General features: G+C 34.4%; 4 protein-coding genes and 8 non-coding genes across 13 annotated transcripts; 2 read left to right on the top strand and 10 right to left on the bottom strand.

The window, feature by feature from the left end:
• The first annotated feature begins 25,264 nt into the window (after positions 1-25,264).
• Positions 25,265-28,777, top strand: LOC115976173. The gene is made up of 7 exons (XM_031097315.1): positions 25,265-25,944; positions 26,210-26,295; positions 27,142-27,220; positions 27,344-27,403; positions 27,536-27,657; positions 27,889-27,960; positions 28,406-28,777. Exons 1-7 carry the CDS (start codon positions 25,504-25,506, stop codon positions 28,506-28,508), a joined length of 963 nt encoding a protein of 320 aa, XP_030953175.1. The 5' UTR covers positions 25,265-25,503; the 3' UTR covers positions 28,509-28,777.
• A 12,399-nt stretch (positions 28,778-41,176) lies between these two features.
• Positions 41,177-45,003, bottom strand: LOC115976172 (histone acetyltransferase type B catalytic subunit). Its single transcript, XM_031097314.1, has 10 exons — positions 44,827-45,003; positions 44,606-44,647; positions 43,812-43,921; positions 43,578-43,646; positions 43,386-43,424; positions 43,226-43,302; positions 43,017-43,116; positions 42,519-42,600; positions 42,247-42,407; positions 41,177-42,117 (listed from the first exon to the last, which is right to left on the bottom strand). Exons 1-10 carry the CDS (start codon positions 44,903-44,905, stop codon positions 41,476-41,478), a joined length of 1,401 nt encoding a protein of 466 aa, XP_030953174.1. The 5' UTR covers positions 44,906-45,003; the 3' UTR covers positions 41,177-41,475.
• A 2,963-nt stretch (positions 45,004-47,966) lies between these two features.
• Positions 47,967-52,118, bottom strand: LOC115976171 (60S ribosomal protein L28-2). The gene is made up of 4 exons (XM_031097312.1): positions 52,012-52,118; positions 51,701-51,866; positions 51,444-51,607; positions 47,967-48,367 (listed from the first exon to the last, which is right to left on the bottom strand). Exons 2-4 carry the CDS (start codon positions 51,846-51,848, stop codon positions 48,227-48,229), a joined length of 453 nt encoding a protein of 150 aa, XP_030953172.1. The 5' UTR covers positions 51,849-51,866; positions 52,012-52,118; the 3' UTR covers positions 47,967-48,226.
• LOC115978527 lies at positions 48,939-49,029 on the bottom strand. The gene has a single exon (XR_004088796.1). It is a non-coding gene; the product is annotated as a small nucleolar RNA R24 (small nucleolar RNA).
• On the bottom strand, positions 49,264-49,347 carry LOC115978528. Its single transcript, XR_004088797.1, has one exon. It is a non-coding gene; the product is annotated as a small nucleolar RNA R24 (small nucleolar RNA).
• LOC115978522 lies at positions 49,538-49,630 on the bottom strand. Its single transcript, XR_004088791.1, has one exon. It is a non-coding gene; the product is annotated as a small nucleolar RNA R24 (small nucleolar RNA).
• Positions 49,863-49,954, bottom strand: LOC115978525. Its single transcript, XR_004088794.1, has one exon. It is a non-coding gene; the product is annotated as a small nucleolar RNA R24 (small nucleolar RNA).
• LOC115978524 lies at positions 50,080-50,170 on the bottom strand. The gene has a single exon (XR_004088793.1). It is a non-coding gene; the product is annotated as a small nucleolar RNA R24 (small nucleolar RNA).
• Positions 50,762-50,853, bottom strand: LOC115978523. Its single transcript, XR_004088792.1, has one exon. It is a non-coding gene; the product is annotated as a small nucleolar RNA R24 (small nucleolar RNA).
• On the bottom strand, positions 51,073-51,164 carry LOC115978521. Its single transcript, XR_004088790.1, has one exon. It is a non-coding gene; the product is annotated as a small nucleolar RNA R24 (small nucleolar RNA).
• A 56-nt stretch (positions 52,119-52,174) lies between the features above and the next one.
• On the top strand, positions 52,175-52,246 carry TRNAP-UGG. Its single transcript has one exon. It is a non-coding gene; the product is annotated as a tRNA-Pro (tRNA).
• A 1,889-nt stretch (positions 52,247-54,135) lies between these two features.
• Positions 54,136-56,845, bottom strand: LOC115976170 (F-box/LRR-repeat protein At4g29420). 2 transcript variants are annotated; one of them, XM_031097311.1, is made up of 3 exons: positions 56,344-56,845; positions 54,496-55,386; positions 54,136-54,282 (listed from the first exon to the last, which is right to left on the bottom strand). In XM_031097311.1, exons 1-2 carry the CDS (start codon positions 56,795-56,797, stop codon positions 54,509-54,511), a joined length of 1,332 nt encoding a protein of 443 aa, XP_030953171.1. In that variant the 5' UTR covers positions 56,798-56,845; the 3' UTR covers positions 54,136-54,282; positions 54,496-54,508. The 2 variants fall into 2 exon arrangements, with proteins under 2 accessions (XP_030953171.1, XP_030953170.1); XM_031097310.1 differs by lacking the exon at positions 54,136-54,282 and having other exon boundaries at positions 54,349-55,386.
• Positions 56,846-66,791: the final 9,946 nt, after the last annotated feature.

Genomic DNA, 66,791 nt, shown 5'->3' with positions numbered 1-66,791 from the left:
CCTTCCCACCTGACCCATGCACACCCTATATTTGATTTCTTAAAATTTGGATTAAAATTAAGTAATTAAGAGTTTATCCAAATTAATATATTTCACATTTTGAATACATATTTTCAATTAAATTTTAATTCTTCTAGTTTTTTTGTATTACGATTTAGTAACCTCTTGTAGTTTTGTTCTATTATAACTTAGTATCATAATGTTTTAATTGTTACATTTTAACCATCTAAAGTTCGGGTAAAAATGAATTCATTAAGAGGTCTTTGGATAAAACCCTAATAATTTTATTTTGGTACAAATGAAAATTTATGAATTAATCGTGATAAGGTCAAACCACAAAGGGATAAATTGTAGTCTCTAAGAAAAATATATTGTATACAAATCATGTGAAATTTATAAAATTTATTTAATATTTAAGGAATGACTGCCCTTATACTACAACTCTACAACAATTTATTTTTCTATTATATTTTTTTTCTTACAACAAATGAAGAGAGAGGGGGATTTGAACACATGTTCTTCTTATAATTGGGGGAATCGGATAATGTCACTGAGCTACAAGATTTTTTGTTTATAGTATTGTAAATCATGCAATATTAAATGACATCTCATATCAATAAAATTAAATTATTCAATATTAAAAACATTATGGAAAACATTTTTGGGATTTTTTAAGAATATTAATTTGGTCCTCAACTATTGGTAAAGTTCAGGGTGATTATTGAACTATTAATTATGATAATTTAGTTTGACTTAAAAATCGATTAACAAAATTAGCTAATGTGATAAATGTAGCACATACTAAAAGATTATTATGAAAAGTGTTAAAAAAATTTAATCCAGTCAATTTCAATTGTGGGTTCTAGTTAACTCAACTGGTAAAGTCTCTGATGATTGAATAAGAGATCTGGGGTTCAATCCCCGCCTACACCAAAAACTGATTAGTGTCTTGGTCTGATGGTGAAGAGCTATTATCAGGAACAGACGTCATATGTTGAAACTCTCTAAAAAAAAAGTCAATTTCAATTATTAATTTGATCAAAATTAAACATAAAATGAGATTCAATGATGGCATTTACTTGATTAAAATTTGAAGCTTGAAGGACTAAATCGACACAAGTAAATAATAATGAATCAAATATTGAACTTGATGTGATGATTGGATTATCAAATTAGTAATTTTTCTCCTTTTCTTTAAATTCCTACACACCTAAGCGCATAAATATTATCCTAATTAATGACATTTTTTTTTCGCTTGAATGAAAGTGATTTATTCAAAACAAGAGGATAACAACAAAAGGCCATCATCCACACAAACACACTAGAAAGATGGGGAGAACCAAATAAACCATTTATCATTACTAGCTAGTTAAGTCATGGGCAATAGAAGGAACATGACTCAAAGGAACAAGAAATATTCGAGATTTCCTCAATTAGATTGGATATTTGCCAAGAAGGAGCAATGGCAGGAAGACTTGCATCACAATTAATTTCGATTGAGTTTTTGGGTGGATTGATCTATTGGGGGGGTCCCTCTTGAAGGTAGTTGAGAATTGGTTCTTAGCTCTGTGGTGGCTTTGTGCTCTTGGAACCCTAGGAAAATGCCTCCTTGAATTCCTAGCATAGATGGGATTAGGCATTAGGTATATAAAAGTATGCCTAATGACATACTTTTATACCATATACAAGAGTATAAAAATAAACTAAGACTAATGCCATACTTTTATACTATATACAAAAGTAACCAAAAAAATAAATTATGACCAAAATATCATCAATGATTTTAAAGAGATCAAACTTTTAAAAGTTGTCAATAGACGTGAAAAATATGTCATTAATCCATATATTCCAAATTCCATTTACTTTAGTAATATACAAAAGTAACCAAAAAAAAAAAAAAGTTTTAAGACCAAAATACCGTCAATGATTTTAAAGGGATCAAACTTTTAACTTTTATACCATATACAAGAGTATAAAAAGAAACTAAGACTAATGCCATACTTTTATACTATATACAAAAGTAACCAAAAAAATAAATTATGACCAAAATATCATCAATGATTTTAAAGAGGTCAAACTTTTAAAAGTTCTCAATAGACGTGAAAAATATGTCATTAATCCATATATTCCAGATTCCATTTACTTTAGTAATATACAAAAGTAACAAAAAAAAATGTTTTATGACCAAAATACCGTCAATGATTTTAAAGGGATCAAACTTTTAAAAGTTCCCAATTGACATGAAAGATGAGCCGTTATTACAGGTATTCCAAGTTCCATTTAATGTAGCAATAGTTCATGAAGTTTTTGAGATATTTTATTGATAGGAAATATAATAGTCTAATCAAAAGTTGTGACTTGTGACACCAATTATACATATATAACTAACCAGATCACATCTTCTCCTAAAATAAATAAATAAATAACCAGATCATTAATTTGAATGAAAACCAATATAAATCATCATTAAAAATACTTCAATTTACCTTTCCCTCAATTATTTTTTTGTTAAATGAGACAAATAGATAAAGCTCATAAACAAAAACTATGAACCTACCAATACATTATACCAATGTTCCATTTGAAAACTTAGTGTGAAAATTATTTTATTCCACACGCAGTTTCTTTTCCTTCTTTATTTGTAGACCGTCTTTTGTGCTATGTTGAGATGCTTTAATTAGTTTACGCTTCTTTAGCTTATGCTTCTTATTGTTCCAAAAGAGTTGAAATTTTTGTTATACTTTGCGGCGATCTGTTGGTTCCCTTTCTTTCTTTCTTTTTCCCCTAACAGTTTAGACAAATATGAATTCTTATTCTTCAAAGGTTAAAATTTTCAAAAATAAATAAATAAAAACAAATGGGACAAAGAGCTTTTAGCTTATTAAAAAGCTTTAGATTCGGAGTAATGTTTTAAGATTCTTGAGAATGTTGAAATTTCAGCATCATTTTCATTTCAAACAAGAATTGGAATCCTTTTTAAGAATAGGAAATTAAGAACCCAAAAAGATGCTGGATTGAAGAAAGTCATAAAATCTTAGAGTTTTCTACTTATTCTATGTCAAGTCAAGTGTCCCTTCTATTTAAACTTCTTCAAATCCATTGAAAACAATTTAAAGTTCATTTAAAGCTAAATCTAACTCATTTTAGTTAAAACTCATTTAAATTTAATTTCAATACATTTGGAACTAATTCAAATTTTCTTACCAAAAACTATTATTAATTCTAATATACTAAATTTACATGAAAAAGATTTCCATGTTTAAAAAATAAAAAAATTGGATGTTCATTTTCAATATATTTTCATAATAGCTTAATTTTCATAAATTATTTGAAAACATAAAATAGAATTAATAGGGAAAATTTGAAGAATTTTATCACTATTAGGGTGCGTTTGGATACTGCTTATTTTGCTAAAAAATGAAAACAATAAAAAAAATAATTTCCAGTTACTGTTCACACTAAAAAAACACAATTCATATGCCTTGATGCACTATTCATGTCCCATGAACAGTGCACCAAGCACTGGTCCAGAAAAAAAAGAGGCTGAAACGCAAAACGTCCAAACGTGGACGTGATCTAAATGCTCACTTAGTTTGAATTTTGTAAATTCTAATATTATTATTGTTGTTGCTGCTATTATTATTATTCAAGCAAAAAATGTTAATATTTATTATCAATATAGTATAGCGAATATAATATGAAATTATGAAACACTACAGATGAAAACAATTTTAAAAAAATAAATTGAAGTTATGAAATTATTTGTTAATCGGGTTTTTATAAAAGATGAGACAAAATTAAAATCTACATTTATAATTAATACCTCATGTTTTGTAAATGCTAAAAATTTGTTTTCTTCTTTTTCTTTTTCTTTTTTTCTTTTTTGAGATGGAAGATAGAAATATATATTACTAACCAAATCAAGGTTACAAGGAACCCAAATGTGCTTGGGAAATAATGATTACTTTGGTATTTTTTTGCTACTTAGTTGAGGAAATAATGAACAATTTATATACTTTACAAAATGTTAGTGTGGGGCCAGAGAATTTGTGGCCCAGACCCACTCTACATTAGGGTCCAAGGCCTAAGCCGAGGAGAGCTATTGCCGAGGACGCATAATAAAGGCCCAAAAAAGGCACAAGGATATGGCCGAGGACGATCTTATGCTCAGCACCTCACAAAACGTCCGAAGAAAAGGACAAACTCAGTACAGGGGCAGGACAAGGGAGAAAGCTGCCAACATCGTAATACAGAATCCTGCATCTGACAGGCCCATACTCCAAACCATGCTATTTAACTTTTCCAACCGCCCCCAACCACTCTAGGTATGGATTGACAGGACAGATCTGCACCCCAGAAAGTAAAACTTACACGTAGACACTAAAAGGGGAAAGGAATACTAGTATAAAAGGGAAAGAAAGCAAAGGAGAATGGATCCCCCCGGGGGAAGGAGGGAAAAATCCTGAAAAAGGGAGAATGGGAAGGATACTGTACTCCTCGAACGCAATCCGAGGACTTAAATCCTACAACCCATACCAATAGAATGCTTAGCAGTCAAACCAAGTCCACCCATGTAAAAGCCTCCACAAAAACCACGACCAAACCGCTCGCCTGTGACCAAGGTCATGCCTTTCAAGCCCACACTCTACAAATCATATTGTTAAGGCCCTTTACTTACGAGCCCAATGTCATTCTTGGGTCGTTAAATAATCGTGTCCCTACAGTTAGCATTACAAGGTTTAAAGAATTCACAACCATTCAAAAAAGAACATTAAGAGCATTAAAATCAATTCATCTAAAAATTTCTCTTTATACTTTTATTTATTTATTTTTGCTAATCAATTTTCAAAACGCCCACATTCAATTCTTTATTTCCTTCTTCATTTTATGAAAATATTATCTCTATCTATATATTTATATCTAAAAACTGAAGTATAGTATTTATTGCTGTTGATCTCTTGTTGCACCATCTCATCACCATATCATTGGCCACATAATTATTATTTTTCTTATTTATTTTTTATTCCTATTTTTTTAAAATATAAATATATTATTGACTTTATATATTCATCTTAGGCAATTTTAACGTTACATATAATTTTGCTTTTACATATTCATCTACTTTAATTTAGAATTTATTTTTATTCTTTTCTTAAACAAAAAAAATATAAGTAGATTATTAACTTTACACATTCATCTTGGGTGATTTTAACATTATATATAATTTTGTCTTTACATATTCATCTACTTTAATTTAGATGTTTATAACTAAATTTTATATTTCTCTATTTTTTTAATCTATCATTTACTATCAAATAGATTGGCTACCCACCATGGGGGATGGGGTTTGGCCCTGTAAATCTAAGTATGGGGGCCCTCCTCCTTCATAGGGGCTTTGCAAGCCCATTCAATTTCTACTTCAAGCCCATTGAAAACAAATTATAGTTCATTTAAAGCTAAATCTAACTCATTTTAGTTAAAACTCATTTAAATTTAATTTCAATAGATTTGGAACTAATCCAAATTTTCTTACCAATTTTCAATATATTTTCATAATAGCTTAATCTTCTTAAATTATTTGAAAACATACAATAGTATTAATAGGGAAAATTTGAAGAATTTTATCAATATTAGTTTGAATTTTGTAAATTCTAATATTATTATTGTTGTTACTGCTTTTATTATTATTCGAACAAAAAATGTTAATCTCTATATATTAATAGGTTTCAGAAAATTAGTTATCACTATCTAAATTATCAAAAATACCCCTAATTTAATTAGATATTCTTTATACCTAAGAAATAAAAGTGAGGTTAAAATTAAAATTCAATAAAATTAAAAAACAAAACTATCTAATATATTTCCTCTAACTTCCCATTATAGTCTTAGACAGATACAAATTCCTCACCTGTTTCTAAAAAACAAAAGACGTCCAATCTCACAACTCACATCTTCTCACCCAACGTCTGATGAACTTCAAACAAAAACTCTTCTCAATTCTTCCCAATAGATGACCGTGGTGTACAAGGAAACTTCCCATTAACAAATAACTTTCCCACCCTTCCTACCACAAACTACAATCTCTTCCTAAATGAAATATGAATTGTCTCAGGCGGCTACTCTTTGTGTAACGTAGTGTTTGTGGTTTAATTGAATAGAAGAGCTAGAAAGTTTAGTGCAGCACTAAGGGAAAAAAAAAGGTGATTTTTAATGTATTCATTTTTTTTCCGTTTTAATGATTATTTATTTAATTATTTTGGGGTTTGAACTGTTTTCTCTTCGTATCTGTTTGTACTACCTTTTTTTTTCATTTGAATGAATGCCTTTTCTTTGTCCAAAGTAAAAATCACTATGCGTGTGGTTTAATTTTAATTGAATAGAAAATAGAAACATACAGAAAATAGAAATTAATTGTTCCAAGCAGCTACTTTTTTATATAAAAGCAATATGCATGTGGTTTAATTGAATAGAAGAGAGAAACAAAATGGAAAGTTTTGTACGGCCCTAATGAAAAAATGAACACCAAAATAGCATTGAAATGACATGTTGTGTGTCAATTTGTTCATTTTTTGTAGCTAGCCTCTGACACTATTGATTGTATTAGCAATTTGTGAGTGTGATAAGGCTAGTATTTACTATGAATGTTGTATAGCAAATATAATATGAAATTATGAAACACTATAGTTGAAAACAGTTTTTTTTTTTTTTTAATAAATTGAAGTTATGAAATTGTTTGTTAATCAAATTTTGAAAAAAGAAGAGACAAAATTGAAATCTACATTTATAATTAATACCCCATGTTTTGTAAATGCTAAAAATTTGTCTATACCATTTTTTTTTTTTTTTTTTGAGATGAAAGATAGAAACATATATTACTAACCATATCAAGGTTACAAGGAACCCAAATGTGCTTGGGAAATAATGATTACTTTGGTATTTTTTTTGCTATTTAATTGAGGAAATAATGAACAATTTACATACTTTACAAAATGTTAGCATTACAAGTTCCTCAAAAAAAAAAAAAAAAAAATTTACATACTTTACAAAATGTTAGCATTACAAGGTTTAAAGAATTGACAACCATTCAAAAAAGAATATTAAGAGAGCATTAAAATCAATTTATCTAAAATTTTCTCTTTATACTTTTTTCTATTTTTGCTAATCAAGTTTCAAAACACCCATATTCAATTCTTTATTTTCTTCTTCATTTTATGAAAATATTATTTATAGTTGAAGCGTAGTATTTATTGCTGCTGATATCCCATTGCGCCACTTTATTTTCACGTCATTGGCCACATAATAATTATTTTTCTTATTTTTTTATTCCTATTTTTTTACAAAAAAATATAAATAAATTATTGACTTTACACATTCATCTTGAGCGGTTTTATCATTACATATAATTTTGCTTTTACATATTCATCTACTTTAATTTAGAATTTATTTTTTATTCCTTTTTTAAAAACAAAAAAAAATATATAAATAGATTATTGACTTTACACATTCATCTTGGGTGGTTTTAACATTACATATAATTTTTCCTTTACATATTCATCTACTTTAATTTAAATGTTTATAACTAAATAATGAAATCTGTAGGTGCCCAAAAAATAAAGGCCCGAGCCCACTTAGAACGGTGATATCTCGTCCTTCAAATCAAGCCCAACAATAGAATTTCTTTAGAGAGTGAGCTAACAATTCAAGTGCAATTCTAACCTAAGTTCGAGTCAAAGACCGAAGAGCCTAGGGTAACAGAAAGGAATAACATAAGTAGACAATGAGAAAAAATAACTCTCCTCAGGTAAAGCCGATGATTATTTTCTTGTATATAATGTTTGAGTTTTACACTAGATAAAGCACTGTTCACTTTCTCTTTTTCCTATTTCATAAACAAGAATGTCCTCCTTTTTTTCTAGGAGACTCCCTTCCTTTTATATCCCCCTTATTTGCATCATAGCCCTCCATCTGTATGCCTCCAAGCGTTCCTAAGGATACTTGTCCCATTAAAACTCTGCTTAAGGTGGTCGAAATGGCTGCTAACTATGAAGTTACTGTTCAGGGGTCATTTCCTCATCAATGCAGCTGATAAGGTTGGTGCAGGGCATTCAATGCGAAGGAGGTAAGTGTTCCTTCTAGGAAACTTCCTCCCCTCTTCCCTGACTTCGTTGCTACCCCTTTTCCTTACCCTTGAACATCACAAGATGCCCTTTGTCTTGACTATGCTTCCATCCTCGGATGGGTGGAATCTTCGGAACATGTTTGTCTCCTCGGGTGTGGGTTGAGCAATCTAATCCCTAATCCATTCTTCTTCAGTCCTCAGACCCCTCACAAAATCAATGAAGAATAAAAAACCAAAAAATAATGTCTATACATACCTATACCATATATAATAGTGGAAGTTTTGTAATAAATTTTATAAAGTTTTTTATGCACTACATCTTTAGCATCTTTTCTTATTTTTATTTTTTTGCAATTCTTACTTTGTTCAACTTTTCATCTTTTTAAACCATTGTCTTTTTAGTTCAATCTTTCATCCACTCCAATAATTTTTAAAAAAAAATTTGATTTGATTTTCTTTAGATTTTAATTTTTAATTTTTTTTCCTTTATATATTCTTAAATTCTATAGTTTCACTTTGTTCAACCTTTCATATACTTCACCCTTCCCCTTCCATCTTAATTTTAATATAAATTGATCCATGACAAAAAGGTCAATACTCGCTGTGGGGCCAGAGAATTTGTGACCCCGACCCACTTTACATTAGGGCCCAAGGCCCGAACTAAGGAAAGACATTGCCGAGGACATGCAATGAAAGTCCAAATGGCGTAGAGATAAAGCCGAGGACGATGCTGTCCTCGACATCCCAAGGCGCTCCTAGAAAAAAGGGCGAGTATGGTATAGGAGTGGTGCATGGAAAAGCCAAACACCTCCGCATTAATGTGCAAAGGACCCTTGAATAGTGTGGCGACAAAGGACAAGGGAAAGGCTACCATTACTGCAATTAAGTACTCTGTGCCTGACAGAGCAATGTTTTTCAGCTTTTACAACCACTCCCAACCATTTTGGGTATGGGCTGATAAGACAAGTATCAACCCTAGGAAGTTGAACCTACACGTGGACGTTGGAGAGAGGGTAAATGCTAGTATAAAAAGGAAAGAGAAGCAATTCGAGAGGGGGGGACATATCGTCTCCCAGGCCATTGAATCCTAAAAAAGGGAGAATAATAAGAACATGAAGCTCCTCGGACGAGGTCGAAGGATCGGAGCCGCTCAGGCCATGCTGGGGAAAAAGTCTTATTAGATATGCTAAGTTCACCCTCGTGCGATTACCATGAACTCCATGACTAACCACTGTCTGGTGACCAAAGCCTAACCTTTCAACCCATTCTCTATAAATTTATTGTTTGGGCCTTTAACTTTCAAACCTAATAAATCAATTTGGGGTCGTTACAAATTGAGTCCTTACAATTGGCGTCATCTGTGGGGAGGCTTGTGTGTTGGCACAGGCAGTGGAAGGATTAAGCCCCTGTCTAACAAGGGTCTGCGAAAGCCCCTCCATCATTTCCAGCAGCCCGCTGTTGTTGTCCTAGTATAAAGTTTCACTAGGGGCTACGCTTCAAAGCGCCAGTGGCACGGGCAGTTCTAGGGGCTTCCAACATCAGGTCGACACCCCACACCTTGGTCGAGGGGCTAATCCTCGAAACCAACTAATTTAAAGAAAATCTAAGTTTTAGACAGAACCAAGGTATTGCATGGTTCTCGGACTCAAACCTACGGGGAAACCAACTACTTAAAGAAAATCTAAGTTTTGAATAGAACCAAGGTATTATATGGTCCTCGGAATCAAACCTATGAGAAAACCAACTACTTAAAGAAAATCTAAGTTTTGGGCAGAACCAAGGTTTTGCATGATCCTCAGACTCAAACCTATAGGGAAACCAACTACTTAAAGAAAATTTAAGTTTTGGACAGAACCAAGGCATTGCATGGTCCTCGTACTCAAACCTATGGGGAAACCAACTACTTAAAGAAAATCTAAGTTTTGGACAGAACCAAGGTATTGCATGGTCCTCGGACTCAAACCTATGGGGAAACCAACTACTTAAAGAAATTTTAAGTTTTGGATAGAACCAAGGTATTGCATGGTCCTCGGACTCAGACCTATGGGGAAACCAACTACTTAAAGAAAATTTAAGTTTTGGACAGAACCAAGGCATTGCATGGTCCTCGGACTCAAACCTATGGGGAAACCAACTACTTAAAGAAAATCTAAGTTTTGGACAGAACCAAGGTATTGCATGGTCCTCGGACTCAAACCTATGGGGAAACCAACTACTTAAACAAATTTTAAGTTTTGGATAGAACCAAGGTATTGCATGGTCCTCGGACTCAGACCTATGGTGAGATTAGTCATTAGAAAACGGCTTAAGTTCTAGACAGAATGGAAACCCCGCACTGTCCTCCGATCCCCAACTCTAAGGAAACTAATGCAAACGAGTGTTTAGACCCGGTATAGTCATACCTCGGTCCTCAAACCGGATGCCAAAAAAGGGTTAAGACTATGAATGTTGTCAGGAATGTGGCAAAACGCCCTAGTACTCAGTGACCCTCTCGGATAGTTCACTTTGGGTTACCCATCCTCGGGTGATCACCTCATATGCAATACAGAGTATTCAGCTGTTATCTCGGTTGGTCTTATATGTTTAACATACTTCAAGTCTGCGTTATTGTGCCTGTTAGTCTTAATAAGTTCAAAGTGATAACTTTTTGTTAATAAGGGTTTCAACCTTAAGTATTGTTCAAAAAAAAAAAAAAAGACACTAGCACATCCATTCACAAAATAACTATTGCGGAAAAGAAAGAATACGTAAAATGGGATAATGTCACCTTTTATTAAACAAAGAAATAGCACAGCGTACAATAAGGGGCTTAAGCAAGCCTATACCGAAAGCTAACTATAGAAGCAAAAAGAAAAGCAAAAAGAAAAAGATACGGGGAACGTTAAATCCTTTAAATTATGCTCTAGCAGCGACTAAGCATGTTAGGATGGCCCCAGTGATGGAAGAGAGGAAGAAGCGGAGGCAAAAGGGGGCACCAGTGAAGGAAGAGAGGAAGAAGCAGTTGAGCCTGACCCCCATACCAGCTCTGGCTGCAATCAAGCAGGTATCATATTAGCAGCGCTCGAGAGAGAGCGGATAGTACCGACGATGAGAAACCTCAGTGCTGTCACACCAAAAATCTGATGCGAACCTCCACCTGCTTCGGATTTTGGCTGAAGGAAGAAGAGGCTCCTTTCTTGCCTTGTCAAGAGGAAGAAATGTCTTGAGTCTTTGTCTCCCTTGCCCTGACCGGGCCATCTTGAGCCTCGGGGAAACCCAATGCTTCTGGAGAGGGTGTGGTCCATTTGCCCTCATCCTAGACTTAACCATATCACTCCCTAGGGCTTAGTCACACTGGTAACAAGGACTATGGGCACAACTGGAAGGTTAGGGATTTGGAAGGCTTAAAGAGTCTACGAATAAAGAAAATGACCTCCCACCATGCTTCTTATATGGGGGGCGAGCCTGGTGGCATTTAATCTGTACAAATTTCCAAGAAAAGCTACAAACTAGATAAGTTCCACTCAACTCCCAACGCCATCTTCGACCGTTGGATTTGCGTCGCCTTGTAAAGGGAACTTATTAAAGACGCGCCTCGTGCACCGAAACAACAGGAACGCGAAGTGAGTAAAATTAAAGGAATGTCTCATAACCAGAAGCATGTCTCAGGTAAATGAAGAGACACCGACATTGATGAAGGATAAGGCTGGGCAAGCCATGACATAGACTCGACATCACCGAAACCCTCCTCTCCGACCGAGAGGTCCGACAGCAGGATTTTGAGGGGCTATTGTGGGGCCAGAGAATTTGTGACCCCGGCCCACTTTACATTAGGGCCCAAGGCTCGAGCCGAGGAAAGACATTGCCGAGGACATGCAATGAAAGTCCAAATAGCCTAGAGATAAAGCCGAGGACGATGCTATCCTCGGCATCCCAAGGCGCTCCTAGAAAAAAGGGCGAATATAGTATAGGAGCGGTGCATGGAAAAGCCAAACACCTCCGCATTAATGTGGAAAAGACCCTTGAATAGCGTGGCGACAAAGGACAAGGGAAAAGCTACCATTACTGCAATTAGGTATTCTGCGCCTGATAAAGCAATACTTTTCAGTTTTTACAACCACTCCCAACTACTTTGAGTATGGGCTGATAGGACAAGTATCAACTCTAGGAAGTTGAACCTACACGTGGACGTTGGAGAGAGGGTAAATGCTAGTATAAAAAGGAAAGAAAAGCAATTCGGGAGGGGGGGACATATCTTCTCCCAGGCCATTGAATCCTAAAAGAGGGAGAATAATAAGAACACGAAACTCCTCGGACGAGGTCGAAGGACCGGAGTCGCTCAGGCCGTGCTGGGGAAAATGTCTTATTAGTTGTGCTAAGTTCACCCTCGTGCGATTACTATGAACTCCATGACTAACCACTGTCTGGTGACCAAAGCCTAGCCTTTCAACCCACTCTCTATAAATTTATTGTTTAAGCCTTTAACTTTCGAACCTAATAAATCAATTTGGGGTCGTTACAAATTGAGTCCTTACAACCTTAATAGATTATCAATAACAAATTATTTTCCTAATTGATCCAATTAATCATTGTTAAGTTTTATTAATTTTTTTAGTTACGTTTTTCGTGTTTTAGACAGTAAGGCAAAAAAATTAAGATTTGAGAAAATTTGTTTAAAACTAAAAAAGAATAATTTCTAAATTTTATATTCTTTTTAATGATTCACAAAATGTTATTAGTGACTTTTATTTAAAAATGAATGTTTTCATTAACTTGCCTTTTGAATTTCTAAGAAATATTAAATTGTTTTCATTTTGGGACTACAAAATTTATATTTATGATTTATGATTGTTCGTATAATAAATAAAAATATGTGAAAGTTCAAATAGTGTGTAAAACACCTATGAACGTTTAAACCCCCAAATACAAAAATACCAACAGAAGCTTATAATCAAACAATATATGTGCGGAATATGAAATATAAGCTATACCCAAATTGGTAAAACACTCTAATCCATAATTAATCACACACACATTAGCAATTAAATGATAAAGAGTAAGGAAAGAAGGTTGTAAACACAAAGATAACATAGCGATGTGTTATCAAAGAGGAAACCAAAGTACTCGGCAAAAAACCTCACCGCCGCCCTCTAAGCGGTCAATAATCCACTAGAGAATAAATTTGAGATATATGAATAGCAAAAGACCCTCCAATCCTAATCTACCCAGTGTACCTAAGCCCTCCAAGATTCTTGCTCCAACAGGGTTATGCCGAACCTTGTCTTCTTTAACTTACCGGATCCCGCAATAGCCCCTTGTATCAACTAAAATGAATTGGTCTCTTTTGAACTGCTTCCCAAGCACCGAAATACCTCTTCACTGATATAGGTATGGTGAGATAAGGATTTGGCTAAATATACCTCTCAAGGATATGTCTATGGAGATGGTGAGAATAGAGGAATTTGGATAATTAAAAGATGAAGATTATGGATGAGTCAATCTTGTTTTTCTCTAGAGTTTCTCTCTCAAAATTATCTCTGGAAACTCTCTACATTTCGTGGGTATAAAGGTATTTATAGTAGGGTGTATGAGGAATGTGAAAGGTCAGTTTTCATCAAACAGGGCATTATGGTGATTCGACCTCGCGACTGGAACGAGTCGCGAGTTTAAGTTGTGAGTTAACTACTTGGCCAGACTGGAAGTTTTTTCCTGTAATGCTATAGCTGGCGTGACCCTTCAACTCCCCTTGCATGCTTCACAAGTGTGCCATTCTAGAAACTTGCTAGTCGCGAGATCTAGTCATGAGACTCCCTTGAATTGCACACTTCTTGAGATTTCTTCACACTTTCTCACACACTACCCTTACATAATTTCCACCTAAATACAGGGTATCTAATTGCTAAATTACAAGCAAATTGGGCATGGAATAAAGCCAACACATGATTGAACAAATTTAACCTTACAATCTCCTCCTTTGGTTATTCCATGACAAAACCCTAAAACAGACTCTAGACTTAACATGTGAGTTGGAAACAGTTGCCAAAACTCACTCACATCCTAATTCTAAAAACTGTGAAGCTCTTGAACCATACGAACAAGTATTTACTGAAAACAGCAACACAAGACGATCATTGTAAGCAGAAATCTTGAAATGCATATGAAGCAAGCACAATGCGATCAAGTAGTAAAGATTAAAGCAATAAAACATGGCTTGACCAAACAAAAACAATCACTATAAATAGTGATCACAATGATCATTCACACAAGGAATGAACATTCAGACATGCAAGCTAATAAGCTTAATGCAAAGAATCATTTGCATGTCCAACATTCAACCGATACAAAAACACAAAGTAATTGCATTAAGGATATAAAATCCAACAATGACACATGAGTGATATACTAAAGAAAATACATAACATTAATTGAAAGCACTAAGCTACAAAGTAAAGGTACAAATAAAATATAGTTTAAACAGTTAAACATAATCATGAACTATGAGCCAAGCAAAAACATAGTTAATATATCATAAATCTCTTTTTCTCTTTCACCCCCTATCATTTCACTCCCCCTATCATGAATTATAGGAGCTGTAATGAACTTGGAACATATATACCTATAACTTGAAACACTTGCACAAAACACATTAGACCCTTAAGATAAAGCAAGTAATAAGAAGACAAATATAATGTAACAAGTAAATTGTGATCAAGTAAACATGATGTAAAATATATGAGCAACTTGACCATACACCAAAACAGTCATAAGGAAATTACTGCAATGATCACATAGCAAAGCAAATGATCATCCAAATATGCATTCAATGAAGCACAATAGCATAAGGATGTATGCATGTCCAACACACAAACACGATGCAATGAGAACAACAAAGCATAGATACTAAATATAACTTAAAGCACCAAAAAGCAAACAAGAAAACAAACATAAAGAATCACAAACAAAACAAAGTTTTCTTATTAACACAATATCTTCTCCCCCTTAGTATATGCATCTCCCCTATGAAATATCTTTCCCCCTACAAATGTGTACAAGAAATAGAATTTTTCCCCCTAAGAATGTGCACAAGAGTCATATAGAAATGATAAAACTCTCCGGTATACTACTCTAAAGTATACTCTCCCCCTTTTTGACACGAATAGACAAAGGGGTCAAGGAGAAAAGAGGGCAAGAGATGAAGGTATGAACAAAGAGAATGATGCATGAGGGGTGCAAAATGAATGAGAAATGAAGTTCAAATAAAAGACAAAACAAAATGCTATAAAGCATATGGTAAATATGACATGCTAGGATGAAGAAACAAGATATAAACCAATGCATGACAAGGGTAGCAAAGGTATATGCAAGAGGTGGTTATGGGCAATGCATAACCAAAGTATGGAAAATGCACATGTGGGGCAAGGTGTGTAAAATATACAACGAATGAACCAAACATGTTCCTAATGAGGAAATATGAGAAACCCCAGAATTTGGTACTCATCAGAGTCCAAACAAGTGAGAAAATGCCTAAGAGGCATTTTATCAAACACCTAACGTGCACACTATGAACAACAATGTAAAACAATGTATGAATATCATGAAATCCACCCTTAATACATGTTCTTTTTGCCACAAGGGGCCAACATCCAAAGCAAATCATCAAAAGAAACCAATCCCATACAAAAATTTGACAAAAATTAAGTCTCCCTAACCCCTATGATGAAAATCTCAACCAAGAGCATAAAAACTTTCCAAAACATAATCTAAAGATCAAAATCAAAGAAAAGAGTTTGGAATTACCTTAGAGGTGTTAATGAAATGAAAAACCATTCAAATTGATTAGGTTTTGATGTAAAAGTATTGAAAGAGAAGTTTAAGAAAAGATGGGAGAGGTTTAAAACAGATTTCCCACAAAAAAGTTCTTTAAAAAGCTGTTTCTAGGCGTTTCGCGACTGGTGAGTTACGAGATGAGTCGCGAGTGAGTTGCAAACCATTCTGTGTAAACTCGCGACTGGATCTTGTGACTGGGTGAGTTGCCAAAACGAGTAGCCAAAACTCGCTACTCGCGAGAGTAGCCAGAATGAGTAACTAAAAATTCTGACACCTATTTTTCAACACAGAACTTGTTTAAACAATGAAAAACAAAGTATGCCTAAACATTAACACAAAGGGTGATAAAAATCACTTCCAAAAACATATAAAATGATCAAAAATATTTTTGGATTGATCCATATATAGTTGAGCACACACACATCACATTTAAATAAGTACAATCGAACAAATGAATAAGGCATTCATTAAACATTAGGCATGTGTGTGTGTATCAAATATGGAATAGTCCTTAGTTTAAAGTGAAAATTCAATGATCAATTCAATCAAGTCATACACAACCAGTACTAAGACAAGTGATCCATCTCAATTATGGAAATGAACATATATGACCTCCTACAAGAAAATGATTACATATCTTTGAAGTTTTTCATTTAGTTTCTTTACAATTCATAACATTTGATCATTTTTTATCTTTACATCTCTTTTGAGATCGTTGCTTGAAATTTTAGATATTTCAATTTAATGAACAAGCTTTTAGCTTTTGAGCATATTACATTTTCAATACAAGTCACTTTCCCTTTTTCCTAGTCAAATACTAGTATGTGCATCGACTTTTGCAGTTCATTATCTCTTTTTTGAGATTTAACATTTGTTAAGCTCTTTAAGCAAAAATAAAAGAGTGGGAAGAAATATAGGCACAAGTCTACGCATGTATCAAAACCAACATGATTATTGAGTAATCATTAATGACAAGCTTAAAGATCGATTTAAAACGATCATACATAGATGTGAAGATTTTTCCCACAAAGATATAAGTGCATGGAAAACAAGCTAAGCTTGTAAATGTACAAAACCATTAGTACGAAGGTACAAGGCTAAATATGTATGTGACATGTGTACAAACATATACGATCAAACTTTTTGAATTTTTTACTTTTTATGTGATTTTGGATTTTTACTCACACAAAACAAAGCAATAAAAGTAAGATCAAACGCAAAAACAATGCAAATAAATAAATGCAAGATGCAAAAATGCATGAATATATAGCATCTAATGCATGAAGGGTCCTACAAAAATCGAAAGAATTAGATCAAGGACCAAAAGAGTAAAAGCTCAACCATAGGAACTCTTCCTCATCCAAACACAATGATTGTTTGGAATGAGTGTCTCATGAGAAGTGAGACAAGGGTTGGAAGAATGGGAACTGGAGATGCACATAAACAAGGAGTTAAGAGCATTAAATACTTTCTTTAACAACATACTATTTTCACTTAAATCTGATTTACCCTTTTTAGCATAGCTTCCAAGAAGCTCAAGTTTCTCTTTTCTTTTAATTCTTTTAAGAGCATGAAACTTAGCATTGAGGTCTTAAATGACCAAAAACACCACAATAGTGACAAACAATATGTTTAGGTCTACTAAGCTTTTTGGGAAGGGATCTAACAACATGGTTTCGTTCTCTCTTTAACTTATGACATTGAGGCCTTATATGACCAATCACACCACAATGGTGATAAGTTGGAACAAATTTAGATCCATCAAAAACCTTAGGTTGAGACCTAAACAGAGACTTTGACTTAAAAGCCTCTCTCTCCACCTTTTGATTTCTTTTGTGTGGAGGAATGTACACTGATTTGCCCTTAGAGGTAGAACACACATTATGCACAAAATCGAGTACCACAACATGATTGCAACAAACATTTTCATCCTTTTTAGTAGTAGGTTCAACAATCAACCACTTAGCATGCATCTTAAGAGATTCATTTTCACATTTTAGCTCATTAACAAGTTTGTTAGACAAAACAAGTTTAGCATCTAAGTCCATGTTTAAACATTCAAACTCTTTCAGCTTTTCATGAGAATTTTCAGCAAATTTCTTATATTTATCAACCAATTTGTTGGATTCATTGAGCTTAGCAATCAAATCATTTTTTTCACAAAATAACTTGCTCAAATTCTTATGAAACTTTTTAGCATTTTTCTTCAAGAGTTTGATATTAGGAATATCAACAACACCCAAAAATTCATGTAACATGTTATCACAATTATGAGGATTAACACTCATAGAGGCATTTTCACAAACACGTGGCATGCTACATTCATCATCAACCAAGACATGCATAGAAGCATACAAAGCACTATCCATGGCAAATAAACACACGGGGTCAAGGATCACACTTAGGTATTTAAACCATAACAAGTGTACTCGCTCTGATACCAATTGAAAGTTCAATTAGTGTGTAAAACATCTATGAACGTTTAGACCCCCAAAAACAAAAATACCAACACAAGCTTTTAATCAAACAATATATGTGTGGAATATGAAATATAAGCTATACCCAAATTGGTAAAACACTCTAATCCATAATTAATCACAAGCACAGCAGCAATTAAATGATAAAGAGTAAGGGAAGAAGGATGTAAATACAAAGATAACACAGTGATGTGTTATCGAAGAGGAAACTAAAGTACTCAGCGAAAAATCTCTCCACCGCCCTCCAAACGGTCAATAATCTACTAGAGAATAAAGTTGGGATACATGAATAGCAGAAGACCCTCCAAGCCTAATCTACCCAGTGCACCTAAGCCCTCCAAACTTTTTACGCTAATAGGGTTACACTGAACCTTGTCTTCTCTAACTTACCGGATCCCGCAATAACCCATTGCATCAACCAAAATGAATTGGTCCCTTCTGAACTGCTTTCCAAGCACCAAAATACCTCCTCACTGATATGAGTATGGTGAGATAAGGATTTGGCTAAACGTACCTCTCAAGGATATGTCTATGGAAAGGGTGAGAGTAGAGAAATTTGGAGAATCAAAAGATGAAGATTATGGATGAGTCAATCTTGTTTTTTTCTAGAGTTTCTCTCTCAAAATTATCTTTGCAAACTCTTTATATTTCGTGGGTATAAAGGTATTTATAGTAGGGTGTATAAGGAATGCGAAAGGTCAGTTTTCATCAAACAGGGCATTCTGGCGATTCGACCTCGCGACTGGAATGAGTCACGAGTTTGAGTTGCGAGCTAATTGCCTAGCCAGACTGGAAGTTTTGTCCTGTAGTGCTACAACTAGCATGACCCTTCAGCTCCCCTTGCATGCTTCACAAGTGTGCCATTTTGGCGACTTGCCAATCGCGAGATCCAGTCGTGAGACTCTCTTGAATTGCACACTTCTTGAAATTTCTTCACACTCTCTCACACACTATCCTTACATAATTTCCACCTAAATACAGGGTATCTAATTACTAAATTACAAGCAAATTTGGCAAGAAATAAAGCTAACACATGATTGAATAAATTCAACCTTACAATATGAATTTTCAAATTAATATTTATAATTGTTCCTATTATATTACATTTATAATTATGAAATACATTAATCTAAGGGATACAAATAAATAAATAAAACTCTCTCCCTCTCGTGGAGCTCTCCCTCTCGTACTAGTACGAGTACTCCCTCCCTTGGCTATGAGCGAAGGGTAATTATCTAGTTTTTTACAAGGCAAAATGGAGGATGCTGTGTGTGATAGGCTTGACAAGATGAAGTTAACTACTAAAGAGGAAGAAACTATAGCTATCTCGGATGATGGAAGATTGGAAGCTATTGAAAGTTGCAATTTGAGTTTGATTGGAAATTTCCTCACATGTAAGTCGTTTAACAAAGTAGCAGCGAAGAATACAATTAGGTAAGCATGGGGATTGAATGAGTCGATGCAAATTCTTGAAGTAGGGCCGAATCTCTTCCAATCCAAATTTCAATTAGAGTTTAAATTGGATAGGATTTTGAGAGGAGGCCCTTGGTCCTTTGATAATCAGCTACAATTACTTCAACGGTGGAAGGAGGGTATGACTGTGGGAAATATCCGATTGGAGTCTGCCTCCCTTTGGGTTCAAATATGGGATGCACCATTTGATATGGTTTCCCCTTAAGTAGCAAAGGAAGTGGGGAGTCGACTGGGCGAGGTTGAGGAGGTGGAATGGAAGAAAAGGAAGGATCATATTTGTATGTTTATGAGAGTCCGAGTGGCCTTATCAATTTCAAAACCTATTTGAAGGGGAGGTCTTATTGCTGGATCGAGTGGTGTGAAAACGTGGGTATCTTTTAAGTATGAGAAATTGCCCATTTTTTGTCACTATTGTGGAATTTTAGGTCATGGTCTGAAGCATTGTGCAGCCCATTATGCAATAGAGAAAAAAGGAGAACGTATTAAATACCAGTATGGCGATTTTCTCAAGGTAGTGGAAGGTCGTCCAAGAGCTTCAACTTCTAAAGATGCAAGTCAGATGTCTTTCACTGAGGAGGGCACGGAATGCGAAGCAAATAAGATCTCTGTACAGGCGGAGCAGTGTGGTTTGGTGGGGAAAACGACAACGAACATGGTTGATCTTGGAAACCCTAGCAACGTTGACAACCTTGAGTCCGTGATTTAAGGAACGGTTGCTGAAATCATGCATATTGATAGCATGAGTAATTACTCACATGCAGACGTGAAGGGTTCAAACTCAAAAAGTGGAGAATCTGGTTCGGAAAAAAAAGGATAATGGACAGCCTAGCACCAATTTAAATGAAGATCTTGATAACGTAGGATTTAATTCTAAACCTACTGAGGGCCAAGTGGATGCTATACTGATAGAACACCAAGGTCAGGACCTGGATATGCTTACTTCAAGTTCGGATAAGATTGGGCCTAGCAATTTTAAGCCCAAAGGTACTTGGACCTGTATAAACAAAATGGACTCGGCGAGGTTGGAGAGCCACCCTTGCCTAGAGCAATGAGGCTGTTAAGCTGGAACTGTCAAGGGCTTAGAAACCCTTGGACAGGTTGAAGCCTTTGCAAGATTGTGAGGGAGCAAAATTGTGAGGGAGCAAGTTCCCACAGTATGTTTTCTAATGGAGACTAGACTTGATAAGGAAGATTTTAAGAAATTGTATGGAAATTTACCCTTTCAGAATAAGATCATTGTTAAACAACCAAATTCGGGGGAGGATTGGCTTTTTTATGGAAGAATGATGTGAGATTGGAGATTATCAATTTCACTACTAACCATGTCTTGGCTAAAGTCACGGAAGAAGATGGTTATGCTTGGTACCTAATTGGTTTCTATGGGTGGCCAAATGCAACAGAAAGAAAATTCATGGAGACTCTTAAAACATTTACAAACCTTTGTAGTGGGACCATGGGTGGTGATTGGAGATTTTAATGCATAATTACATGCTTCAGAGAAGAGAAGTGCAAGACAGCCACAATTTTCACAGATTGAAGCCTTTAGGGAGATCTTGAGTTCTTGTCAACTTCAAGACCTTGGATTTAAGGGATGTCCCTACACTTGGAGTAATAAGAGACTTGGGGAAGCTAAAACTAAGATTTGGCTTGATAGAGGTGTTGCTAATAAAGAATGGACTGATAGATTTCAGCTGAGTAGAATTGTGCACTTGTCAACTCATGCATCGGATCTCCTTGCACTTTTATTACATGTTCAATCCTTTTCACAACCAAGGCAGCAACGTGGGAGAAGTTTCAGGTTTGAGGAGTCATGGTTGCTTCAGTCTGAATGTGCAGATGTTATTCAGGAGGCTTGGGGGAAGGCAGGAGAGGATAAGGTCGGTTTGGTTGCAATACAGGAAAAAATAAAGGCTTGTGGAGCGAACCTTATGGCTTGGGGTTCTCCAATAACTAATCCGGATACTATTGCCATCAAGGAAATTTAGAAGCAGCTGGACAGATTGAATGAGGCCTAACTTACTGAAGCTTCTAAAGTTGAATTTTTGAGTTTGAGCAAAAGGATGGATGAACTTCTACAAAAGCAAGAAATATACTCGGCCCAACGGTCTAGAATAAATTGGCTGAAACATGGGGATAGGAATACTAAATTTTTTCATGCCAAAGCATCACAAAAAAGAAGGAAAAATTATATAAGAGGTATGTGGAATTCACAGGGGGCAGTGGGTGGAGAATTTGGAGGAGGTGGTTGAGGTAGCCTCAGACTACTTTGATAACCTTTTTCATGGAGGAGTGGGAGATCAGATGGAGGAGTGCTTGGATGCGGTGGAGAGTATGGTGACTGATGACATGCGAGAATTCCTATCCACTAAATTTACTACTGAAGAAGTGAAGGTGGCCTTATTTCAAATGGGACCAACAAAAGCTCCACGCCCTGATGGTATAAATGCCATTTTCTATCAAAATTTCTAGCATATTGTGGGTGATTCTGTTGTTTTAGTTGTTTTAGATTTTTTAAATAATGGTAACATGTTACCTGATATTAATCATACAAATATTGTGCTTATTCCTAAAGTTAAAAATCTGGAGAGAATGTCTAAGTTTAGACCTATAAGTTTGTGTAATGTTATTTACAAAATTATTTCCAAGGTCTTGGCAAACAGATTGAAACAGGTACTGCCTCAGATTCTATCACCTACACAAAGTGCTTTTGTACCGGGACGATTGATCACTGATTTGTTGGTGGCCTATGAGACACTTCATACCATGCATTCCAGAAAAAAGGGGAAGAAGGGCCCCTTGGCATTGAAACTTGATATCAGCAAGGCTTATGACCGAGTTGAGTGGCATTTCCTTCAAAGTATTATGGAAAAGATGGGGTTCACAGCTAGTTGGATTGAGAGGGTGATGAGCTGTATTACAACACCATCATTTTCTATTCTGGTGAATGGGAAACCTTATGGAATGATCCATCCATCTAGAGGAATCCGTCAGGGAGATCCGATATCACCATACTTATTTCTCTTGTGTGCAAAAGGCCTTACTGCACTGTTAAAAAAAGTTGAATCAGAAGGGAGGATCAAGGGAGTTTCCATTTGTAGAGAGGCACCAAAGGTTACTAACCTTATGTTTGCAAATGATTCATTGCTATTTTGTAGGCAACTCGGGCTAAAGGAGAAACTATAGCAGAGATCCTCCAAACCTATGCAAGAGCTTCTGGGCAAAGTATTAATTTGGAAAAGTCTTTAGCTTACTTTAGCAATAATACTTCAAAAAGGCAGAAAGGCCAGATTTTGAAGATTTTAGGAGTACAGGAGGTAGATTAGTTTGTAAATTATCTTGGTCTACCAACTTTGATTGGGAGGGCCAAGTATAACACCTTCTCATACTTAAAGGACAGAATCTGGAAGAAGCTCCAAGGATGGAAGGGTATGTTGTTGTCTAGAGCTAGCAAAGAAATCCTCATCAAGGCTGTGGCATAGTCCATACCCACATACACTATGAGTGTATTTCAAATCCCTTTGAAATTTTGCGTTTTTGGTGGGGTCAAATTGGCAATGAACGAAAAATTCATTGGAAGAGTTGGGATAAACTAACAGCTTCAAAAAAAGGAGGAATGGGTTTTCGAGATTTGAGAGTTTTTAATCTAGCTATGCTGGCCAAGCAAGGTTGGAGGATGGTTCAAGGCAACGAATCGCTGCTCTATCAATGTTTTAAAGCAAGGTACTTTCCGAGATCATCATTCCTTGAGGCTAAAGAATCCCCTAATTGCTCATGTGTGGAGGAGTTTGATGGCAGCACAACCTGTTCTTCAATTCGATCACTATTGGAGGGTTGGTAATGGAACTTCAATCAATGCCTTGAAGGATTGGTGGTTGCATAATTTTCCAACAAACAAAGTCCTACATTCGGTTCAGGAAAATTGGGGTGATTTGATGGTGGCGGATTTGATTAATCCGGAGCTGAACGTATGGAAATATAAGGATATCATGGCTATATTTCATAGGAAAGAAGTTGAAGCTATATACCAAATACCATTGAGTCGAAGAAATGTCCCTGATTCTATATTTTGGCTGCATAATTCAAGGGGGTTTATTCATTGTCAAGTCAGCTTATCATGTGGCTAGGAGGCTTTTAGTTGATAAGAATTGGGATGGAACATCTAGGGGATGTGCTGCAAAAAATGTATGAATTGCAATATGGAAGCTTCGGCTCTCAAACAAAATAAAAGTATTTGCATGGAGAGTTTGCCACGAGATCCTACCTACAACAATGAACCTGGCCAAAAAAAGGGTAATTAATGATGATAAATGCTCGGTCTATACAAGGGAAACAAAGTCCACCATTCATGCACTGTGGGATTGTGCAGTAGTCCAAGATATTTAGGCTGGAAGTTCTCGAAAACTGCAGAAGGGTAGACACGGCCAAACTAATATGTTGCACCTGATGGAGGAATTCATCGAGCGCCTTACTATAGATGAGTTTGAATTATTTTGGACCCAAGCGTGGATGGTATGGAATTAGCGTAACAGCTTGCTGCATGGAGGAAAAATGAAGGTTCCGAGTAACTTGAATAAAAGGGCAGATAAGTATATTGAAGACTTCAAGCACGCCCAAACCCAGTTGAATGCTCAAATGAGGCAATAACCAAGCGAAGATACATGGCAGCCATGACCAACAGAGGCATACAAACTGAACTTTGATGCAGCTGTATTTTTGGATTCAGGTAGATCAGGCTACGGTGCAATTATTCAGAATGAAAAGGGAGAGGTTATGGTTGCTATGACGGCTAGTGGTCCGATGGTGCACACAAATGATGAAGCAAAACTTCTTGCTTGCCGAAGAGCCATAGAATTTGCTATGGATGCTTGATTTTCGAGGATGATAATTGAGGGGGACAACATTAATGTTATTCATGTCATCTCTTCTTAAGTGGAAAACACTTCACCATTTGGCAATGTTGTGGATGATATTCGACATTTGATGCGAGGTTTGCAATGGTTTAGTATTTGTTGTATTAGGAGGGATGAGAATCAAGTAGCAGATGTTTTGGTCCAATATGCTATAAATAATTTCAATAAGGATGTATACTGGATGGAGGACTCTCCCCCACTAACAATGGATGCTTTGTATAATGACCTTTCACTTATTTAATTGAATGAATAGTCCATTTTCAAAAAAAAAAAAAAAAGCATTAACCTTTATTAAATTAGTCCAAATTGTAAAAAATAAATTTATTAAAACCACTTTAAAAAAATGATCATGCGCAACGCATGTACTCGCGGACATTAACACTAGACTTTAGTTCCATCAAAAAACAAAAAAAAAAAAAACAAAACAAAACAAAAAAACAATAGACTTATTATTTTATTTTATTATTTTGGTGCAGTCCTTGATAAGTTTGGTGCAGTCCTTGATAAGTAACTCTGGAGTATGAACCTCCACGAAGGTTGAGTCTCTCTTTACAGTCTTACTCTCTTTAGCAGCTATGAACAGAGAAGGTGCAAGTTAAGGAAGAAAGCAGTGGAAAACACTAGCCTTCCACACACACAACTACTCTCCTGTTGCTACCATACGCCGTTCCTCTCCAACTCCAACCTTCCAAACCTTTTTTTTTTTTTTTTTTTTTTTATGCAAAGCATGCTAATCCTACACTCCTGCGCACCATTTCCTCAACCGCCAACCATTCTATGCCCCAACTTTTCCCTTCAAAACAACCGCTTCGCGCCATTTTTGTTGACCGTTAAGCTTTCGAATCCGAGCTATGCTCGAACCAAAACGTTTCTGTGTAAAGCTAATGCCAGTCGAAGACAGAAATTAAATACCCACAACTTGCAAAGAGAAATTGAAGAAGAAGATGATGAATTTGAAGATGAAGATGAAAATGAAGATGAAGATGAAAGTGAAGATGGAGATGGAGATGGAGATATAGATGGAGATGAAGATGAAGATGAGTTTTCAGCTTGGGGTAGATTTAGAAGGAAAGAAGAAGAGAATGACTTCGATCGAGACCCCGAAATTGCTGAAATTCTTGGTCATTCTGTGGACGACCCGGAAAAGTTTCGGTCAAAAGTAAGCTATGCATTGTGAAAACTTATTTTGAGGAAAAAATTTCACGGGTTTTTGTTTTTTCACCTTAAAGATTTGGTTTTTAGTGTTGGTTTTATGTTTTAAGGGTGAATTATTACATGGGTGTTTTTGTGTTTTGGTCTTTGTATTCTTGGAAATGTTTGACAGGGATTGTTTTAAGGGGATAGCAGATATGGTATTGTGGATTTGGGGGTTTTTGTGTGTGTGTGAGAGAGAGAGAGTTGAAATAGGGTTTATTGGATTGCAGATGAAGGAGAGGTTGAAGAAGAAAAGGAACAAAATATTGCAGGCAAAGGCTGGTTCAGCAAAACCAATGAAAGTGACATTCAACAAGTAAGTTTGAATACATGGGAACATTAATTATGTGGTTATGCTATTGCAAATTTAGTGGTACACAAGGTAATGGTGATTTTGTGCTAACTATGCACACATGATTGCTTTCCATAAGATTTGTGTAATATTTCCAGTCTGTGTTGGCAGCTTAGCGCTGAATTGTTTTAAAAAAAAAAACCACCTTTTGTGGGCAAGCAAACCAAATTGAGGAGAGGTTACTAGGAACACAAGCTCTGAAAGTATATTGATGCCACTGCCCATTTTGTGAGGCTCTGGAAGGAGACAAAAAGGGATTTGATTGGTTCATTCTACATAATAATGTATGGAAATTGGGAGCCAGAAATTTGGGGTATCACAAATGAAGTTATCCATGAAAATGCTTGAAATTATTAATAACCAGTGACATTGAATTACTGCCATCATGTAAGCTTATAATAGGCCATTCCAGCCAAACATGTTTTCTCCAAACAAACCATTTTAAAACTGGGCTTATTCAATCCTTGTTGATTGATAATTGGTAGGATTGGATTTATTAAGTCATACTGATAAGTTGAGTACATAAACGCTTTTGCATACACCATTTATGGTTGTGCAGTCCATCATGTTTGTCAGTTGAACAAAGTTTCCTCAAGGTCAGCTGAACCAAGTTTTCTTGAGGGCCAAAAGTTCTTTAACTGCCTTTTTTAGATTCTTGGACTCAATATCTTCCATCCACTTCTTTTCTTTTTCTCTTTTTAACTGAAGACAAATGAAATCTTCCATCAGCTTCTAATCATGGAGTTATTACAACACTTACATATCATTTCCTCCTTCATAAACTTACTCTTTGACAGCTGGTGCTTCCAGATTCAAATACTCAGACTCATACATATGGCTCGAATTCTACAACAATCCGTTGGAGAAAGATATTACTTTAATTTGTGATGTACGTGACTATTCTCTAACTTAACAATAACCTCTCTGCAAGATGAAGTTAATGACTTTATTTTTTGTTCTTTTAGTATCCTGGTTTGAAGTCCAGTGACTTAATTGATATGTTTGTTTGTAGACCATTCGATCATGGCACATAATTGGACGTCTTGGTGGATGCAATTCTATGAATATGCAGGTAAAATTTCATCTTCATAAAATTTTGATCCAGATACTTGTCATAGCCCCACCATATATGGAATGCAAGTTTATTTCCAATAGCCATATGGGTTTTTTGTTACTCACACAATGCACAATGTCATTCCTGCAGCTGTCACAAGCTCCTATGGATAATAGACCAAGTTATGATGCTATTCAGGGAGCAAACACAACACCAACCGCGTTTTACAATATTGGGGATCTTGAGATTCAAGACAACTTGGCACGAATCTGGTGGGGACCGTTTTAAAATTCTAAATAATGGATGCAAGTTTTCTCTATATCCTTGATGATGCTCAATTTACATGTGCTGATTTTTGTGTGTGGGTGTGTATAATTTCAAAGGGAAGTAGATGCAGATTAAGGCGTTACATATATTATACATGCACACACAATACGTGCACACAACCACACACAAACGGAAGATTGATGATTATTCCTCATAATTCTGATAATTTTTTACAGGGTGGATATTGGGACCAGTGAGCCATTGCTTCTGGATGTTTTGATAAATGCATTGACACAGATAAGCTCCGAGTAAGCTCAGCACAACTCATTTCTTTTCAAATTTTTTGTTAGTTTTATTGACTCAGTTATTATTATTAAAGCTTGGACTGGAAATAATTCTCTTCCTGCACGCAATCCTTTGAACCCCACTACAAATAAGAAATTAGTTTCTACGAAATAGAAATTTCAAGAGAATGATAGTTGCAGATTTCCAAGTACTGATTAATTTGTCTCTACATTTCTGAGTGTTTTTTTTTACTTAGGAATGTGTAGTTAGATATACGCATATGCATATGCTAACGGCTAGGATTGCTTTGTTCTCTATTTCAGCTCCTTAAATGGTCTTGCCTTCTTAGATAAGTTTTGTTTCTGATGTTTGTCTGTTGGTTTTTTGGCCGTATTTTTGTGTGTACTTAAAAGGTTCTTATGTTCTATCTCAAAAAAGCTTCTTACCCCTTTACCTTTCATTTAACAGCATGGTTGGAATTAAGCAATTGACATTTGGTGGATCTGAATTTGAGAACTGGAAAGAGAACTTGAAATCAGAGGATGCAGGTTACAGCGTACACAAGATTTAGCATACTTGCTGTACACCCAGGGAAATGTTGATGAAATGGCTACATTCTTCACTTGCTTAATTTCTTTGCCAGTTCTAAAGGGCAAGGACTGGGTGCAAACAGTCTTGAATGCAAATATTATAGACCATAGAGTGCTGGTTTTAGGCACATGTACCTGTGTTGTTGAGTGTAGAAATGTATATTTCAGACTGGTGGATCAAGAGGCACTAAGGGAAGGCATTTAAATTGGTTGCAGTCTTATATCAATTGATGAAAATTTTCCCATTTCACTTTCCTGCTAGGACAGTGTGCATGAGCATTGAAGGTAGTAAGTGTCCATGAGGACATCACATGCACACTTTATTTGTAAGAGGTTAATGTTTATTACACACTCGCCGTTGCACACTCATCATAGTATCATACACATTGCCACGTAGGTTGAAACCGTAGCGTGTATGGAGTATGCAATGATAAATGTGTAATAAGATTTCCGTTTGCAAAATTCGCAGCACACGCTCCCCCAACTGGCTACTTCCATTCCTGAGCACATAAAACATGTAGACACGCTGAAAGGGTCTAGCCATAGGAAAGCAAATTTCAAATTTCACACCTGATGAACATTGTTTTTATAGCAGGCGTAAAAAAGGCATACAATGTGGGTTGTAACTGTGAAGAGGTTTGTGCTTTTTGCTGATTCTCTTGGCGAGGTTGCCATATCTTCAAGAGCCCTCAGTGAGCAACCTGTGAACCAAGCTGTATTAAAATTATATATACTACCCAATATATAATTAGACTACAATCCCACAGCTAACCTTTTTTCCACACTCCACTCTCAAAAATTCCCAAATCAATGAAATCTAACTCAGATTTAGACAGTTGACTCAAAGAAACTGCATAACCCAACTTAAGGCTGGCTGGCCAGCGTCTAAAATGCTTTGCAACTACCCTTAAAACTTCACATCTTACTCAGGACAACCACAACTAATCAGCTCCCCCTTCTCCTATTTGGCTATGGTGCCAATCGTCCATAAACAAGCATTACAACATCAAATTTCCTAGAATCTTTAAAAAACAAAAACAAAAATCAACAATTTATAAGAAATGAAACCAACATTTATCACATTAACTAACTTATGAAAGGCCAAGAGCCTTCTACAAAGACGTCTAGGATTCAAATCTTCCTCTCTCGTTGTAACTTTCGAATTATCCACACACACAAAAAAAAACTTATGAAAGGGAAAAATATGAAAACTAAACTCATCTAATTTATAACCATTTAATCCCTAAAGTTTTAGATTGCCAAGACTCAAACACTAACTAGTATAACTTATTTTTTAGGGCCTGTTTGGAATGGAGGAAGACGGAGAGGAGAGGAGAGGGGAGGTGGTTGGAATGTTCTCCTCCATCCAAAGATAAGGATAGATTATACAGACAGAGATTTCGTTACTTATTGGTTCGAGAAGGGATGAACTGTGGGTCTGCACTTTTGATAACTTCAATGTCCCCATTCCAAGTGTTTTTTACTTTGTTTCAATTTCTAAAACAAACTCGAATTCCCTTTCTTGTCTTGGAGTTTGGTCGGAGTTGATTGTGGAATCATTGCACATCACTCCTTGCTAGGTTAGGCCTGTTTATGCCGCACTATTACCACTGACTTATACTTGAACCCCATATGAGAGTCTATTTAGTAAGCCTAACAATGTCATAATAATGCATAGATCCATATCACAAACATGACCTGTAAACACCCCATTTTACAACTTGCATTTAACCAATATTAAGGGCAAAATAGTAATGTTGCAACAAGAGCATGATCATAATTTCAACAGGTAGATCTTCAGATTTGTGATACAAAACAAATCTTGATGCCCTAACGATCACAATGGTATGTCATGGGCTTTGATCGGACCACCTGATCAAAAGTTATTATACGAACAATTTTCAAAGATCGTGGCTCACCTACATAATGGGTCCGATCACGTCCTATTTTAAACACTTAATTTTGATCGGTTCCAACAAGAACTAATTTAAAATTAATTAAGTGTGAATTTTGATTGGATTTCATTTTATTTTTTAAGAAATTAAAAAAAAAAAAAAAAAAGTTTTCCTTTATGGCATCTTATCTGCTCTTTTGAAAAACAATTTGGATAGAGAAAAAAATATGATCCATGAAAATTTTCAAAAATAACAGAAAATGCTAAAAAAAAACGTTACCATTTTCAGTGGCAACTTGAATTGCATTTTTAGCCTAGAAAAAATTGAAATTTGGTTTTCTCTATTTCTGGAAAAGTTGTAGAGAATTGAATTTCCTTTCATAAAAAACCAATCCCGAATCATTTGGAATTTTAAGCAGAAAGTTACAGCCAAAATAAGAAACAGGTGCAGAAGATAACACAAATTCAGCATCATCTTCAACTTGCTTTCAAAATTTCAAATGGGGATCAACACCAAATCTGTTCAAGTTTATCTAATAGGCTTATCCCCTCCCTTAGCTTCAGAAGAAAACTTTTGAAAAACAAGTTGGATAGAGAAACAGATACATTCTACGAAAAATTTCAAAAAAAAAAAAAAAAAAAAAAAAAAAAAACAACAGAAAAATGCTCAAAAAACGTTACTATTTTCAGCAGCAACTTGAATCTCATTTTTGGCCTGGAAAACGTTGAAACTTGGTTTTCTCTATTTCTGGATAAGTTGTAGAGAATTGAATTTCCTTTCAAAAAACACCAATCCCGAATAAATTGTAATTTTGAGCAGAAAGTTAGAGCCAAAATACGAAACAGGTGCAGAAGATAACACAAGTTCAGCATCATCTTCAACTTCCTTTCAAAATTCAAATGGGGATCAACACCAAATCCGTTCCAGTTTATCTAAACAAGTTTATCTTCTCCCTTAGCTTCAGAAGAAAGCTAATAACTTAGGTTTAAAGCTAAGCCATCCCTTTCCCTATAAATAGAGAAGACCTCTTCCATTTTTTGCACCACATTCCCTCTGGAGGGCTAGTGAGAAAGCAGAAAAGAAAAGCTGTGGGCAACCATTGTTCTTACTTTGGTTGTAGTTTAGTACTTCCTTGCTTTCTTTCTAGCCCTTTAAGTGATCACTTCCCCCTTTAATTTATGCTCTATTCTGGTAAGTAGTTAATTATGTTCTTTGAATTTCTGCACTAATTTAGTTTAGGCTGTTTTTAACATTAAAATACTTGTCTTATTTTGTCCTTCGTATTCTAAATTTCGTGGAGTCATGCTTGTTTTAATACATGGTTATTTTTTTGATTCTCATGTACTGCTTCATTCAAGGTGTCTTATTCCTCTCTTATAATTTTATGTCTTCTCATATGCCACACACTTCAATGTAATCCCTTAATGTAATTCAAATTTTTGAATACCATCTCATGATATCTCACATGCTTAATGTATATTGTCTTTCACACCTATATTTTTGATGCTTTGTTACCACATGCTTAATGTTTGGTTTTCTTCATAAAAGTCAGATTGTTGCTTGTTAGGGAATGTCCTAATCTTTGTAGTTCTCCGTGATTAAATCTTGAATTGCGTGATCACATCTTAGTTTGCTTTCAACATGACAAATGTATTTATTCTTAGTCATATTATCAGATTTTTGTTTGCCTTCACGTGACTTGAATCTTTGTTTGCTTACATATGCTTTGTTGCTCAACCTTGATTTTCTTCACATGCTGAATTTTAGATACTGAATTTTTAGCTTTCCATCTCAAAATATCATGACATATATTTTTGGTTCTCTTCACCAACAATTGAGACATGAACATGACATCATTTTCTGACTTTCCTTTAAAAAATTTAGACGAACCTGTCTAGATTTTTTTTAGTTTCTCCACATGCTTGAATAAATGCTTCCAAGTCATTATCTGTTTCTTTCAGATATGCTTGGATGAACACGCTTATATATCTCATTGATATTCCTTTTACATGCTTAGATGAACACTTCTAGGCTAATGTGCAACTTTCTCTTGAATGCTTAGATGAACATGTCTAGGTAGTTGTTTTACTTTTTTTAAATGCTTAAACGAACATGTCTAAGTATTTTGATTTTCTCTAGATGAACATGTCTAAGGGAATTTTCTTTACTTTTTTTTTCAAAATTGCTTGGATGATCAAATATGCTTAAATATTTTGTTTTTCTCTTTGCAATTGTGTGGATGACAAATAGCATGACAATTCTTTGTTTTCCTTCACATGCTTAGATGAACATGTCTAGGCTATGAATTCTCTGTTTTACATTAATTTCTTGGATGAACATACCATTACTTTCATGCTTTCTTTACATTTATATTGTTATCTAACAAATTTCACTTTTTGTTTCTCTTTACATTAAATTCCCCAACACATGTTTGTTTACAATTCTTGCAAATTTACATGTTTATGTGATACATTATTTGCATTTGTTTGACATGACATGATATTGGCCACCTTAACCTAAGAGATTGGTTTTACCGGGCGAGATGGGTGCTTAATCCTTCCCATCTCATAAATTAGGCTTCGAACCAAGATCAAAGGTTTTAGACTAGGCTCTTGTGTATGCAATTTTACATTTTTTAGAATGTAACATGGAAACAGAGCAGTGTAATTTACTTTCTAAGATTGTATCTAGGACCAAAAAAGCATTGTAAATTTTGTTAAAAAATTGATGTAAATTTTCATGTATATTAATACAACAGAAGCATTTTTTTATAGAAAAGGTTTTCTTATTTTTCCATTTAAATTAAATAAGTGGCGACTCCATGCAAAACCCTCGATCTAGGGGGGAGTACATTTTACAGTGAATTCGACATTTTGAGCATCACGATCCCACCCATTCGCATGGGTTAGGCCCAATTTGAGAAAAAAATTGGCAAGCCGGGGTCGCGGTCGCTCACAAATGTCGAATTCACTGTAAAATGTACTCCCCCTTAGATCGAGGGTTTTACATGGAGTCGCCACTTATTTAATTTAAATGGAAAAATAAGAAAACCTTCTCTATAAAAAAAATGCTTCTATTGTATTATTATATATGACAATTTACATCAATTTTGTAACAAAAATTTACAATGCTTTTTTGGTCCTAGATACAATCTAAGAAAATAAATTACATTGCTTTATTTCCTAATTACATTCTAAAAAATGTAAAATTGCATATGCAAGAGTCTAGTCTAGAACCCTTAATCTTGGTTCGGAGGCTAATTTATAAGATGGGAAGGAATTAAGCACCCATCTCGCCCGGTAAAACCAGTCTTCTAGGTTAATATGGCCAATATCATGTCATGTCAAACAAATGCAAATAATATATCACATAAACATGTTAATTTGCAAGAATTGTAAACAAGCATGTGTTGGGGAATTTAATGTAAAGAGAAACAAAAAGTGAAACTTGTTAGATAACAATGTAAATGTAAAGAAAGCATGAAAGCAATGGCATGTTTATCAAAGAAATTAATGTAAACAAAGAATTCCTAGCCTAGACATGTTCATCTAAGCATGTAAAAGAAAACAAAATCGTCATGTTATTTGTCATCAACATAATTGCAAAAAAAAGAAAATTTATTTTTAGGCCTACCAATCATCCAAGCAATCATGAAAAGAACAAAGAAAATCACCCAGACATGTTCATCCAAGTATTTAAGTGAAAACCATAATATTAATTAGAGCTGTTCGTCTAAGCATCCAAAAAAAAAAAAAAAACCACTACCTAGACATGTTCATCTAAGCATGTTATGAAAAGCAAATAATAACTTAGAAGTGTTTATCCAAGCATGTGAAGGAAAACAGAGAATTGTCATACTATTTGTCATCCACACAATTGCAAAGAAAAAACAAAACATTTAAGCATATTTGATCATCCAAGCAAATATGAAAAAAAGTAAAAGAAAAATCCAATAATGCCCATAGAACCTAAAAAACGACCGTAATGCACCTTAAACCAAAATTACCAAAATACCCATGAACCTTTAAAATTACCGAAATGACCCTGAAACCTTAAAAAAATTTGAAATACCCTTGAAACCTATAAAATGACCAAAATACCTCATTAAACTTAAAAATGACCAAAACACCCCCAAAACCCTCAACAATTATCGGAATACCCTTAGAACCTAAAAAATTATCAAAATACCTTTAGAACCTAAAAAATGACTGAATGACCCTAAAACCTTAAAAAAAAAAAAAAAAATGTTTGAAATTACCCTAAAATATAAGAAATGATTGAAATAACCAAAAAACCTAAAACAATGACCAAAAATACCCCATAACACTTGAAAATTACCAAAATACCTTCGAAACCCTTTAAAATTACCATAAGACCCTTAGAACCTAAAGAATAACTTAATGACACTAAAACCTAAAAAATGACCAGAAATGATCCCATAACCTAAAAAATTACTTAAATTTGTTTAGAACCTAAAAAAAATGTCCGTACTTTTGTCACATTCGGTGGTACTCTAATTTTTTTTCTCACATTTGACAATTTCATTATCACATTAGGCAATAACATCACAACTGATTGTACTTTTGTCACATTTAGTGGTAACATTATTCTTTTCTCACATTTAATGGTTCTAACATCACATTGGGCAGTACCAAATCACATATGATCATACTTTTGTTATATTCAATAGTTCTATTATTTTCTTCTAAAAAAAAAAAAAACAATAGTTCTATTATTTTTTAGTCACATTAGGTAGTACCAACATCACATATGACTGTACTTTTGTCGATTCATAATAATCTTGGTAATAATTAAAATGTTAACAGTGAATTTTCCCAAAATAGTTTTAAACTTGAAAATGAACAAAAATACCTGGAAATTAAGGATTTCAAAAAATAGTCCTAAAAATATATAAAATTACTAAAATACCTCAATGCCTCAAATAATACCAAAATACCTTCATTAACCTATAAAATGACTAAAATACATTTTTAAACTTTCAAAATTAATAATAATAAAAACACTGAAAATGAACAAAGTAGCGCTAAAAATACCTAGAATGATTAAAATACTAAATATTCTGAAAATGACCATAATAACATCAAAACCACTCAATTTGATCCAAAATACCCATTTGGTATAGCAGGTTACCTACTAGTGAGTACCGTACCCCCTCAAAAAAAGGGGGGGTTACAGTAGAATTTTGGATTTTGGCCATGTTAGAGTGATATCTTGGATTTTTTTTAGTGATTGTAAAGATATTTTGGTCATGTTAGATGTTTTCAAGACAACTTGGTGATTTTTGACATCTCATGGGTATTTTAATCAAACACATCTTAGCTTTTTTGGTGTCTTTATGGTGTTAAATTTTCTCAATGAAAAAAAAAAGGTGACCGAAAGCAAACATTATTTGTTAGGAAACATTTGCTCCTCTAAATGATTCCAAAGAAGCTATATATTTAGACCATACAATTATGTAACTGTGAACTCTAAAGAAGAAGAAAAATTGAAACCTAAAACAATTTAGGCCTCAATGTGTTTTCTTGAAGAACTTGAAATTGAAACCTAAAACAAATTTAGGCCTCAGAGCGTGTTCTTGAAGAACTTGATATCCCAGATATGAAGGGAAAGAGAATGTAAAATTGAGAAGCAAATAAATTATGCATTCTCTAGATTTTGGCCATAGTGTTCTCTTTCTCTCTCTCTCTCTCTACCCTTTTGTTCGAAATCTCCACCGTTTCTCGTCTCAAAATCTCAATACATCTCATCCTTAATCTTTATTTTTTCCATCAGGTTTTAACTATTGCTGTTTGGCTTTTGTATTGCTGAGGGAGACTTGGACGTTAGGGGGCAATGGCCCCCAAATTTAAAAAAAAAAAAATATATATATATATATATATATATTATCATATACATAGGTACAAATTTTGGCAATTTTGTTTCATAAAATTACTCATTTTCCCCTAGAGAGCATACTTAGAAATAATTATAATCTAACCGGTCAAGCCAATTTACCTACAAAATCCGTACAAACCCTAATAATGTGAACCTATTCGGCACACACCTAAATTGAACTAAAACACATTTTTCTTTGTCAAATTAAGGTTTTTAGGCTGGGCTCAAAGTTTTACTATGCATTTCTTACGTTAAATCCACATTTATAGGTTGGCAACCAAATTGAGTGTGGACCCTAGTGCAAAAAAGAGGTTATTAAGCTTCTAAATACAGTATAAGTGCTTGTGGGGTGTGGGGGGCAAGGGCCGAGGTTCAAGTCTTGAAGAGAGAGCTTTACACACATATACACTTAGATTAGACTAGAGTAGAATTTCTGTATTGTATAAAATATATGTATATATATACATACAGATTTAGATTTCATAAGAAAAGTCCAAGTAACTATAGTGGCATCATCAACCACTGTTAAAAAAATATTTGAAACTTTTGAAGTAGGAGTAGAATAAGGACTTCACACATCCACGTGAATCAAATTAAAAGCATGTTCAGATAAGCTATTGAATGGAAAAGGTAATTTTATTTTTAGCCAAAGGACAAACAATACGATCTTTATTACAAGAATTCTGCAAAATATGTAGAACATGGCCTAATGAATGAAGTGTAGAATCAAAAGGATGGCCACAATCTTTTTTACAAGAATTTTACAAAATAGGTAGAACGTGGCCTAATGAACGAAGCTTAGAATCAGAAGGATGGCCTAATTGTGATCTATAGACAGGAAGTCATCAAGGAAAGAAGAAACTTGAGACAGTAAGAAGCAAGAAAAACAAGACAACAAGGATGTGATTTGGTAATAGTGCTAATTGATCCTTGAGAAAATATTTCTCTAAGGTCATTTCAAATCTCCAAGTTTGTATCCACGTAAATGATGCTAGCTTGAATTCTTGGTGAAACTGCATTTATAATCCATGTTCCTACCATGTTATTTGCTCAAATCCAAGCTTGAATCTCAAATGGAGTTTTCCTCAAATGAGATGAGAGTGTGAGTGTTCCATCTATAAACCCCAATTTGTTTTTGGAAATCAGGGCTTTCCTAATTGATCGGGTCCAAGCTAGATAGTTTTCATCAACTAAGGGCTGAGACACAAGAACACCACCAAGAATCTCTCTATGATGCAGAAACAAAGGATCATCTGCCATGGATGAAGGATATTCAGAAGCAGAAGTGTTGTTTGTGACAGCAGCCATTGATGGAGTTCAAGTTTTTGAGAGAGAAAAAAAACAAACTTTGAAAGAGAAAATAAAACCCCAAAGGCTTCTAGAAGCTTCGCTCTAATACCATATCAAAATATGTGTTTTGTAAGTGATTTGAAGACTACTCAATGTTCAAGATTTGATTCCAAAATAACTTTAGAAGATTCAAGTCTCTAGAATCTTGACACATGGTCGATTTATTGAGAGCTCAACATATAATTTACTTAAGTCGATTGATCGAGAATTGTGATCTTAAAACCCAAATCAAACCATCAAGTTATCCAAACTCTAGGATTGCATGACCTAATTCCTATTCATCACAAAAGAATTCCCTCATAAAACTTAACTTGTTATTAGTTTCCTCTAATATCTCATTAATTTTCTTTGTAAAAAAATTAATTCAATAACTTTTTATTAGTAATCTATTTTATAGTTAAAATAAAAAGAGAGTAAGAGTGATGTAGTGATATGATCATATTATATGTGTTTACAAATTTGAAAATTGCATGACATTGCAATAGATAGACATAATTCATGCCTACTCAATCATGCAAATATCATTTTGATAAACTAAAAATAAAAATATCCTCATTATTAGTTTCATTTTTATTTTTATTTTTTTGCTCTTTCCTATATGAAATGTGCCTAATTCTAAAAATTCATTATTGGCAACTTCGTTTTGGTATGCCATTTTGACAAAGTTAAAGAGAATTTTTCATATTATCATGATTATAACATTCTCTTTGCCTTTATGAAGTTCTTAATAGATAAGACTTTTCTATTAGAGAAACAAAAATTTCATCAAACCTAAACACTCAATTCTTTTAGCAAGTTCATCTTCTACATATGATTATTTTGTTTCGTGATCAAGCCATTAATGGCTTCCAAAATGTGTGAGATTGAAACTTCCTAGAATTGTTTTATGGAAATCATTACAAGTCATTTTCTATACTTTCTTGGTGCTTTTGATAACTAAATAGAGCTTGAGAAGATTGAGAAAAAGAGAAAGCTAGAACTAATTTCTTTTTTTGTTTCTCAGCAACCAAACTAGACTATGCATCAACGACCTATTAATCTAAATCGTTCAATAATTCCTAATTAAAGAAGAAATGTCAAACTACAATTAAGAAAATTCATCTTTAACATGCAAGGAAAAACATTAAAAAAGATAATTAAGAATTTAAAGTTTTGAGGGAAAGAAAAGAAATACTCCCTACCACTTTGATAGGTCAAATGTCCCTCTCATTACATGTGCATCCACGTGAGTAATTCTTGAACCGACAAAGCTACTTGATTGGGACACTTGTTTTAATAATATTAGTCGCAAACTAGCACCGAGCACAAGGAAAATTAAATTTCAACACAAATGATAAATTTTGACCATTAATTTTAATTTTTTTTTAGTTACAAAAAATAAATAAATAAATAAATGGTTAAAGTGCAAAATACACTTCTAAAGTTTGAAGGTCTTTAAATTTTATATTCTAATGTTTTAGAATTTCGATTTTGCCCCCTAATGTTACATAGGGTTTGGATTGTTAATCCCTCCATCAATTTATTTTTTGGTGATGTGGATTGTTAGTGAATTGTTAGTCCTCCATCAATTTTTGGGTGATGTGTTCATTATGTTCTTTCCTTGAAATTGGGAATAGTATTGTCGAGTGAAAGAACTCATGTTGTGGAGGCATGTTCATTGCCCATCAACGCCTATTTCAATGTGATGAAGCTTCTTTGGTTGATGGGATGTGAACACTGCTAATGAGAGAGGAGAGAGTGGAATCAGGGTTTGTTTATATGTTTGTTTTTTCCAACTATAACCACTTGGATAATATGGAATTTAATTGGTGAGGCGAATGGAGGAACACGTGTTCATTTCTCGCATGCATCAAGAACAATGCTCACAAATCTTAAAACATAGAGATGCAAGATCGTTTGACTTACAAGAAAAATATGTTTAAGTTCATTATTATATTTTGGTGTAGACCAAAGCTTGGTTGTTGTCAACTATTGAGGATGCATATGACAAAGAATCTCATTTTTATATAATTTGACTTTAAAGTCATCAATTTGTTGGTCTATTTATTTTTGTTTTTATTTTAAGAAAATGCTAACAAATATCGTTAGGGTATTAGTTAATAAATATAAAAATAAAACCATAAACACTCAAATTCAACACATAACAAAAGTTTTTTTTATTTTTTTTATTTTAAGAACATGTAACAAAACATGGGTATACATAATATGCAAAGATAACTAAAACTTGTTGCTTTTTTTTTCTTTTTTCTTTTTATACATGTAATTGAATCCATTGAAATAATAGGAAATTTTAATATAAAAAAGGTGCAAATACAAATCCATAAATAATTTAAAAAAAAATTATATAATAAGTAATCCAATTCATGATCAGATTTTCAAAAATTTCCTCAAATTATGTAACTGAAACCTATTTAACTAATACGAAAGATATAAAACGTGGGTATAAATTAAAATTCATAAATAACCAAAACTCAATTCATGGGCACAGTTTCAAGAAATTATACAATCTAATTTCAAATCTATTATAAATATTTTCTTAGAGAAGTATACATATAAGAATACTAGTCTCTATGCACGAGTATTGTGCGTGCTCAGAAACTCTTTCTTTTTTTTTTCTTTTTTTTAATTTTAAGCAGTAACTGTAATTTTTTTTTTTTTTTGAACTTGTGTTGAAAGTGATGTAGTAATATAGAGAAAAGATTTGGTAGAAAAATAAGATGAATGTAAGGAGAAAGAAGGCTAAATTTTAGGAGTTCTCTTAGGTTAAAAAAATGAAAAAAAAAAAAAAAAAAAAAAAAAAAAAAAAAAAAAAAAAAAAAAAAGAGACTAAATTTTAGGGAATAAAAAGATGAATGTGAAAAAGAAAAAAGAAAACCTAAATTTTAGAAGTACTCTTTTTGAATTCAAAACGATAGTAGCTAAAGGTGTTGTAGATAAATTGGTTATTTATTTGACATTTATGACCTTATTTTTAAGAAAAGTTACCATTTATTAACGATGGTATTTTTTAACCACATAAAAGTCTAGTTCAAAGAAAGAGATTCTCTTATAAATAGTATAGTTATAAGAATTATAGCCAAATTGAGTCCTCATGTTCATAAGTTTGTTCACAAACACATTACTATGTTTGAACTTTTTTCGTTTAATCTAGCCTAAACTAGCCTAAACTTAAAGCTTGAATTTAGCTTGTTTTCTAAGAAAACAAACATAAACAAATTTTTTCTAGAGCCGAGCTCAAGCTAACTATTCATAAAACAACTTGGTTCATTTACATGATTACATCCCTAGGCCAACTAGAGACTAGAGTAGAGACTAGACTGGGAACGTACACAAACCAGACTCATTACCACACCTCTCTGCTCAATATAAGCACTAGAGCCTAGGAGTAACCATATTACCATATATACTTGCAATTGTTGATTATGATGATAAAAGTACTCCAATGCTTACAAGAGTTTACATGTATCCAGCCTTTGACAATGGGGTAAAGATCTACTGAAAGCATTCACTTCAAAGTAAATTTGCGGCACCAAGTGTTTCTAATAAAAACCCATATTAGAGGGCTCAAAAATAGTAGCGATCAGAAGTTAGAATAGATGCTTAAATGCTCAAATTCATTGAAAAGGAGTTCTGTAAATTTTCTAAATAACAAAAGCTAAAAATTTCCCAGGTACAGCTCAGTCATTTACAGCCAAGCCTCCATCCCTCCCAAAATACAGCATCACCAAGACCTCCTATGATTGCATCATTGAATAATATGCAGGTACTTCCTAGAGACCAGAGTCCACTACAATGACTCAGCCACAATTCATACACGATGCCCAGTTACTTTCTGCGCAATTGACTTGATTTCTTTCACCCTCTCATCGACTAATTGCCGGAGCTGCTCTTCTTGATTTGTTTGATTTTCATCCATCTGAACATCACTAGCTTCACCAACCTGTGACCTATACATGACAAATGCCATCTCCTTATCGTAATCACTTGGAACTTCAATTACTCGCTTTCCGTTAGTCCCAGAGTCTTTCCCAATAATATCACCCATCACACGGCTGGAAATGATGCTCACAAAATCCTCCATGTACTTGTCAACAGGATCAAGACCAAGATAGATTAAAACCTCCCAACAATTGAGAAACTGTTTCTTGTTGATTTTCAAACTTCTCCTGATATCATCAATTACACTTGAAGGGGGCATGAACCGGGGAATGTGGATTTTCTTTGACAGCTTTCCTTGCTTCAAACGCGAAACAGCTGAACTAACTGCATGCTGGATTGGATCAAAAACAAGCAAGTGTGATAAGTCAACACAGGTGCGCACATGCTGGAAATAATCCAATGGCTCTTCAACTGTCAAGTCGTAAACATCTTCAGACACTGCAACATCATTAAGCACCTCCATAAGGTAACGACCATAACCTTTGCGTTGGTAAGGAGGCAATACCAATATCTGCAAAAGGCAAAATTGGAATTTCTAAAGATATGAATATAGATTCAGATAGTATTCATACAAGGGAACCAAAATTAGATTTTCTAAGTGTGTCAAGCCAGTAACTAACAAGAATAAAGGAGAGTATACCTGACCAAGTCGCAAGCGAGAACTGTCTGGATAATGGTAAAAACGATAAATAGCTGAAAAACCAAGCACTCTACATTGAATCTCGCCCTGCTGATCAGGTTTCTTCTGAGTCAGGACATACAACTCCCAACTTGGATCACTAACATCAATAGGGCTGCTACCTAATTCAGAAGGCTCAAAGTTAAAAATTGAATCTATACTTTCAAAATGCAACCAAAGAAAAGAAGGGGGGAAAATAGAATGTTTCAACAACAAAACAAATGAGTGCATACCATCAACAAGAAGAAGAACAAGAGGTATCAAGCAACTGTAAAGGTGCCCAGCAGCTGTCTTGCCCACCACCATGCGAACAACCTGACCCAGAAAGCACATCAACCATGGTACTCAGTTTCAAAAATTCAACTATGCACATTCAAATACAAGGAAAAGTAGCATGAAAAAGGAACTGATCTTTACAAAATCCTCTTTTACCTAACTACTAATACCGCCAACAAGGGATCTAAAAGAAAAGACGATAACTTTTCAACATGCAGTCGGCCATGGCAAGCCTTCTACAACATGTATACAGTATGGCAAGCTTTTTTTTTTTAGCAAAACAAGTCAATAAGAATAAGTCATCCCATACGGATCCTAAGAAAACTTTTGACAACTTAATGGTTCAAGTCACAAAGCCCCCAATATTTGACAGAAAACCATATCCAGTGGCTTTCTAGACAAGCAACTATCATTTTCACTATGATACTAAAACCAAAGCTTTATGTGGAAAGCACCTCAACATCAGAAATAGCTGCTTTCAAATCACTATTACAATCAGTGACACGTCCATTTGAGGCTTTGAGCTTCAATATCTCCCCGCTTGAGATCATGGATCTGTAACCAGTTAAAGGTGAACATCAGAACACAAGAAACAACCAACCTGACACTTCATTGAGAAAAAAAAACAGGGTAGATTTCTAGATGTGGGTGAAGTACAAGGTACCCGATGAGATTACTCCCTGTTGAAAAGGCCTGAAGAAAGTCAACTTTACTCTCAACAAGAGTCTCAGCAAAAATTCTCTGCAGAACATGACAAATGAATGAGCAGAAATATAGGCATAATAGGTAAAAGGGACAGTTTAACATGGGCAATTAATGTATACCTGAAGAGCAGCTTTCAGATCTGTGATACCTTTTCCTCCCTTAAAACAAATAAAAGCAATTAATAAATGTTGTCAAAAGGACAACCAAATTTAACTCTTTTAAGGACAAAGTCTCGACTCTATGTAACAGGTAATGGAAATACATAACAATCTTGACTTCCTAGTAGACCAAGGATGAATGTCAGTACTTACATCTGATGTGCTCTCAAATGTAATATCAGCATATGCATGAAATGATATGCTGCTAACCCATATGGTAATCTGCATAAAATGTATCAAACAAGACGCATTAGTGAATTTCTTTTTTGTACAGAATTAACCATTATGTTTATATTGTTAAACAGCATAACATTGTTTTTACATCATTAGCCCCTTGAGCAGCAAGTAAAATTCAGGTAAGCTTAAATTTGCTACAATTTTAATTACCTTCAAGCCTTGGTAACCATATATCTTCCCATCCTCATCAAAAAAGCTATTTAAGTCAACTGGGTCGATGCAAAAACTATCTGGAGAACCCACTTCCTCTTTGCTAGAAACTATTGACACAATGCACTCCAACATAAGCTCAACATATTACAAAGAAAAATTATAGTATATAATGAAGAAAATATATATATATATATATTTTAATCTGTAGCTGCCTATCTAATAAGTTTATTAAGATAAATTGGATGATTCACTTGCTAAGAATCAAGACTAAGTTCAAAATCATTACTGTTATAATACAATCAAGAACCATGACAGGGAAGTCAGGTTCTTCTCCACAGTTTATGCAGTAAGTTAAAACGTTAAACAAGCAGCTGTGCAGTAGAAGTAATGAACATACACAAACACACATGCTTGCACGCACAAGCATTAACTGATTGCATAATGACACAAGCACAGAAGTGTTAACTAATTGCAAATCGACACATGCGCATGAGCACTATACAGTGGCACATTGCCTATCCTTTTAGACTAAGCAAACAGCACAGAAAAATTTCGCCAGATAACCATTAAAAAAAAAAAATAATATTCAAAGGTACCAACTTTAAAATTTTCCCACATTTTCTCACCAACCAAACAGGGCAATAGAGAACCCAAACATGCCTTTTAACTTCTAATGCAAGCAGAACATAACAATCAACCAATAATAAACTTAACAAACATTAAAAATCAACATAACCCAACAAAAAATTCAACCTAAAAAAACAAATTAATACTCAAAACCTAAATCATACCCAGGTAAACCTTAATGCAATCTTTGGCCTCAATTCCAGAATCTGAAGCAGACCCACATGAACAAACACAAAGGAAACAGCATTAGTAAACTAAAAATGTGAAATTGCTTCCAGAAAGTAAAACACAAAAACGAAAACAAAAAATCACAGAAATGAAAGCTCAGTGAAGTATCGGAAATTGAATAAAATTGGAAGCTTGAATCGGAGCTGAGATGACTCACCCAAGTTGAAGAACCCGACCCGCCTTCGTTTCTTGGGCTCGGCGGTGGGATCGGCGGTGGATTGTTGCTTCTGACCCATTTGGGTTTTTGGGGATTAGGGTTTTTTTTAGAGCGGGAAATGTGAGCAGGAGAGGCGGGAAATTATGGTGTGTACGAACTGTTGGGGAAAATAGATTTGGGGCTTTATATATAGAAGAAGTTGAAGATGTATATCACGTGCAAGGCTTTATATATAGAAGAAGTTGAAGATGTATATCACGTGCATTGCACGTGATATACAAAAAAGTTTGTGGCCCTACATACATGTTAAGGCCCTGTTGGACTAGCCAGCCAGTTAGGCCCAAGTGAATTAGGGGTTTCAATTTCATGCTATCGTACAAGAAATGTGGCTTTTTAAGCAATCCAAGAGTTTGGGAAAGTCTAATCTAGGTTTTGTCCAATTAGTTTTTAGTTTTTATTGGATAACAACTTGGTTAAATCTTAGTTTTGAAGTATAAAGAAAGTTAGGTGTCTTTGTTTTATTAGATTCATGGTTCTATAGGCTAGTTTATGGGTGCTATTATTATGATTTTAGACAAGTGAAATATTTTATTATTTTCCTCTTATGTCATATGTTGTTTTGGTTGTGGATTTTAGACATTAGACAATTCTTTATTATGTTGTCCTTTTTCAGTAGGCCAAACCTAAAGCAAATGAGTGGATGAAGGAACAAATGTCAAGCTAATACAAATTGGTTGAGTTTTCTGGAAAAGGTAACCGTGGACTAATTCAACTCTAGTGGGCTTTATGGAAAACATTGAAGAGAGGTTCAAAGACACTCATCTGAGATGGAGTGGATTTGTTGCTCTAAGAGACCAAGAGATGAGAGACCGAGAGAGATGAACAAAGTGAGATGAGACAACCCCTCACATGAGGTCTGAAGCCAAGAACTAGACGAAAGAGAAGTTCAAAAGAGACTCACCTGAAGTGAAAGACTGAGAGGTGAGAGAGATGAAGTTTTGTGAGATGAGTATGGGGTTTTCTTGCTTCTATTGTTAGAGTGAACTTAGTGAGTTCTATCTACTGCCTCAAACAGCCGTTGGGCTTCATTACTTCTTTTTTACTTGATAGAAACAACTTAGTTGTGTGGGTCCCACTTTTCTGTGTGTTATTATTATTTTGCGATTTAATTCTATTTCCTAATATTTGAAAACTCTCAAAATTTGTTCTAACAACTCACTACTCATTCTCAATTTTGTTGAGTGATGAGTTATGATAATTGAGAACAAAAATCAAACCAAACAAGAAACTAGTAGGTGGTGGAACCCATGAAAAACAAAAAATAAGTGATGGAAATTCCTAAACCAAGTCACCCAAAACAAAGTTACTTTGGAGATATGTGATAATAATGATTTATGGCAACTCTTCAATCATGTTTTCACCCTCAAAGTGGAACCTCCTCAAAAACCAAAAAGATAAAAGCATCAAAAAATTAGATTGGTGTGGATCAAATTATGAGGGCAATTTAGGATGTTGCTTCAACAATGAGACGAAAATTCAACACTTAAAAAGAAGTAAATTTAGTTTTGAAAGGAGCTTAGCACATCTTCCAATTCTTGAATAATAAGAAGTGTTTCATCTCTTGGATGACATAGGAATCACAAACAACTTATCTCCTTCCCATTACGTTCTTTTAGATTGCAAACGACGATCTATTATTTCACTAGTTTACAGCAAACCTATTATTTTACTAGTTTACAACAAATGGCAGATAGGAAACCCATAAAAAGATTTCCAATATAAAGGGTGCATTAATTATTGGTCGCAATTTTGCTATTTTGTGGCAATGGTGACCACAAACCCAATTTTGTTATTTTGTTCAATTAGGGGATTGAACAAATATGGCTTAAAGCATTCACAATGAGTTTTGTATAATTTCTCAATTTCGCATCTCCAAAAAATCACTTTTTCTATTTGAACAACTCCCTTTTAAAACACATCATACATCTCATTCGTTATTTTTGAAGTACATCTTATTAAAATAATCTTATAATCTTTTTTCCTTTCCCAAAAACACACCCTTCAGAGATTAGAAACCCACCACAAAAACACACTGGTCGTCAATCAAAGAATCAGAAACCCACAACCTCAACCCAATTAAAAACCATCGATCTTCGAGACCCAAAATCCAAACCCTAAGTCTTTTGATTGTGACGGTAGATGTACTAATCCAAGAGAATGTTTCTTACTATAGGATTTATAGGTCATCAGTTTAAATTTTGCTAATGCAACTCCGTTTGCTTTGTTTGACTTGTACATAATAAATGGCAAGAGTACACAACCAGCCCTTCCCATGAACCCCTTAAGAAAATGGTATGGAAATCGAAAGCAGGATAGGATCTCAGAGAGACTCGGACGATTTGGTACAGCCAACGTCAAGAACCAATCCATCAACTTTAAACTCATACTATATCTTTCAACCTCTGTTTGTGTTAGGTATTCTAAGTACAAGAACCTTGCAGCAACAGTAGACACCCAATTAGAGATAAAACTCAAACGTGGAACACAAATGAATTCCAATTCAATTGAACTTGATGACAGAGAAATGTGGAAACATTGCTTTACCTCCACAATTTTCATCGTAGAAGCCAACAGCGGGTTGACCGTCCAACTTGGACATGCCAAATCATTCCCTTGCATAATAATGGTTAAAATTGTTGTCCATTATAAGTGACATTAATAATTGTTCCATGCAGAAGTGACACTACATAAATCACATTTTGCTACCTAAATAAATTGTAATTTGTGTATCATTGATGAGAGAACACATATCCATGTCAAAAGCTTTAATTTGGCTGGAGGGGGTGTAACTGCTAATGTTGACTACGAACTGTCTCGAACGAACATCTTGCGTTGCTTATGACTGCATCAATGCAATCCAAGTCATCTTGTGACAAACAAAAAAGCTGGGTACCATGAAAACCCAGTGCCATAAATTTTCAGAGCGTGGATATGTATGCAATCGCAGGAGCTCCTAACCTACCAATCAAACCACATTCTACAGCTCACCTCATTACAAATGACAAAGCTGGAATGCACAATTCGGTTGCAGGAATTGTGTGCAGGTTTGAACCATCATTTCACGCTAATCACTAGCAGCATTGACAAAGCAACACTAGTACACTCACTACAAAATTACCAATAACGTTTCAAAAAATTACATAGTAAGTCGAAGCATAACAAACTAAGGCCGTACTAGGTCAAAAACTGGGTTTCCCCTTTTTGGTCAAGGGGTAGGTCTTTTGAATACATTCAGATGATTAATATAGATGAAAATTATAACTCTTTAGTTGAGACTGAAGAGAAACTAAGAAAGACCACCAAAGAAATACAGCAACACAACTCGGTTCCCTAGCATATCTCACTTCCTACCAGGGGTCCTAACAGCCTGCCTGTTCTTCTTCTTGGGACCAGACTTTGTAACCTTAAGGCTCCTGTGAACAGCACTAAGCCTTGCAAGAGCTGCCTTCTTCAAATCTGGCCTGTAGTAATTATTAGAAACCTGCAATCATTGGCAAGCAACCAACTTAGAAAGTGTTGACATTTAGACAAAATATAATGTCATTCTTGAATGTGTAATAAATAGTAAAAAGTCAAACACATCACTTTTAAATGCACATTTTGGAAAACAAACTTCAACCCATGCAATTCAAAGTACATGGAAACATGCAATGAAAACATCAATTCCGAAATTCAATTTGACATATTAGGTACTAGCAACAATGAAAAAAAATGCTGAAAGTCAGCTCTTCAACTTCTAGGCATCAAATTCAAACAAAATTCTAAGACATCAGAGATTTGTCAACAAAAGAAAAAGAAAAGTGACATGATCAAAGTCAATGCTCATCTATGCCTCATTTACAGCACAAAGAAATTTATGGGGTTAATAATGAGAATCCATATTAACAGCAGAACTTGGAGAGAATTAAATGCTTCGTTTTACATATACTGAATCACTTTCAACTACAAGTATTCCAACCACACCCCAAGCATACAGAAATTACAAAGTTTAACACTTGACAAGAAAGCTCAATGCAAATAACTGATGGTTATACATCCTGCTCAAAATGGAGATCGCTCAGAGCCAACGTAACAAGTGCATTTCATTGAAAAGTCCAATTGCTAGCAGGATTTTCTTACATGTTAGCTGCTCATCACTGCCTGACTGATAACTTTACCAGTCATTAACATGAAAAAAAAAATTGAAACTCATAGATGATTCCACAAACAGGAAATTTCCAAGAAACAAAATCTGAACTGACTATTTCTAACCACACCCCAGCATACAGAAATTACACACCATAACACTTGACAAGAAAGCTCAATACAAATAGAACTGTTAGGTCATATTGGCACCTCTCAAAGCATAATACATCTTGGTCAAAAGGGAGATCGGTCAGAGCCCATGTAACAAGTGCATTTCATTGAAAAGTCCCATTGCTAGCAGGATTTTCTTACATGTTAGCTGCTCATCACTGCTTGACTGATAAATTTATCAATCATTAGCCTCAAACAGGAAATTTTCAAGAAACAAAATCTGGACTGACTATTTCCAACCACACCCCAGCATACAGAAATTACACACCATAACACTTGACAAGAAAGCTCAATACAAATAGAACTGTTAGGTCATATTGGCACCTCTCAAAGCGTAATACATCTTGGCCAAAAGGGAGCTCAGAAGCCAAGCGTAACAAGTGAATTTCATTGAAAATTCCCATTACTAGCAGGATTTTCTTACATGTTAGCTGCTCATCACCGCTTAACTAATAAATTTACCAGTCATTAACATACTAAAAATAAAATTTGAAAATCATAGATGATTCCTCGAAGAAGGGGAAATTGGCACGAAATCAAATTTGGACAGACAATATTTCAAACCACACCCCAGCATACAGAAATTACACAGCGTAACACTTGACAAGAAAGCCCAATGCAGATAGAACTGTTAGGTCATATTGGCACCTCTCGAAGCATAAACATCTTGGTCAAAAAAGGAAACCCGGAAGCCAAGTGTAACAAGCAAATTTCATTGAAAATCCCACTGCTAGCAGGATTTTCTTACATGTTAGCTGCTCGTCACCGCTTAACTAATAAATTTAACAGTCATAAATGTACTAAAAAAATTGAAAATCATAGTTGATTCTTCAATGAACGGGAAATTTACAAGAAATCAAATTTGGACTGACAAAGCATGAACATCTTGGTCAAAAGGGAGCTCAGAAGCCAAGCGTAACAAGCAAATTTCATTGAAAACCCCATGCTAGCAGGATATTCTTACATGTTAGCTGCTCATCACCGCTTAACTAATAAATTTACCGGTCATAAACATACTAAAAAAATTGAAAATCAAATTAAGATACTTCAAAGAACAGGAAATTTTCAAGAAATCAAATTTGAACTGACACCCCCCCCCCCCAAAAAAAAATCACTATAGAAGCAAAACAATCAACACATACATCAAAGATCACACACATAACTCAAAACTAGTTACTTATCCAAATCATTCTACGGTGCCAAATAATTGTTTGAATAATGGTTAGCAAATTAAATTCACTATTTCCTATGACCTTAAGCTTTCGAAAAAAGAGAGATTTTATACTGGTATCAGAGCCACTTGAATTGAAACCCTATCTCCATTATACCTCACAATTGAAGTTGGAAGGAATAATGATATTTAGGAGAAAATTTTCTAAACAACAATCATTGACAGAATTCTAAGCTAAATCCAATGGCTACTTAGCTTAAAAAAAAAAAAGCTGAACAAGGAGAAAGTAAGGCTTAAAAAAACTATACCTCTCCAAATAATCCATGAGACACATACACTAAAATAAAACAAAACTCAGTAGGTCACATAGGCCAACACTCTCAAAGCATAATACACCTAGGAAAAAAGGGAGCTCAGAAGCCAAGCGTAACAAGTGCATTTCATTGAAAATCCCACTGCTAGCAGGGTTTTCTTACATGTTAGCTTATCATCACCGCTTAACGAATAAATGTACTAACCATTAACATACTATATTAGAAATTTAAAATAGTGGCCAATTCTTCAAAGAACCAAAACTTTTCAGTACACCAAATTTAGAGAGACTGGCCCCCAAAATCACTGCAAAGAACTAAAACAACAATTGAAACATACATTAAAGATCACACACATAACTCAAAACAAATTACTTATTGAAAGCATAATACACCTGGGTGAAAAAGGAAGCTCAGAAGCCAAGCGTAACAAATGTATTTCATTGAAAATCCCACACACAGCAGGATTTTCTTATATGTTAGCTGATCATCACCGCTTAGCAAATAAAAGCACCAATCATTAACATTCTAAATACGAAATTTAAAATAGTGGCTTATTCTTCAAAGAACCAAAAACTTTTCAGGGCATCAAAACACTGCAAAGAACTAAAACTACAATTTCAAAGATCACACACAAAACGCAAGAAAAAAAATACTTGCACAATTAATCAATTTTTTATTCTAGGGACTCACCCAATAATCAATAAAATAATGTCAAGTGATTGCAATCACCATTTCCTCATCAAAACAAAAGCTGATTTGCAGAACTGAAAGTATACCTGATTGGTAACAGCCTTAGCCATACGAGGGAACTCCTTCCTCATGACCGACTTGTGAAGTATGGCCGCCGGCTTGTTCTGCTTCTTCGTCTTCGTGGTCGCCAATACCACCGACAGATCTTTGCCACCTGGCTGAATCGTCACCGTCTTTCGGTTCGCCAAACCTATGTATCATCATCATCATTTTATTATAGATATAGTAAGTACTAAAAGTTCACATACATAGAGATTGAAAGAAAGAAAGAAAGGAGATTTACCGGAGTACTTGTAGGAGTTGAGGTTGAAGAGGTTGTTGGGCTCTTTGCTGAACTGGACGCCAGCGTTGCCACGTCCGAACTCCTTGACGAGGAAGCAGTTGTTCTTCTTCACCATCTCCCATATCAACTGCCCTGGAACTGTTGCCATTGCTACCTTTTACCTTGCCTGTACCATTTTTTTTTTCAAAACAAACCGAATACATTAGATCAAGATCGTGTAAATGGAAATAATTCATGGGATGGGAAAAAAGTGAATCGGAAATGAGAGAGAGAGAGAGAGAAGAGGGATCTGAGTGATGAGGAAGTCTTACGGTTTAGGTCTGAGAGAGAGAGGGGTTTACGAGGGCTCGGCTGAGAATACAGAAGGTTGATTTTATACACCTTTGCAAAACCCTAGAAGGAGCTGAGACTGAATGAGGAAAAATATGTTGTCTGTGTATAGATTTATTATCAATGGGAATATACTTCAAGCAAGGGCGTTTGGTCTAGTGGTATGATTCTCGCTTTGGGTGCGAGAGGTCCCGAGTTCGATTCTCGGAACGCCCCCTTGTATTTTATTTTTTATAGTTTCCTTTTTTTACTTATCATTTTTTTACCCGCTCCATTGGTCTGAAAAGTAAATTTTTACCGGTGGCTTTTTCTTTCACATATATTTCAAATAAAACCAATGAAAATCTCATAACAAATCTCATAAATAAAATTTCTCCAAAAAATAAAAACTAAGAAATAAAATTGTATTAGATACTCTCCATACAATTTTATTTCGTAACAAATCTAAGAAATAAATTTTCAAGTAAATGGGAGAGAAAATTGTTCATTTTCACATGGTTGTAAAACTAAGAAATAAAATTGTATTACATAGTCTCCGTACAATTTTATTTCATAACAAATCTAAGAAATAAATTTTCAAGTAAATTGGAGAGAAAAATTTTCATTTTCACTTGGTTGTTATATATACATACACCTCTTTATGTCTCTTTCTCCAAATTTGTTAGTATTACCCATTTCTTCCTACAATTTTTTTTTTTTCCTTCCAAATTCTCTTCCAACCCACTACATGACGATTTACAAAACCATCCAAGTGTATTATTTTAAATAAAGTCACATGACTTTATGAATAAAACTACATATGAATGATTTTTTCAACCACCATACAATAAGTTGGAGGAAGATTCCTCTAGACTGATTTGGAGGTAAACTATTTCCATTAAGATTTTATACAACATATAATTCCAATGAAAGTGACAATGATCAATGAAAAAATAGAACCACACCACTACATTTCCCCCTTAAAAATGAAATCGTGTCAAATACAATTGCACGTGAAATTTTGACAAAATGATAAATGTCATTACAAATTTCAAATAAAAAATATTGTTGTTGGTGACATTTCTTCCTTTATCACCACTTCCATGCTCTCTCTCTCTCGCGTATAAAAAGCTTTCAAAAAGTCTATGAACACAATTTTTACCATACCATTTCTCTCAACTATCCTATGTATTTGATTATGAGTGATGGGTCACAGTTTGCCACATATTATAGTTGTTGAAAAGAGTACGATAAATATTATGATCCTAGAATAATTGAAAATCTTGTAACCTCTACAAACTACGGTGTGTCGGTGGTTTGATATTTGAAAAGACTAACTAAATCAGTTTGAAAATTAGAATACCCCAAAATTGAGGTCTATATGTATAAAATTCGGTAGTTCAAAGTAAGAATCTTGTCTTAAGAAATTATAAACAACAAAAGATATTTTTAGAACATAAATGTTCTACCAAACCAAAAGGAGGCATAGGGGAGGTGGGAGATATTTGCAACTATCCTCAAATTCGCAAGCCAAATATGAACTGTACATATGTATGAAAATGAGTTAATTTGCATTGAAAGTTTTACTCATCATATGAGAGAGAGAGAGAGAGAGAGAGAGAGAAGCTAGAACAAAATTTCAGTATTTACACGTGAGTCCTACAAATTTCTAAATATTTACAAAATTGTCATTGAACAATGTTACTTGAAAACTGAAAACCGGCGAGAGGAGTTTTCTAAATTCAATGTTTAAATACCCTCCTACCAAAATGAGCAACGTAACTCAAACGCGTCTAAAAAAAACTCTCCTACCAAATATGTTTTTTTAGGGAACAATAGTTTTCAGTATTTAAATACTAAAAACTGTTGTTTGGAATCACCAACCAAACAGGCCCCTAATGTTCCCACCAAATTGTACATCAAGGATATGTACAACTGACGCATTGAAATGTATATTTCATTGATATGTACAACAGACCTTGGAAGCAAACTGGTGGGAAAATACAGTTGAAATGTATATTTCATTTTAACCAATGAAATGAGAGGATATCATTCCCTCCTATGCATCTGATATTGTCACGACTCACGAGTCTTATGAACTACTGTTATTTGCCACCTCCCATATGTCTGCCAAATTCCACACAGCAAATTATTGTTCTAAGAACATGGCATAGATAAAGGAATTTTTATTCAAATTATACATAACATAACCCTTTGGAAACATGGCATAGATAAAGGAATTTTTATTCAGTCCTCTTCCTATTATGGACAACCACGGTTGCCAAACTACAGGGGTTCACGAGTCTTATGAACTACTGTTATTTGCCACCTCCCATATGTCTGCCAAATTCCACACAGCAAATTATTGTTCTAAGAACATGGCATAGATAAAGGAATTTTTATTCAAATTATACATAACATAACCCTTTGGAAACATGGCATAGATAAAGGAATTTTTATTCAGTCCTCTTCCTATTATGGACAACCACGGTTGCCAAACTACAGGGGTTCAGAAACCCAAAGATCCTCTGTTCCTTCTATCCACATTCCTCTTTTCCATCTAACTCTTGGACAAGCAGCTCTGCACTTTGAGATGAGGCTGCTAGCAGTGGGATTATCAACTCGTTTGTGGATGACTAACGCCATGTCTGATAAGTTGGTACAATTATCCAAAATAGAGAAAATGAATGAAAATGTAAGATAGTCAAATTCCACCAAATATCCAACAATTTCCTTCAACCCCTTCATCCCACGCCTACCTTCCATACCTCTTGAGTGAAAATAATTCTCTATTTCCTTCCAAGCTCCAGAACCCATATGAAGATAGCTCAAATTTGGGAAAACATCAAACAACATGTCAAAGTTAAACCCTGTCATTTTCAATTTCATTGAATCCACCCTAAGCTTCTTGACGGTTCTACCAGATGGAAACATGCTGATAAGACTGCAAAGATTCACAGACTCAAGCTTAAGGTTTTTTAAATGAGGAAACTCTTTCACTTTAAATTCGTTTGCTTCTTCAAGGGCAAGGTGGAAATTAGAGAGCAGTGGGGTTTCAAGGACAAGAGACTGTGGTTTAATGCACTTCAGTTTGAGTTTGACAAGTTTGGGTGCCAATATGGTCAGCGAAAGTGGAGCATTTGACACTGTCCATAGACAAGTGTAAAGGTGCAAAAGATGGATCTTTGGTTCCTTAAGTCCACCAACACCAATCAAATTCAGAACTTTCAGATAAGGGAAGCAATGGTTAACGTTGTGTAGATCTTCATCATCCAGTCTTATGTATTCAAGTGTCAAACTAGTGAGCATGGGCATTGGTTTTAGACCATCCACAGACAGCCAAGCATTTTTCACCTGTAGTTCAAGAAGACTATGGCCTGCACATGCACATGTACAAACATATAACATGCATATATTCAATCACAACAAGCATATTTGAGTAATTATCAAACTGGAGCTCCGCTGGGAATGAAATTAAACAATAAAGTGACATTTCAGCAATCAAAGGAAACTGGTTAATTGTAGTTTTTAATCCTATACTATGAAAACATTTGTGATATGCATCCTAAAATTCTAAACGGTATAGATGCGCAATGTACACCCACTATCCAAATTAGATTTTAATCCAAATTTCACATCAGGATGTTGATTGAAGATTTTGTGTAGTTTCTGATACAGATGGGAAATGTTCTGAACCTCTGTTAATTTAAAGCATAAAAATCCACTATTTGTTAATTTCTAAGTTTTTTTTTCCCCCCATTGATAAGTTACACTATCGCACCAAGTGCCCTTTGTTGTGAATTTTCAAAATCTGCCTCTTATGGAGTTTCTAAAATCCAACTCTTTCCTTTTAAAATTAGTTGATTAGATTTTGATACATCATCAACATCTAGACAAATTTCAAACATTAACATTTTGGTACTCTTTCTTAGGTGTTGTAATTTAGGTTACTCAGTTAAATTCAGCAATCTTCTCTTATGGACTATCAAATTCACCTTATGGTTCATTGACCAATACAATCACATGATTCGGGAAACCTAAGGTACACCAAATGCCAAGAGCCTTCTAGCTAATTGACACTTCTGATGTTCCCAACAGAGACATCCAAGCTTCAAATCCCCCCAGTCTAGTTATCAAGTTTATAAATAAATTTAATTTAAAAAAAAAAAAAAACAGCACATAATTGTTGTAACTCAGTTTTGTCTCTATCATTAAAGTATTGATGATGTTACCATAATTCAGTTTCAAACTGGATTTAAATTTCATTTGACTATTTAATAGACAAGACAACATGTGTAACCAAAAAAAAAAAAAAAAAAAAAACAGAAACTCACAGTACGATGAAATGAGAGACAGAATCTCCGACTTTCGCCAACAAGACTGAATCCAAAAGTCCGATATCGAAAGCGATTTGAGCCCACCACCGATGTTCGGCAACCACTGGTTAACGAATCCGACATCGGTGAGGTAAAGATCGTCGGACTCGCCCTCTACGTCGACGTCGGATATGTTTCCGAGCGATTTCTCGACGCCGATCGATACGGACCGGAGGGCTCGGCGGTGAAGGACCAAGTTGCTGATGATGGTCTTGAAGGGCGTGACCGAGGGCTCGGTCCCTGGGGCTCGGGATTTGAGGTAGCGTGACAAGGTGAAGAGGAGGTGGATTTTCGAGACCTCGCGAGAGAGCGAGTTGAGTGTCCTCGAGACGAGTCGGCACCGAGCGAGCTCCGATGAGTCGCCGAGTCGATTCAGGATTTCGATGATTAGAGGAGGAGGTAGCTCCTCCATGGAGAGAGAGAGAAAAAGAGATGGGTGGAAATGGAAGTCGGTTATGGCTTTTTTGTTTTGTTTGGGTCATGTAAGAGTTATTTTATTCATCGTTGACACTAATTACAATACGTGGCGTTGATTTTTTTAAAAAAAAAAGAATTTAAGTATTTTTTTTAAGGAGAAAGTTTCTCTGCAAACTGAGTTGCAGGAACCCTCTCCAAACCGTGAAGTGTCAAAAGGAGAAAATGACACCTGGCCTTTAATAAAAAAAATATAACGGGAGAGTGCTAAATGTTTGGGTTAACGGAGTTCACTTGAATTTGAATTTTAGTGAGTGGGCGAGGTGTCATTTTCTCCTTTTGACACCTCACGGTCTGGAGAGAGTTCTCTGCAACTCAGTTTGCAGAGAAACTTTCTCCTTTTTTTAATACACGCATGGAGAGGGGAGAATTTTTTTTTTTTTTTTTTGAAAAGGCAACTTTGTATTAAATATTAATGAGCATCAAAATACAGAGCTTCCAAGGCCGGCTGAGGGGATTCCTCTAACCAAATAATCTCATCGTTAAGACAATTAGCAAAACAGGCTAGAGAATGGGCAACAGAATTGGCTGACCGAGCAACACACGACACCGACTGAATTTGTAGACCTGTAGCCAGGCAGTGAATGTCTGCATACAAATGACCCAACCGAGAATGAATCAAGCGCGAACTTGAGATGGCCGCCATAACAACTGAGTTGTCCCCTTCAAGCACAATATCAGTGAAGTCTGAGTCGATTGTAAATTTCAGTGCTCTCCTGCAAGCCAGCACCTCCGCTTCCTCGCTATCTTGAACAGGTGGTCCTCTTGCTGATAAGGGGAGAATGGTTTTTAAAAAAACTTATAGTGGTGTACACGGACGGCCCAACATAATTTGGAGCCTAAGGCGAAAAATTTATGCAGGGCCTTTAATATGTAAATATTAATTAAACAAAATTATTTAATACTAATCAAATTAAGGTTAATTTGATACATTAAATACATAAATAATACCAACTAGACTAATATTAATTTCATATAGAGAATTAAATATTATAGTTGAATTATAAATATTAATAAAAAGAAATAAAAATATGTTGCAATTGAGAAAGATACTTTATTTTGGATATAAGACAATGCATAATTAAATAAAGTTGTAATCTAATTTTTAATTTTATATTTTGATTTTAAGAGAGAGAGATATATATTATTTGATGTGTGGCTTTGTAAGATATTAGTTTACAAAAATCAAATTCTCAAACTATCAGGGGAGATTAATCTATAATTGATGATTTAACACATTTGCAACATCTTTTTGAAATCTTTTAGGGTTTCAATTGAGTTAAGGTTTTATTGGTCTTGTCATTTGAGAGTCTTAATAGAAATGTAAAAGAAAAATGCATTAATTAAAAGCACTATAAAATGTTCAAGATATAATGTGACATTGTCTCTTATTGATGAACTTCGTCAATTTAACTAATAAATGTTTATATCACTTTTTTGTGATTAATAACATGACAATTTGTAAGCCAATAGTAAAATTTGTAGTATCCTTAACATCATTAATAAAAAAAATGTACAACCTTTAGAAAATATATATATAATTTTATAAAAATTTGGGCCTTTACTATGGAAAGTGGGGTCTTTTTTCCTAAGAAAATTTTTGTTTTTTGGTGGGGCCTTAGGTCTAGGCCTAACTTGCCTAGGCCTTGGGCCGGCCCTGGTGGTGTATATCCAAAAGGGCTTAACTCTTGAATACACGGTATAGACTTTAAACCTCTTTAACTCATACTCATTTTCCAATGTGACGTTGAATTTTTAGGATCAGGTAGATTGGTAGTTGCACTCTCTCTTTGTATCGGTCTATTTTAGCATAATATAATTTTAATTAACAACTTTTCATTGTTTTCAAAAACATTGGCATGAAATTATTTATTTTAAACTTTATTTTATTAAATATCAATTTTTCTTATTTTGTTTCTAAATTTTTTAATTGTTTCTCTCTCTTCACACACTAGTAACAATACAAGTATTATCCACTCTCGTCCTTCTTATACATATGTCCTTATATATATTTGCACATATGGTGTCTGTTTGGGAATAACTTATTTAGTTAAAACTGAAAACTTTTTGCTAAAAGTATTATAGATAAAGGTAAAAGTTAGTTGAATAATATAATGAGACCCATGAATAGTACCAAAAAGTGTAGTGAGACCCATAAATAGTAGTAAAAATAAATTAAAATTGCAGATAAGCTGAAATTTTTAGCTTATCCCAAACGGACACATACTATAGTAAAAATACATTTTACAGCCAATGGATACATAAGCTAATGTATGGTCAATCTGGAATTAACGAAACAAGGTTCGTCTTCGTCATCCTTGTTGCTCCACAAAGCAACTAGCCCAACTAGCTAAAAGACCGTTTGGAGGAGTACAAAGCTATGACGCCCTCCCCAAAATTTGCCAACAAAAACAGTGATCTAAATGGATTCCACCACCTCAAGATTTCTTTAAGATAAACTATGATGGGGCAGTTTTCCTTGTTGAAAATAGATCGGGCATAGGTGTGGTGATCCAAAATAACAGGGGCCTAGTTGTGGCATCCTTAGTACAACAATTACCCCACACTTTCCAAGCTGTTAAGGTTAAAGCTATGGCGGCATGCAAAGCTGTGGAGTTTGGCAGGGAGATAGGAGTTGCTAAGGTTATTGTCGAAGAAGACTCAACAACAATGGTGAAAGCTCTATGCTCTAGTGATAAGGGATTGACCTCTTACGGGTGGTTGGTCAGTGATACTGCTCTTTACTTTGGTTTCTTTTCAGAATCGTCTTACTCTCATACTGTGAGAGAAGGCAATAGAGTTGCTCATAGCCTGACTAGACAAGCTGTGTTCTTTCGAGATAGTACAGTGTGGATGGAGGATGTTCCACACATCACTTATTTTTTTGTTTAGGTTGGTAAAGCCACCCTTTGATAAATTTAATAAATGATGTCTTTCTTCTCAACAAAAAAATAAAAAAAAGAAAGCTAATTTGAATGTTTTTTGGGACTGAGTGGGCAAAATTTGGCCCTTGTGCTATTTCATAATATATGATGTGGATGCTCTAACGTGTAAAAGATATGTGTTTTCCAACGTGTATGTTATGTACAAATTATGAAAAGTACAAGGATGAAAAAAAAAATTTAGAAGAAAAATAAATTTATTTTATTTTATTGAAAAGAATAATAAGACAATGGAAACTATAGTTTGTCTTAATTTACTATTATGTTCCATGTGGATTGGGTTGGACCATGGGTTGGACATTTAAAAAAAAAAAAAAAAAAATTGAGCATTAGAACAACAGATTTATAAGATTACCAACACAAAAAAACAACATATTTATAATATTATTTATGTTGGTAATCAAACTTGAGTATAGCATCAAACCAACACAAACTATTTAATTGGTGCATTAAACCATATAATATATACTTTAAATAAATATTAAATATATATGGGTTGGAATGGATTAGGTAGATTTGTGAATTTGTTAGGCAGATTGATGGATATGCACAACCCTAATGGTAATTAAGTAGCTATCCTTCTGTGCCAAACACACACGGTGGAAAACATAAGGGTATGTTTGGTAACTATTTTTTCCCCTTATTTTTTGTTTCCAAAAACAATTTTCTATTTTTGAGATTAAAAAGCATGTTTGGCAATCCAAAATGGACCCAAAAAAAAAAAAAAAAAAAACTATTCTCAAAACTCAATTTGTAAAGGAAACTGAAAACATGTAAAAGATTGTTTTCAATTTCTAATTTTCAAAAGTCAATGAAAACACGCATTTAATTTAATGAATCTATCTTATTTAATGAGTTAGCATTAGAGTTCAAATCCTAGTAGCAACATAATTTAGTATTTTCTATTTTTTTTCTTCAAAAAACTATTGTTTTAATTTCAACTAATCAAACATGTTTTTGATTTCAAAAATATAAGAAAATTATTTTTTCTTTATATTCCCAAAAACAAGTTTTTGAAAATAGAAAACAAAAATTTTTACTAAACTGTTAAGTTTTTAGACCCCTTAACACAATATGTTTAACCTAATATTAAGCCAAGTTGATTAACAAGTTTGTTATTCAAGTCTAGGTTAAACAAGTATGAGCAAAACAAATATAATGTAGAAAGTAAAAAACACAAAGATCTGATGACTCAGGGAAACCAAACCGGTAAAAAACCTAAAGGATTTGATCTAGCTATCCTCAAGGTAAAAACAGATCCACTATGAAAGAATTGAAATTTTACAAAAGGACTGAGACCACTAACATCTTAATGCTACATCGAGTAGAAAACTTACTACCACGACCACGTGACAGCTCCAAGTCCACCGACTACTTTTTTCCTTGAATCTGCACCAAACACAAGTTCTCCTACTTGTGACTTTGTGACTCCACTCATAGGTTTTATACTTTGAAGGATCTTTGTGCAGCAATTGAATCACCACCAAAACTTGATTTCAAGTAGACTTTGGTAGAGCTTTCCTTATGTTTTAAGGTAAACACTTCTCAAATCTCACGCAAAAGAAAACACAAAACTATTCAAAGACTTCTAAAACGTGACTAGGGTTTTTCCTTTTATACTAGGAGTGAAAAACTTAACCCTACATGTCATATGGGCTTTGGCTGCGTTTTGAAATTTCTGCAAAATTTTCTGATCTGCGATTCTCAATCAATCGCCTTACTTTCGATTGATTGAGCTTTGCAATTTTGCATAGTAAATTTCTGCTCGATTCAAACTATAACAAATAAACTTTGAGCAAGCCTAAACCTACACTCATTTTTTTTATCATGGTTTGCCAACATATATATTTAATTCATAAAGTCTTAGAACCTAACACAAACATAACCTAAATATTTTATATCCTCTCATTTTTCCATCCTCCCAATAGGGATGGCAATGGGGCGGGGCGGGGCGGGGCCGGCGGATGGGATCTTCATCCCCACCCTGCCCCGCATGACGAGGAAAACTTTCTCACTCCATCCTCGCCCCTTGGGGCCCTGCGAAGCCCCGCCACACCCTGTAAAACACTACTTTTTGTTAATTTGCCCTAAAATTAGTACAATTTTTTTAATGAAACCTATTTCATTAATAAAAATATACTTGAAATTACAACTAAATTTATCCCATCAAATCAAATCAATTTTTAGAAAAAATTGAATAATAAATCCAAGTGTTTAACAAGACAATCACAAAAAAAAAAAAAAAAAAAAAAAAAAAACTCTCATAGTATAACGCATAATAAAATAAAGGCAGAGAACCACATTGGGTAGAATAAAGTAAGCTAATATTAATATGTTATTTAAATAGTAGGGTTTTAGGATATGAAAAATTTACAATTATAACCCTTAGCAACTCGGGCGAGGCGAGGCGGGGGCGGGGTGGGTCTAAAAAGTCTAAACCCATTCCTGCCCTGTCCCGTGGTGCAAAGCTAAAATCTTGCCCCATCCCCGCCCCATCACCTTTGCAGGGTTGGGAAAACCCGCGTGTGGTGAAGTTGGGGAGGGGTGGGTTAAGTGGGGCGGGGCAAAATTGCCAACCCTACCTCCCAACCATCAAAGCTTAAAGGTGGGTTTAGCATAAGGAAATTGGAAATGTGATTACTAGTTTAGTTTAGTTTAGTTTTTTTTTTCTCTCTCTCTTTTTCTCTGGTCATTTCATAAGATAGAGGAGGACATCGAGGCTTACATGAAGCCTTGCTTAGTGTTTCAGCAAGGGAAAATAGAAAGGAAAAAGGAAGCAGAATTACTGCAACCTCTATTGATTCCAGAACAATCTCAGAAGAGTGTATCGATGGATTTCATTAGGGGTCTTTCCTAAAGTCCAAGGACACAAATCAATTATGGTGGTGGTTGATAGGTTCTCCAAGTGCACAGTCTTCATCCCAGCATCGCATCATGCCCTATAGAGGAGGCAACCCAACTTTTCTACAAGCACGTGGTGAAGCACTAGGGGCTACCATAAGGGTTTGTTTGGTTGAGAGGATAAAAAAATAGGAAAATAAAAAATGAGGAGGGAATGGAAAAGTGGGTGGATAGACAAAATTTTGTTTTCCCTCCTTATGTTTGGTTAAGGGAGTGGAAAAGTGAAGAGATGGAAAACTCTTTTGTTTGGTTGAGTAGAAAAGTGAGATGATAGAAAATGTAGTTTATATAAATTTACTCTCATTCTCCTAGTACATAACAAAAACAAAATTATTAACAGTTTATATATATATATTTTTTTTAATTACTACAAACTTACAAACTAATACGACTAATAAAACATCTAGCAAAAAAAAAAAAAAAACTAAAAATAATATTAAAAAAAGTTGCATTTGATATGAAAAAAATAAAGAAAGAAAGAAAGATAAAGAGACCCAACCAGTACAGTGAAGAGGCAAAACAAGAAGAAAGGAAAGAAGAAAGAAGTAGTAGCACTAAGGCAGTAAATAAAAGGAGCAATATTAATAAATAAAGGGGAAGGTAAATGGGTATTTCACACCAAGCCCACTCCTTCCCTCACTTTTCTCTCTAGTTTTCTCCCCCAATTTAGGAAGAAAACTTTTTCCTCTTATATGGTGGGCCCACTCCCCCACCCCCCATTTCTCCTCCCCCAACCAAACACCATCTTCTCCCCTTTTTTCTCTTCTATCATTTTACCCCAGCCAAACATACCATGAGACATAAACAGTGACAAGGACACTTGATTTGTGGGCAGGTTTTGGATGATGTTCAACTTGATGGGGTTTGAGTTAAAGTTCTCCATAGCAAACCATCTGCGAATGGACAGTCAGATATTTTATTTCCTTTATTGGAAAGTTTTAAAGCGATATTTAGACATAATTTATAATGGGCGTTGACAAGTTATTGTTGCATATCACAAAATTTACTGGCACAAATTTTTATTTTTTTAAAATTGAACACAATATTTAAGATTAATAATAGAACACAAGATTTTATTTGATATTTTTCAATTAATTTTGTTTAAGAAATATAAAATATTTTGTAGTTTTGCTTTTTGGAGATGAATATTATGTGAAATTTATTATTTTTCTTTAACCTGCTACATAAATTTCACTATAGTAATGATTTTGTTAACTAAATATTTATTGAAATTTTTAGATAAATTGTTTTGAAAATTAGGTATATCACATATCAATATCATATTATATACTATATAATAAAAGTTGAGCTTAGAAGTTGTGATTGCGCCAAGTGGCTTCACCAAATTGCATACTTTTTTTAGATTTTTTTAAAAATAAATATAATTTTTTTTTTGTTCTTATCTTCTTCTCTATAATTTCTAAATTGATAAAAATATTAATTTAATTGCAATCCAAACTCTTCATCTAATCCTTTTTTTATTTAAATTATATTATCATGTGTAAAAAAAACAACATAATACATGTAAAAATAAAATAAAAAAAAAAAATTTGCAACAATCTTCATATAATCCTTTATTTTTATTTAAATTATATTACTACGTTTAAAAAAAAAAAAACATAGTACACGAATAAAATAAAAAATAAAAAAGCAATGTATTCAACGTATTCAATTTATATGACATTTGTAAGGACTCAATTTATAACGATCCCAAACTGATATTGGGTTCGTACGTTAAAGGCCCAAACAATAAAATTTGTAGAAAGTGGGCTGAAAGGCTAGGCCTTGGTCACTAGACAGTGGTTAGTTATGGGGTTCATGATAATCGTACAAGGGTGAACTGTGCTTGCCCATGAAGTCTTTCTCCTCGGCACGGACTGGGAGGCTCTGGTTCTTGGCCTTTTTTCCCTAGCCCTCTTTTTTGGCTTGCTTCCTTCTCCTTCTATACTAGCCTTTAGCCTCCCTTCAACGTCCACGAGTAGGTTCAGTTTTCTAGGGCTGATACTTGTCTTATTAGCCCATACCCAAAGTGGTTGGGAGTGGTTGTAAAGGCTGAAAAACATTGCTCTGTCAGGCGCAGAGTACTTAATCGCAGTAATGATAGCCCTTCCTTTGTCCTTTGTCGCCACACTGTTCAGGGGTCCTTTCCCCATCAATGCAGAGGTGTTTAGCTTTTCCATGAACTGTTCCTATATCGTACTTGCCCTTTCTTCCAAGAGTGCTTTGGGATGCCGAGGACAGAATCGTCCTCGGCTATATCTTTGGGCCATTTGGACTTTCGTTGTATGTCCTCGGCAATATCCCTCCTCGGCTCGGACCTTGGGCCTTAACGTAAAGTGGGCTGAGGTCACAAGTTCTCTGGCCCCACAACATTTTTTATTTTTTATATAGATAATCACTTCTAATTTTTTCTATTCAATCTATATGACAATTTTTTTTTTTTTTTTTTTTGTGTGGATAAACATACATCCTAAGTTAATTCTTCTTCTCTTATAATTCATAGAATGATTAGAAATCTAATTTCCTCACAATTGAAAATTCTCTCTCTCTCTCTCTCTCTTTATATATATATATATATATATATATATTTGTGCGCGCCGGAAATGAGACTATTGGGCTTAACCTCACTTGGGGCTCACAACTTATTTATAAGGTGGGATTTAGGATTTCCTACTTTGGGTCGTTCTTGGCACAGAGACTCAAAGTAATATTCTCTCTCTCTTACTGAATAGCTGATTTTCTCTCTTTTTTCTGAACCCCATTTCTTCCTCAACTTCTCCTATTTATAGCTCTAAGTTAGTGGAGAAATCATGATTACTGCCATTGTTAGTGCAATTGAAGGTCCAATATTATCTGTTGTAAGTGGATGTTTAGGTGAGAGTGGAATGCAGCAATTATGGCTTTGGAACTTGGTTCTAACTCAAACGAATATGCCCGGTAGTGGTGTTTCTAGGAAACTGTCAAGCATCCTATGGTATGTTCGGATTTTAGTCTTTCTTTATTGTTCGGGCATTTTACGCCGAGCACTGGTTAGGAGACGAGATTTGGAATTGTAGTTTATGAGGGTAGAATAAAAAGGGATTTGAAAAACTAGGCCATGCTACTGGGCCTGAATCCAAGGCCCAATTGGATCCGGGCACCTCGGTGCCGTACAATATTGTTTTTCCATGTATTCTTATATATTCTTAGGCACAACTTCTTCTTCTTCTTTTCTCTCCCCATTATCAATAATTCTCACTCTCTTACAATTTTTATGTTATTTAGAAATCTAACTCTCTTTTGTTTTTTGTTTTTTTTCCTTATACTTAGGCAATTTGATATTTTTGAAATCCATAGTAGAAGTCTTTATCAAACCTACCATCCAAACTATTATAGGTATGTATTTCTCTACTTTGTTTTTGCGTTGTTTTTTTTTAAAGTTTTGTTTATGAGTCATGAAATCTATTATATAAACCTCTATAAATATATACGCTTTATCTATTAATTATTTAAGAATTATCAAATTTTGTATTCTCTCCTACAACAAGGGTTCCATTTGTATTTGTGTTATGTTTTTATCTGCATTATTAGATTAAATTAATTTTCTCGAGTAGTAAAATTTTTATTAATAAAAAGGAGAATAATTGAGCAAAATCATGTTTTAAAGATTTAGATTTCAACTTCACACCTTAACAAATTAGACTAACATTAACTCCACAAATTAGACTAACATTATATTTTTTTTTCATATCAACTTCTCATTAAATATGGTTAGACATGATTTTTATCAATCATTAAATTTTCTATTATTATGATTTTTTAGATAAATATATTATTTTATTTTATCTTCATCAATTGTGCTTAGAAACTTGAAAAGGTTCAAGTTTTACGAATTCATTTTTTATTTCCCTTGAATTAAGAGAGTTTGAGTTTAAGTTTAGTATTGATTTTACTTTTTAATGACACTCTTATGAAGATAGTTTGCTTGAGATTAAACTCTATTAGCTAAAATTTTAATAGTATAAAATTCCAGTAAGTTTACAACTTTTAAACTATTGCTACATCAATTTTTGGATAGATACAAATGCTTAATTGTTGATATCAACTTTT

The sequence above is a fragment of the Quercus lobata genome, chromosome 2 (genome assembly GCF_001633185.2).
Source record: "Quercus lobata isolate SW786 chromosome 2, ValleyOak3.0 Primary Assembly, whole genome shotgun sequence".
NCBI classification, from domain to species: domain Eukaryota; kingdom Viridiplantae; phylum Streptophyta; class Magnoliopsida; order Fagales; family Fagaceae; genus Quercus; species Quercus lobata.
The sequence above is the reverse complement of the archived record's forward strand: the minus strand, read 5'-3'. Positions and strand labels throughout refer to the sequence as shown.

What these genes read in the sequence shown, in the direction of transcription:
- LOC115976173 (XM_031097315.1), top strand. Translation starts at nt 25,504, where the DNA reads ATGCAAAGCATGCTAATCCTACACTCCTGCGCACCATTTCCTCAACCG. An exon ending in CGGAAAAGTTTCGGTCAAAA is followed by an intron (nt 25,945 to 26,209) that starts GTAAGCTATGCA and finishes ATTGGATTGCAG; the next exon opens with ATGAAGGAGAGGTTGAAGAA. An exon ending in GACAACTTGGCACGAATCTG is followed by an intron (nt 27,658 to 27,888) that starts GTGGGGACCGTT and finishes AATTTTTTACAG; the next exon opens with GGTGGATATTGGGACCAGTG.
- LOC115976172 (XM_031097314.1), bottom strand. Translation starts at nt 44,905, where the DNA reads ATGGGTCAGAAGCAACAATCCACCGCCGATCCCACCGCCGAGCCCAAG. An exon ending in GGTCGGGTTCTTCAACTTGG is followed by an intron (nt 44,648 to 44,826) that starts GTGAGTCATCTC and finishes GGTCTGCTTCAG; the next exon opens with ATTCTGGAATTGAGGCCAAA. An exon ending in ATCTGAAAGCTGCTCTTCAG is followed by an intron (nt 43,303 to 43,385) that starts GTATACATTAAT and finishes CATGTTCTGCAG; the next exon opens with AGAATTTTTGCTGAGACTCT.
- LOC115976171 (XM_031097312.1), bottom strand. Translation starts at nt 51,848, where the DNA reads ATGGCAACAGTTCCAGGGCAGTTGATATGGGAGATGGTGAAGAAGAAC. An exon ending in CAACTCCTACAAGTACTCCG is followed by an intron (nt 51,608 to 51,700) that starts GTAAATCTCCTT and finishes GATGATACATAG; the next exon opens with GTTTGGCGAACCGAAAGACG. An exon ending in CTAAGGCTGTTACCAATCAG is followed by an intron (nt 48,368 to 51,443) that starts GTATACTTTCAG and finishes CAATGATTGCAG; the next exon opens with GTTTCTAATAATTACTACAG.
- LOC115976170 (XM_031097311.1), bottom strand. Translation starts at nt 56,797, where the DNA reads ATGGAGGAGCTACCTCCTCCTCTAATCATCGAAATCCTGAATCGACTC. An exon ending in GTCTCTCATTTCATCGTACT is followed by an intron (nt 55,387 to 56,343) that starts GTGAGTTTCTGT and finishes GTGCATGTGCAG; the next exon opens with GCCATAGTCTTCTTGAACTA.